Below are 57,556 nucleotides of genomic sequence, written 5' to 3'. Positions count from 1 at the left end.
AAAAGTCATAGTATAGTATGTCGTACAAAATCGGTCAAAAAAGTCATAGTATAGTATGTCGTCCAAAATCGGTCAAAAAGTCATAGTATAGTATGTCGTAGAAGAAGAAAGAAGAAGAAAATCAAACCCACCTCAGTAGACGTTAATAAATGTCATCCAAATGATGACATTTGATGTAAAAATATATAAAAAATATATAGCAAACGCTGGCTTGTTTGCATGTAGTGAAGAGCTCATTTTCTTGGTGTCATGTGAAACTTAATTTGCTTGATTAATTCTGGAATATTTTAGCTCTTCCAGACCTATAATTAAGGAAATGTGGTTGCTTCAAGCTCCTGCAGCTTAGTTTGTGGATGAGCTTGTGCTTAAATGTCAAAAGTGGTCTCATCACGTCTCTGTGGGTTTAGTTCCAGAAGATTACTGTGTTGGACGTAGTGTAACTACATTTATCCTCCACCAGGCTTCTTTTTTCATGTGGTTTCACAGATTTTTATTTGGTCTTGTGAATTTTTTTCTGGGTTTAGCATGAGTTTCAGCGGATTACACAGTGTGTGTGTGTGTGTGTGTGTGTGTGTGTTCATGTTGGTCTGATCCAGTGGTGAACGAGGCTTGTTACTGCACCACGTGAGAATCAGCAGCAGCTCATGAAGGAGAGGAATTAAACAACATTTAAAAATTCTTTTGCAAGCTTTTGCTCCTGAGCTTGATAACATTACAGCGCAGCAACAATATGGTAAAAACTTTTTATTTCTATAATAATCATGTCAAAGCTGAGTAATCAGTTAAAATTGTGTGTGAATTTCAAATATGATTCATTCATATTTGTGTATTACATAGTTTCTTTAAACTATCCATAATTCCCAGTATATTCTCATTGATTTCCCACTAATTTCCAATCTAGAACCTCTGGGAAATTACCAGGAATTTTCAGCTGCTTTGCAACTCTAATAATAATCTATAATCTCCTGTAGGCGTTAACCTGGGTTGATATCTAGTGACTGTGTTTATTCAGTCATCAGTTTACTGTTCCCTCATGCTTTTTATGCAGACGATTACAAACTGTTCTCACAGTGCTTCTAGGTTAATGTTACATTTAATTTGTTTGTGTGTGTCATTTGTTTCAGGTGAGGAAGCTGAAAGGCTCCGACGAACACCTGAGTGTGGAAAGAGCAGGAGGAGGAGGAGGAGGAGGAGGAGGCCAGGAGGTGCTGGTGGGTCTCCACACATACACACAGCATCTCATTTCTCTGAAGTGAAGTTAGTTTCACCTTCAAACAGCGGCGCTGAGCGGGAACGTGTCCGTCTGTCCTCCGCTGAGCGTCTCCTGTCTTGTGTTGTGACGGCTCCTTCCAGAACCACTCACTCGTGTGCCTTTTTAAACAATTAAATACCGCGGCCTCGTTATGCCGCCTCATTGTCGACGCGCGTTATCAACATGTATCTCCTCACTTGAAAGTGCTGCACAGCTGGAGTGAGGGGAAAGTCCAATTACTCTGCTCAGCCGTGATGAGAAAAGCAATCAAAAGATGAGAGGAAATTGGATAAAGCGAGGAAAAAAAGTGTATTCAGAGGAAGACGGCTTTTTTTTCCCCTTCCTTCTGCCCAGTGGAGCGTGGTGGGCGTTTTGTTGCCGCTCAAACACTGTGGGGCATTTCCACAGCAGCAGCTGTTACGACGATACCCGCTGTTGTGGTCTAATCCTTCCCTGAGCTCCACTGTCCTGCCTCTCAGATCATTATCACAGCTCCTCGGGTGACGAGGAAGCCAGTGGTGGAGGCTCAGCAGCATCTAACATCATCAGGCAGCTGTGGTGGAAATGCTTTAAGAGTTATTTTGTGGCAAAGGAATGAGTAGGAACTTTACTAATTACTATCTACTAACTATTTTGAGGTAGATCTCAATGAGTATGGCACGTCGTTTTTCATTACTTGAAGTTAAAGTGTAACTAAACCCTCTCTTCTGAGGCTCACTTCCCCCTTTGTCTGATTTTGAAAAATGCCAAGAAGTGGGCTGAGTGGAGGAGGGAGGGAGAGTGGGGAGCAGTGCAGCGGGGCGTGGTCTGCTGGTGAATTTGACTCCAGTTGTAATTGAGTGGAAAAAAAAAAATCAGTTAGTTGACGATGGTGACAATGGGGGAGGAGTCTGGGACAATGAGCCTCGTAATGACGTGACAAGAGGACGACATTAGTGAACCAGTGACCGTGTGCACTAAGAAAACCAATGTTAATTATCTGTATCATTTGCTATTATTAAAGTATTAAAAGTAAAGCACCCATATTGGTTAAAAGTAGCACATTTATATACTGTACATGTGGACAATATTGAATCTGATATAAGATTCTATGTTTGTTTTTCTAGACAAAGCAACGTTGCCTTTGGAAACACGTCTAATGTTCGACAAAGATGATAAAACAGATAAAAGTACACCTCAGCAGCACTAAATTGGTGTGTTTCTTTTTTTCTTACTTCCTTTTATGTCTCCTCAGTCTCACGACTAATGATGCAGAAGGCTTAGAGATGTTGAAGCAAATGGGGTAATTATCCTGTTTCCACAATGTCTTTGTTGAAATAAGCTCAAACGAGGAACAGCGCGGATCACAAGGATGAGCCGATACGCAGAGTTCCCGTAGAGCTCTCGCCGTTAGCTGACATCACGCAACGGTCGAGATCAAAACAATGGCAGTTTTGCAGTGTCATAGCGTCATGTTTTTATTAACAGTGGTGGAAGCTGTTGTTTACTGCAGGCCTGGGATAATATCCATTACGACTGTTTCCATATTGGTGCAAAGCACCTGAAGAGCACATTATAAAGGTCAGATATAATCAGTGTGTCGTGTTCTGTGATGCACTGCTCGATCTCCATGGATTTAAAGTGCACAGTGTTCTCTGACGGCCCGAAACCGGCACCGCTGCTGTTCATTATTGCAGGAACTTTTTTCCTGCCAACATGGTTGTGTAAACAAACTGAGTCACATGACGTTTGGAGCTCAATACTGATAACTGCTGCGTGTTATCACTGAAGCCTCATGATGAAAAAAGGGCGGTAACAATGAGCTGCAACTACAAACACACACACACCTACAAAGAGTCAAAGCATAGACTTTGACTCGGGTAATGTTTACTTTCTGCTTGAACACAGCATATTTATGTTTGTGCTGCCCACTCTATTTCCACCGCTGTGTTTGTCCTTCCCGGCCTTTAATCTCAGTTTTGGCAACAGCAGGAAGCAGGAATTCTTCTATATGATTAAATATGTTTGAAGTTATTTGATGTACAGTAGTAAATAGTAGTGAACTATACTATTTATGCCGTGTGAGTGTTTTGGGTTCTTTTCTTCAAAAACAGCAAAGTATTTACCACTGATTATTTTATCTTAAATGTGACTCTAAGATATTTTCTAACGTCCAAACCCGGGGGTTATTCGTGAACAACACATTGACTAGTGTGTAATTAGTTATACTCCCTGTTGTGGGGGAAATAACAGGTCAGCAGCTGACCATTGTACCCACGCTGACTCACACAGGGCCAAGTCCGCCCACGGCTGAGTGACCGCAGAGCACCTGTGAAGAAAAAGAGCACAGGGACTTTTTTACGCTGAGCTCAGTGTGCATTCTGTTCTATTTGTATAACATCAAAAACATACGGTATGTACGCTTACTGGTGTATTTCTGTCCAGATTTCACAAGAGTGCCATTTGAATCTTAACTTGAAAGGATAAGAAAGTGAAAGCAAAGTGTTTTTTTTTTTTATGTACACATATCTAAATACAGTCGTCCTTTCACTGAGTTGTTCTCCGCTTTAATTTGAAATAAAACTAATCTGTTAAGACACCTAAGTTAGTCTGGTTATAAAGTAACAAAAGGGTCCCAGATAAACAATAATACACTATACATTTTTTTCAATGCATTTATTTTGTCATTTTAATACAAACATATTTTCAGCATACTTGTTCTTGCTTAACCCTGAGAACACAGAGCATTAAGCTGTTTTATTTTTACATTACTATGTTAAAACGTATCCAGAGGCCATCAGAATGTGCAAAATAGAGTGTCTTATATCTTCTTTTTCAGCACAACCTATCAGTAATCTGAAGATGTGATTTTTTTTTAACATGTTCACTGACTATAATAAACACACCTGAGCAAAAAAGTAGTAAAATCTTTTAAAATCAGATTGAATATGTGAAATTTCGGAAATGAAGTCACTGTGGAAAGTTCTATAAAAATTAAATAAATAAAAAACAGTCTATTTTGTCACTTCTGTACAAGTATTGCTACTCCATACTAAAATATGCAATATAAAATGAATCATAACTTTGAATCAACAACACATAAGAACACCGGAAGGTACACACTATAAACACATGTATTATTCCCACTGCAATTTACAAAGGGTCCGTTGAGCCCTAAGGGTTAAAGAAAATTTAGTATTTAAGATCCAGTTTTAGGCACGGGGGGGGATTAAAGGGGGGAATATGGAAATACAGTTATATTTCCATCTCTAGTTTTGTCCTCAGGCCTTGTTGTTCAGATTCAGACTCAGTAACAATGGATTGCAATCACAGATTGCTTTATCATAAGAGGCCCTGAGTCAAAAAGGAGCTGAAGACCCTGCTGTGTGATTTTGAATTGAACTGATAGATGTTTAGTTCAGAATGCAAGTTCATTCACATGTGTGATGCTCTGTGTGTGGCTCACACCTCGCATGCATTTATCCTTCCTTCCATCACTGCCTCCATTCTGCTTTCACTCTGATTTTGCTCGTACATCTTTTTTTCCCCTCCTTTCCTGTTCCAGTTAATTGAAATCCTCAGAGCTCTGTGCCAGTTTTGGAGGACAAAAACTCAGCACGTCAATCTGCACACACTCCCAAAGTGTGGTTTCTTTTCTGCTTACTCACTTCTTACGGCTTAGCCTCGCACAATACAACAGTGTTCTCTCGTGTAAGCTGATTATTTTCTGTTAAAATGATTACACAAGGCCACTCACTCTATTTTATTTATTTATTTGATTGTTTTGTACTGTATTCGTCCCGGCAGGTGATATTCCTCTCTGAATTTTTACCTTTTGTCTACTGGAAACCTTCCTAGAACTCGCAGCAGTGGGGCTTTGGTACCTTGCTCAGAGGCAGCCCAGCTTTTGACCAGTCAGGATGCAAACTGCAGACCCTCTGGTTACAAGCCAAGTTCCTTTTCCACTTGCCCATATCAGCCCATGAAAGTGTAAAAGAGAGAGAGATACAACAGAGAACTGTGGCGGTTGCTGGGGGGGAAACTCATTTCAGGCCCATTCTGGCAACTAGACCAAGGAAATGTGATTATTATGTAAAACTGAAATGTTATAACAGTGTTTTTATTTACAGTATATATATACAAATGAAAATGGTCTATATTATTAAGCAAATAACACACAACAAGCAGCTATTTGTCAAAATCCACACAGGACTGAGGCAGAAAAGGCTCAAACACTGGTTCTGCCTTTCAGACAGTTCCTCCAATCATCATGCAGAAGCCCAGTTTCCGCCCACTGCTCCATTGACTCCCAGAGAAGCTGAGCTTTCATGGAAGTTCTCTATGGGACGACAGATGACACGTTCTAATGGCGTTCTAGCACATGTTTAGTACTGAAATGTAAATACAACACAGAACGTATTTGATGACATTTTAGAGGAAACTGAGCTTCACTTGCTGTCTTAGAACAATCACCACAGAGAATTTACCTGCTGAGGAAACTGAACTCTTTTAATGGTTGTAAGTTGATATTAATCAATTTTGTCTGTTCTTTTATTGAGAGTCTTTTAACCCTTAGAACACAGAGAATTTCAGCTGCTTTTTTCCATTTCTGTATAAAACACACTGTTTATGAGGCTATAAGAAATCAACATTTTATTCATTACATGTTCATAATTGGACCAAATTTGTGAAATGTGGAAATACGTCACAGTTCAAATTTCCCTTGGCTCGTTTTTATGAACAAAAACTAAAGAAAAAAACAACATTTTCTGACTTCTGCACAATTATTGCTACTTTATTTCGCTACCAAAAAATGATGTGACCTATAAACACACCCCTCCAGGATGTCCATATAAGGAGCTGTGTGTTATTCCCTCGCAATTTACCATGGGTGCACCTGCGGCACATAGCCTTGCCGCGTGAGCCTTAAGGGTTAACATTATTCTTTTATTTGCTGGTTCAGTGAGCTGTCTTTTAAGGACGTGGTGAACACCTGCTCTAAGATCACTGCAGTCAGGAGAAAAGATCTGATGTCCCTCTGGGAGAGGCAAGAAAGAAAGAAAGAAAGAAAGAAAGAAAGAAAGCCACCTCCACCAACGCCAGCACATTCTGACTCATGAGTTCGAGGTGATGCCTTCAGGTGGCTGGTGCTATGCACCCCGGTGTAAAACATACAGCTTTTTAAATTCTGTGATTCCTTCAGCTATCAGGCTGATGAGCTCGGATAGCTGTCATTCGATGTAACACTTAAATCTAGCATCTTAAAGACATGCAAACATGAGGAGAACATGCAAACTCCACACAGAAAAGCATGTGTTCTGACCGGGTCGTGAACCTGGGTCTTTTTGCTGCAAGGCGTAATCAAGTGAATGTTCTTGCTGTTTTTTTTTTAGTTGTTTAGTTTATTTTGTCTTAAAATAGCTTTAAATCTCCTGCTCCTAATTATAATGTCACTTTATGTTGCAGCCCCACATTAGCCATACATTAAACTTCCCGTGTTTCCGCTAAGAGCAAACACTGGTTGTGTTCCTGTCAGTGAGCAGTGAGCTGTGCTGGAAGTTGTTTATTTGATGTGTTTTATTTTGGTGGCTGCACTGAGCCGACCTCTGTGATCCTGCGGAGGATGAATCTCTGTTGTCTTGTCTTGGCTGCGCGGCTGTAATCTAATGGAGAGTAAAAGGACAGAGGAGAGATACTGGTGTGACAGCTCGGCCTGTGCGAGCTCACAGGTCAGCGAACTGAAGAGAGCAGGAGGGATCGAGATTGAAGGATGAGATGTGACTTTGGAACACAGAGAAACAAGAACAACGACGAATGAATCGTTTTAAAATAAAAAAAGGTTTCTATTTTTAAAATTTTCCCTGAGCTCAGCCAAAAATAATGAATTAATACTAATTAATAATTCAATTTATAGCTTAAGATGTTATCGTGTTAAATAATAAATAATAAAAAGGAATAAAAAGCTACTGAACCATTTTATTAGAAAATGCTCATGAACTTCTTCTTGTTGTTTCTCCTCCGTTACATCATCATCATCATCATCATCACTCAACCACTAAACCACTGTTTTCAGACATAAACCAAATGCTATTTATGGATCCAGGTGTAAATCAACTCACCTTCTGTCTCTTTGGTCGAAAACCAGCTACTGCATTCAAATTTGACCTTTGGCTATTTCAATTCACTCACTCATCCTGCTCTTGTCTAATCAGCATGAGGCTCCTCCCCCTTTTTCACGCCAGAGCTGTTGCCTTTCTGTCTCCACCACGTGAAGCAGTCAGTGTGTTTACATGCATGTTGAAAGTCCTCTCTTAGTCGGACGACGCCTCAGCTCCATTAAACTGTGCATGTCAACATATCGTTGGTCAGATTTTAAGAGCAGACCACCTTCACTCTCCCTCACTCAGTTCTCAGCCCCCTTCTTGGCCTTTTTTAAAAATCAGGCATCGGTTGCAGTTAGTTACAGAGGAGAGGGTTAAAGTTACGCTTTAAATTCCCACATAACGCTTTCTCTCCATCTCTGCGCCACCCCCCCCCCTCTCCCCACCCTCTCTTCCTCCAGGGATATTCATCCTCTGGTCGGACCCGTAGCTTCTCCCTGCTCCCTCACTTAACCCCGTCGTCATCCCCGGCTTCCCAGAGGCACCTGGGCCACGCGGCCACACCTGGCAACATCGTCACCATCACACACCACAAATCTCCGGCTGCAGCTCGGCGGGCTAAGAGTCAGTACCCAGGTCGCCTGCTGGAGGTCAAGGAGGTGAGTGTCCAAGGTGGAACGTTGTTTTAACAACTGGTTTTAAGTTCCCACCTAATGGCTGAAAACAAGTGGAGGCAGCATGTTTTATTACAGATGAGCCTCTTTGCCACTGTTTTCATTAAAATGACTATATTTATTGCTGAGATCTGGAAACACGTTGACATTACTATCAGGTCACTATGGTTACTCTTCAAAACAAATGGCTAATTCTTTTGTCTTTGTCACTCAGAGGCTTCAGGGATCACATGAGTTAAAGATAAGATAACTGCTGGATTTGAGTGTGTACTACCAGTATGTGTCCTCCAGTCTGCTGAGGTTCATTCTGGTCCAAATGGCTTCATTTGCCCTAACGTGAGCGCCTCAGCATTTAATGATGGTTAGTGCCGAATGCTCATGCTTCATGCAGCACAACTCATTTTAGCCCAGTTTGCAGGACACTCGTATTTAATCAAGGAAGAGTGCAACGAACAAGACAAGGAATCTTGGACACACAATACACAATTGGGTACAATATCTAAGTGCAGTTTTTCTCACAAATATCAAAATTGGGATTTTATTTCTGATCTTTCAAAGGCTCAGCCCGATAGTCACAATGTAATTACTTTAAAATGTGATAAATCATTACCACGTGTAGATCCAAATATTATAAACACTTGAAATCTGATTGCGATGTCATAAAAATAAAAGAATGAATCGTTCATCCCGAGACAAAACTACTAAAAAGCTATTTTATCAAAGTCAAACTCTCTGTTTTAATGAAACAGAGAGTTTGAACCTGTGATGAAGTTTCTTCTGTGGAACCGCAGCCTTTGTGCTGCATTGTGTTTTATTTGGCCTTTGTCTTCAGAGCCTTTGCACTGCTGTCCCGTGGGACTGTGGTGCAGTGAGTTCAGCAGATATTTCTGGCCTGACACCGGACTGCGCAGTGCTCACTCCTCACTGTACTTTCAGCTTTGCTGGCATTTTTACGGGATACAGAATATCAATACATTTTAACATGGTTGGTGACAGGGAAGCTCCGCAGCTTACGCTGGTGAAGTCAGGTCAGCGCGCGATGTGTAAAAGTGTCAGAGTGTGAAAAAGAAGATGAAGTGTGAAGGTGAGAACAGCGATGGCGAGGTCCTTCATATGGAAAATGTAATATTATTTAATCCCTAAATGTGTAGGGTTTGCCACAATCTCCATAAGACTTTAAATATTCACAGCGGCAAGGGCGTTCTGCGTGAATTAAAAAGCGCATCCAATTGAAATGTCTCATCTGTTTTTCACTGAGTTTTGAAGTTCAAATCCGCCTGAGTCACCAGACCTGTCAGGTTTCACTTCATACCTTTTCTTATCTACTAACTTCTCATTCACTCTCTGGTCTGCATAGAAGATCCTTTATTTTCCCCCTTCTCTATAATAGACTATATAATCTGCGTATGGGTTAGCGTGATGAACTGCCAGAGATTAGACGAGAAGGCGAAAACGACCCTAGAATCTTTCCAGTCCTGCCTTTAGCTGGTGCATTGCTACATTCAGTGCAACTGTCTGAAACTGTTGGGAGGGTTGTTGTTGTGTTCTAAGAGCACGAGACAAACAGGAAATACAAATAAATAGATATGAAAGAGATAAAATGATATAAAATGGACAAAAGTAGGAAATCTTCACCTTTTAAAGGCCAGAATCAGTGAATCGTTATCTATTTCTGTCTGATTTATTGTGTCAGCTGTAATTACCTTGGTATCACTTTTCCTTCTTAGGTTTAAATTGTTATTCAGACACTGTAAGTAAAGACGTTGACCTTGTAGCTTAGCTTGAGGTATGACAATCTCATACCTGCAGTTATCTGAGCCTTGCGCGCACAATAACAATAAAGACCGCTCTCAGTTTGTGTCGTGTGATAAACTGGGACAAAGCAGCGTTGTATTAATATCCCACAGGGTAAAAAAACAGCCACCTCCCTAATATCCTGCACCGCTGTAATTGAAACCTCACAGTAGGACCTGAGGGCCCTGAGCTGTTACCTAAAACTGAAGCAGTAGTAACCGGCCTGACCATCAGTGTTTGAGAACGTTGACATTTATGTCAGCAGTTCTTATGGTAAATAGTTTGTATTTACAGTATAGAGCTGCTGTTCACTACAGTTCTGCCAAGGACACATCAGCATGTAGACTAATGGAGCTGGGAATCAGACCCTTCCAGTTGAGAGACAACTTGCTCTACCACTGATCCACCGTCTCCTACTTATCATTCTGACATCTCCCGCAGGAGCATCACTATTTCATGCAAAGCTCTTTCCGTCGCGCCTCTCTGGCCCGTTGAGGACCTGGCCTGTCTTCGACGCGTTCAATTCCCCCGAACATCTCGCCTAAATGATTCTCTTTCTGTGACAGAACGCGGGCAAAGTGCATTCGGCCAGAGTGGAGACTCATTTATCACCTCTCAGGAGCAGAGCGCGTCTCCTCAGATGAACCTGGGACATTATGAGTAAATACGGAGCAGATGGTGTCATCGTTAAGCAAAACAAACACGTTCTCCTCCGCAGACACGGAAAACGAGGTCTCTCTGTGACGCGTGATTCATTCTCTGTTGGGGTTTCACAGAGGAAGGTGCGCTGAAGCTTCCTGTGACCTGATTCCTCTCCTCTTGTCGCCCTCTCCTCATCCACTGCTCTTCCAACAGTCTTCCCTCCTTCCTCCGGTCATTTGTTCTCCTCCCTTCATTCATAACAGGCCCATAAACTCGATCTGACGGGTGTTGGCGAGAGGGATGACGCTGGAGTCGACAGTAAAAGGAGTCTGCTTGCGCTGTGATTTACGCGCCGCTGCACACGGCGCAGAGCAGAAAGCTGCTGCGCACTGATTATCAGTGGATTTATGGTCAGACACCAGCCTTGGCGATGTTGTGTTGTACATTCCATTTATTTTCTGGTCACTATCGCTGATCACACTCTGTTAGTTCCTGTAAGACCCACACACGCCGAGGCAGGGAACTTTGGCCCTTTCTCCCACAGTTATGGAGAGAAAGTGGATTTGCACCTCAGTGAATCTCCGCATGATCTCCTCGCTTAGATTGGCGTGTTGTTCTTCATCCCACCAGCGCTCACTGAAGCGTCCTCACACCAGGCGGGGGATCAGAGTTAAAGCTCTCCAGTAACATGTTAGTTTTAAAGCGCTCACCACTCTTAGACCTGCTATGATGTGGTCTGGAGACAGTGTCTAAAAGACAGGAGCTGAAGATGCTGAGATTTGAGAGGATGGACCGGATTAGAAATGAGGGTAACACTTTAGATTAGGGAATTTCATAAATCATTATTATTGCCTTATTCTGCATGACCTTATTATCCAACCAGTAATCCATTAACTAAGAGTTTTCCCTCAATAATTATTACTTATTAGTAGCAAGTAAGGAAGTTGTTGTATATGAATTACGATCTCAATATGCTTTGCTTCATATGGACTTTATAAGGTGGTAGTAATACTAGAATAGGAAAAGGAGTGTTGGTTAATAATTGTTCAACTACCAATGAATTATTAGTGATCAAGATGTCACTTTGGTATGGGGAACATATTCTAAGTGACACAGACTTAATTCAGTTATTTGGACTATTAACACGTAGTTTTGTGTTTTGTTATGTAAGAACAGACCATATTCATTAGGTGTTATTAAGGGAGCATAACTATTCTTGTGACACTACCACCTTATAAAGTCCATACTAAGCAAAGCATATTGACATTGTAATTCATATACAACAACCTCCATGAAAGAAAGAAACAATTGTCCACCTCTCACTCGGCTCAAAGGCAACAAGAGGCACAATAAAGAGCTGTAAGAGTCTGCACAGTGTGTTAGAGAGAGAATGAGACAATGACATGTGTTTGAAATCTTAAATAACTCATTTAGTTTCATTTATTTCATTACGATCCCTACTTCATCTGGGACCTACGTTTAACAAGGAAGAAATAATACAGTGAAAGAAATCCATGATACCGTTTAACAATATAAGCATAAACTGAAGGAAAATGACAAAGTCACACAGAAAGAAAAAATGTATTAATAAAGGAATAAAAAAAACACAAAACAGTTCAAAAGAAAAGAATGTAATCACTGATACTTCACCGTTATTCTCCAGCAGAGGACAATAGTATGTAATCAGCACACAATAAAGTCACTCAAATAACAATAAAGGTGGAAGATAAGCTCGTACGGAGTTCATTTAGATGTCTCTTAGAATGAAAATCACTCCTGAGGTTTTGACTGTACTGACTTTTCACTGTGGTAGAAATAGGCACAGTCGCTGTAAACCAACCCATCACGAGGAGTTTAGTCCACAACCACTGAAAGACTAAATACAAACATTATTTTATTGATTATCAGAGACCGAAAGAGGGTTACAGGTGATTCTCATCGCGCTGTGCATAATATGTGGCAACAAGCCAGCAAATGAGACTATGAAGCCTCATGAAACAAGACCAGGGCTCCCACTAATTCAGCGGGATGGTTTGTTTTTAGTTTAGTTGTTTTTAGGGACCGCTGCTCTAGGTGTCTTCCTCTCACATGGCTCAACGTCACTAATCTTTGTTAGAAGAGACCACAGCAACATGCACAAAAAAGAGCAGTGCTGTCAGTTGATGAGGGTCTGTTTCATGTTTCAATAGTGAGACAGTGAAATTAGATCCATGTTTTAAATGGCAGGTCCAGTCAGTCATTCATTCATTCGGGAGCCAATCGCTGCTGACACTGGGCGTGAAGCAGACCGCGCACAGTTCACATACAGAGACAAAACCACTTCCACTAAACTGCAAAATATGCACGACCTGACACGTGACCTGATACGTGTCAGGTTGACTTGTTTACACGGTGCACCTGCAGCAGCGGCTCACTCTGACACTGCTGCTCGAATATATTCTAAAGGAATAAAGAATAAATTTACTATAAAAAATATTCCTCCTCCGTGTTCGAAACAACAGTTTTAAGGCTGGCGCCACTGAGAGGGAGCAGCGTACTGTGTTTTTTTTAATCATCTGGTCATCGTCACTCTGTCCTCTTCCATCCATCTGTCCATCCACGTGTGCGTCCGTCTGTCTCTGACAGCGTGAGTCAGACCACATCACCGTCTCTCCTCGCTGATGTAAACACATCAAACGCCTGGATTCCTGGAGCAGCAGCAGCAGCAGCAGCAGCAGCAGCAGCAGCAGCAGCAGCAGCAGCAGCAGCAGCAGCTCCACTGGGCTCTGACACTGCTGAGCAGTGGAGTGAGGCTATTTCTGGAAGCAGCTCCAGACAACTTGCTCTCGCTCTTGCTCTTTCTGTGTGTGTGTGCCATGCTTATGATTCTGCCATTACTGTGAGATCTCTGACTTTGTGACTGACTCTGTGTCAGAGATCTGCTGCAACGTTCCGACCAAATGCAGAACTGATAACTGTTCAGACACAAGACAAACATGAATTCAAAATAGGGAAAACAAAAAAGGATTTTTTGTTGTCATTAATGATGTCATTGACATCCTCTGGTGACGTTTGAAACGTCAAATCACTGTTTTCCCAGGTTTAATCTGGAATTATAAGAGGAACGTAACATTTTGCGAACTTTTAATCTGTTGCATGTATAAACAACATAATTTTTTATATATCATACGTATGTATTCTCGTCTATCTTTGTCTTTTTGTGTGTATATACAGTTCTTGTTTAATGAGAGTGACCAGATGTCACATGCAATGACAAATAAGGCATTCTATTCTATTCTATTCTATTCTATTCCAGTAATATGTACAGTATATAATTACATATTTTATATGAAATTTAAGGGAAAAACAAACTAGGTGTGAGTGTGTGTGTGTTTGAAGGTGACCCCTCTCAAGGTCAACCATTTACGACCTGATGGTTTCACTCTCAGGGACCGTGTCCTCATTCTGTCAGGTATTCTCAGAGATTATTAAACCGTGTAGCTTTAACTCTGTACCTCACACAGTACTGTATGTGCTTGGCCTTGAAGCAGTTTATCTCTTTTCATGATTTTTATAAGAACAAAATGTCTAGATTTGCTTCGGCTGCGTTTTACTCCGCCTCATAAAACCCAACGAGCTGATTTATTTTCGATCATGGTATGTTTTTTTTTTTTTTTATTTTTAGAGTCACTAGTGGGTGCATAGCAACACATTTGCTCACCAACTTGTATTGTCACCTGCTTAAGTCCACTTCGCTAAATATAGACCCTGAGGCAGTTTGTGTTTATCATCATCATCATCGATGCAGCACAGAGTGATGCCGTTAAACGTCTAAATCTCCATGTTTAAGATTTAACTTTCTATTATCTATTATCTATTTAGTTGTTTGTAATACATTTTATTTTACATCCTGAACAGCATGTATGGGTACAAACAAACATGATTTTCTGATATTGAAAATGTGTCCTCTGACAAACGATTGTTTCCTGGATACAGTCAGGACAAATAAGTATCCCTGACTCCACTATCTCTTTCATGTGTGAGAGTGTGTAGGGGTGGGATACAGAAAACTAGGTCATAGGTCAGACTGTAGGGTCATGGAGACCACACTTTTTTTTGTAATTACTCCACAGGCTCCTCACTAGAGATTTAAAGCATGTGTGATCTTTCGCTGCAACATTAAACTTAACATTTAGGCACAAGAGTGATGCTGTGTTGATGAAGGTTAAGGTTAAGGTTAATAGTATATTCAGCTCTTTATGAGAGCAATATCATTTATGTGGATCATGAAACAGCCGTATAATCATCGGTCTCGAGGATCATAAGTGGGAAGAAAAAGCCAGCATGAACTGAAATAGCAACTCCTGATTATTGGAAGGACAGTGAGAAAATGATAGCGTGTCAGTGCTCGGCACAATATGAGTCTTTATATTACAAATGTCAGACACTAAATTTGGAGCTCCGCCTGCCTGAGGAATTCAACATGCAACCCGAGTAAGGAGCAGAATAATTGGACGAGCTCTGTGTCTTCTTCTTCTTCTTTACATGAATGTGAAAGCCACATCATCCCGCTGCAGATGCTCTGAGTGACTCCAGAATAGCTCTGCGTGCTGATGCAGGGACAGATGTGCCACTGAGTTAAATGTGAGGAGGAGGAGGAGGAGGAGGAGGAGGAAGAGGAGTTTTTGTGCAGCATACATTATTAATACACACATCATCTCCATGCTGATAACCCACCCAGACTCATTTGCCTCAGGAGAAGCTTATTACCTGCAAGAAAGGACTGAGTCCTCTTTATTTTTTTTATACCATTTGTGTGACATTTAGACTTTTGTGAGGTGAAGCTCTCATAAATAATTCTCAAAATTCGAGCACAGGGGAGAAGTTGTTTTTTAGTTGGAAGTGTTTAAGTCGTGTTTTTGGTGCCGTAGCAGATGGCTGCGTTTACCAGTAGTTTCCTATTGTCTAGGGCCGTGGTTCTCAAACTGTGGTACGTGTAACACCAGCGGTACGTGAGCTTCCTCTGGTGGTCTACTGTTCTACCAGGGTATGTGATCAGAGTGTGTAGAAAATGACTGTATGATAACAATAATGATAATAATAATAATAATAATGAGAGCCACCTTATCTTAACCTAATGTCACTATGCCAGTGTGTGAAGAATATGTGAGGAAGAGGAGGATGATGATGAGAGAATAAATCTGCCACGTGTGAAAAGTCGTTGTGATAATGGTGAGATTATTTTCTCACGTTGTATAAAACGTTTGAGAACCACTGATCTAGACCATAGTGATGCCATGGGAATTGATTCAATTTTATTTGTATAGCGCCAAATCATAACACAATGAGCAAACACTAGGCATCAGTGGAGAGAAAAAACTCCTCTTAACAGGAAAGAAATCTCTGACAGAACCAGGCTCAGAAATGTGCGGTCACCTGCCTCGACCGGTTGGGGTGAAAGGAAAATGGGGGACAGCGGAGAGGTGGGGGACAGAAAGGGGGGAGAGAAAGGACAAGAGGGAGATGAGGTAGAGACAGATGTTGTGCACAACTGAAGCGGACCAGTGGGTCTTAAACTGGCGGGTGTGAGAGTCTGGTCGGTGGCCACCAGAGGGCAACACCACTGAGTAAAAGAGTTGTTACCTCCACCATATGTCTCTGTTGGTGTTTGTGTTTGTGAGAAGCTACGACTATAGAGTTGTGGTGAGATTTTGGTGGTGACTCAGAAAGTGAGTGGCCTTGGCGGAGGTTTGACCTCCCTGAACACTTCCTTTACTTTGGTGGTCTATGAGAAAAGTTTGTCGTCTCAGTCTCTAGTTTCATGTCTTCCTTTTTGTAAATGATGGTCCCACTGAGAGTAAAATAGATGATAATGGGTTATATGCTGATCTTTAGAAACCAGTGGCGCCAATGGCTGATAAACAGTTTAATAATAACAAATGAACATACAAGTGTTTAACTTGACATTCATTGAACAACACTTACTGCCTTTCTCTTAAATCTGCCTTTTTATAGTGTTTAAACTAAATATTAAGTACACGAAAGGTCAAATTAAACATTGGATGAAAAATTACATTTTGGTGTAGCAGCATGCTTTATGTTCCTGAAAACAAAAAATGTGTACAATTACATGAATAAGTAATAACGGGTTGATTAATTCAAATAAATTGCAAAATGGTCCTGATTAATGGCCTCAAACCTTTGAATCAGTCTACCTCTATTCTAATGACCTGTATATACATGAAGTTTGAGCATTTTCGGGTATTTAATGCTATTTAATGCTGTACATTGCTGTTGCACCCCAGGTGATGTCCCAAGCAGAGGGCCAACAAAAGAACCTGGTCCAGTCCATTGACTCTCTACCCACCAAAGGCCCCCTCTCCTGTCTGGACCAGGACCTGCTGCTGCTCAAAGCCACGTCCGCTGCCACACTCAGCTGCCTGGGCGAGTGCCTGAACATCCTCCAACACACGCAGAGCCACGGCCAGGCGCCGCATCACTCTCAGGCCTCCCAACGTAACCACGCTGCCCACGGAGCCCCCTCCGGTGAGTCTGCCCAGGGCTCCGTTCCATTGCTGTTACTGGAGCCCCCGACTCCTTCATCTCCCCCATCCCCTTTGTCTTTCCAGCCCCCTCCTCCAGATCCCAGCATCAGTGGCAAGGGCCAGCTGGGGCAGCTAGACTGTGGTTCTTGTGCCGGCCTGATGGGTACCATGAACTTAAGTCTGTGTAGTAAATGTTGTTGAATGTCGAATGTCAAACTGCTTTTTTTTTTGTTGTTGTTTTTTTACATTGCTCCATTCACACTCTCTGTCATACATAGTTTGTTGTTATTAGTGCCGTTCTGTGTTGTCTCTCTCCCGTGTTGTCGTTGAAATGCCATCAGTTCCTCAAATGAAGGTGCCAAGTACAATCATGAACGTCAACTTCTTCGTCAGTGTTGTTAACAGGATCGCTAATGACATTTCCAAGTGTCTCCCTAAACATGCATGTCAGAAAAAAATCAGGGTGACTATGTGTGAAAGAGTAAATCTAAAAATATTTACTGATACTATGCATTTTTCAATCGCCTTAAACGTTGAAGTGTTTGCCAAAGGAATCCACACTGGTGCCTAAAATGTCAGACCTCTCTGCCATGTTTAACCTCTCTGTGCCAGATCAAGATGGATCCAATAAAGTTGTTTCTATTTAAACCACTTGAAGCCTGAGGGTGGTTCTATTGGCATAACACCAAGGATTAGGATTAGCGAGCAATGCCTAACAGGGACATGTGGACCCTAAATGCAGGTTAGAATGTTGGGAACTATTCTTGATATATCACCAGGTTTCTGGGTCATTATAAAACAAAGTATTGTTTAAGTATGGAAACATCAGCTGCTGATTTAACTCGGAATATATCGAGTACCCGTGTTTTACTGTGTGTAGGATTGGGAGTATAAATTTGAATTCGCAGCAGTTAAACAGGATGTGATGACGATGCACGAGTTAAGACAACAATGCCATTTGCCCTTTTAAGAACTTCTGCAGCATAGGCATCTTAAGAACAACAAGATTAATTTAGTCACTGCCAGCCATGGAAATTGTGAATAAAAGGTACTAAATTCATTAGTAACCCAAAGTTTGCATTTTGCTGAGGCGGTGGATTTTGCTGCAGTGGTTGCTTGGAAAGAATCTCTGGATGTGACCAAAGGAATTATATCACAGATACGAGCCATTAAAATGAGATTCTTCACGCGTTGGCAGTGTTCACCCTCGATGTGTGTTCAAGTGGAAAACAGGTTGCATTTCAGGGCCCTGGACCTTCTTTGTGTAGTGTTGATTCGTCCCAAACAGTCGGTGCACTGGTTGAACTACAACCCTTTCTATTCATTTATATTCCCCCATCTCATTTTCCTCATTTTACCAAAACTCGAAACACCTAGAGTCATGTGAAGGTGGTTTGAGTGTTGGATTTCCCAGACTCCTCTGGGAGTTATTGACCTAGGACATGACAAAACTATACAATAACCAACCTCAGAATGTCGGACGGAGGCCATATGGACTACCTTGCTTGAACCCGCTGCCACTCAGTGTGTTGACAATATCAAATTATTAAGTTAATTATATTAAGTCCAACTGACTCTAACATGTTAGTTTTACTGAAATGACACGAAATCCAAATTCACGAAGATATCTACAACCCAAAGGCCCATTTACACTCCAAACCGTATCTCCATCACTACCCTACATACTCTACCTCAATGCTGCCCCCACATTTTCTGGTGGTATTGATCTGTTTCGTCCTTCATCGTAAACTCCCCCGCTTGGTGCACAATGATAGACGACATGAACCCAAAGTACGGACAAAAGGCTCCGTCCGGCTCGGTCTTTCTGTTGTAACGTAGAAATGGGCATGAATGCACCCAGATAATGCGGTCGGGAGTCAAATTACTATTGCGTGTTTTCACCCAAGGAAAACCTGACTTTGCCAGGTCAACACTGTTTGATTGATGAGGAGACTGAATTTACGCTCTGCCAGCTTAAAGACTTTAATATTTTAAAGTTCATGGTCAGTGGGAAGAAATGGAACGGTGTTCGACATGCTATTGAGCTAACAAGCTAATACTAACAAGCTGAAACAAGGACATTTTAGCACCTAGCATGGCAAAGGCAGACACAATTCATTCATTCAAGGACAGTAGCCCGATTAAACATCATAGTCAAGAACATGCATGAAAACCTCCAGAGTTTGGGTTTCATTTGACACGTCTTGACAGCCGCTGGAATCCATTTTAACTGCTGTGAATCCAAATGAATGTTAGCTTTATTCCTCCTGACATCGGTCCAGCCCTGCATCTTTTCAGTGTTTAATGTCAAATAATGTCCATCTGTGACGTTGGGAAGGTATTTTGGGATCTGGGTTTGGCCTGGTGCTGGATCTCGTTCAGAACCTGCTAGTCCTCACAGTCTGTTGGTTCTTCTTTTTGCACCAGCAATCACCTTGCCCTGTACCAATTCGTCAGACAGGGGGTGGTGTGGAGTGGGACCACCTGGCCGCAAGTACAAACTTCTTTCCTTCCGCTGCTTGGCTGACAGGTCCTGTGGGGGTCCAGCTGCTCCTCGCTTCCGGCATGTACCCCTTACACATCAGTGAGGAGTGTTTTCCTATAGGATCCTTGGTTTTGGCGTGTGATGAGTAGCGTGGTTCACCGGCATGGGCAGCATACAGATACTTGCTGCGGCTGATAAAGGGAGTGGCTGGCTGGTTGGTTGGTTGGTTGAATGGTTCTGTTACGCCCATACAGGAAAGCTTTGCCACTGCATGGGCAAGAAAACTCTTTGGTCAAAGGGGCCACGCATGATGTTGGCTGGCACGTTGGTCTCTTCCGGCTCCTTGTTTGTGTCAGCTCCAGAGAGTCATGATACTCCAGTGTATCTTTGTAAATTCCCACCAAAAACCTGCCAGTCACAAACCAGATGGTAACTTATCAGCTGATGTTATGGAGGATCTTTGCTGCTTGCTCCAGTTCTTTTGGGACCCCCCCCCGCCCCTCTCCCCGCCTTCCTTCTGTCACTGCTATGAAGAGCTTGACGCTCTTTCACCCACGCACTCTTAGAACGTTTTCCTTTAGAGGAATGAAAATCCATAAAGGAAATTCAGTTTGCAAACCAGTCCCGTTGCAGCTTCGTACAAAGAAATCAAAGCACCTTGGTTGTTTTGTTTATATAAGAGGGAGTTGAGAGGTAAGAAATTAAACAAGCTGAGAAGAATGTGTTGTATACGAAGCTGATTGCAAATGCCCAGAAATGGAAGGTAAAGCCATTGGGAACACCTACTGCATGAATGTTTGTCTTCTCACTGTTTGATCTGCAACAGCCTTTGGATTTTACCTGCATGCCTTTCATCCAATGGCCCAGATATCTTCTCCCCTCTCACTCAGTTTGTCTACATCCTGCAGAAATGGTTTCACTTTAAACTCTGTTTTTGAAACAAACTCTCAGGAAACTATAAACCCCCCCAAGTGACTTGACAACAACCCTTTTGCGAGACTCATATTTTCATTTGACACTATTTACGCCTCGCTCTCCTTAACACGTAGCCGCTCCTGCTCATGTCTCCACTGCACCAGTTCCAGATTTTGTCAGTTCACTAACCCTTTTCATGTTTCTGTCATTCACAACTGTCAGTGGACTAAAGCAGAGGCCTGGCCTGAGGGCTGTTTCAGCACATTTGGTGGAGGCAGAACCGCCTCAGGCTCACCAGCGTTCTGACTTGTGTCAGCACAGCTTCTTTCCTCCACTAATGGATATTAAAGAACCGGCTCCTGGTGCATTAGACTTTTAACCCAATTTGAGTATTGGGACTGGAGACAAGAGAGAGGCCTCTGGTGCAGTTCCATTAACAGGACTCTGAAATGGGATCTACCACCGTGATTTACAGTCACTTCACAAAGTATTTGTATCCCTCTCTGTTCGGCACACTCGGTGTTGTAGATTCAGTTTCCAGTGGATAAAATGACCTTTTTCCTCCTTCAGTCTGTACTCAGTTTACAAAATGTGATGAATATTATTAACTCTTGAGGTGTTAACGGTCCCAAGTGCTAGTTTCAGGTTTCCTTTAATGGAACATGATGCAACATTTATAAATGATGTTCCTGTTTAGAAGGAAATAGACGATAATGACACATGAGTGCGACACATGAGTTATTTTTGCACACACACCAATTAGTGATAGTGAATTTGACCTCTGCATTTAACCCTTACTACACACCAGTAGTGAACACACACAAGCCAGTGGGCAGCAGTTATCTGTGCGCAATGGGGATTCCCAACCAGCCCTTGACCCGTCCCTGGGATTTGAACCAGTGACCCTTCATTTACAAGCCCTATTCCATTCTTCTTGACCATGGGCTGCCCCTGTATCACCCAATTGGATGTTGTGAGTTTATGGTTGGTTATGTGCCGTTCAAATTGCTAATATCAAGGCTTCTAAATAGGAATTTGTTTTGCAAACAGAAACTACTTTATGTCTATAATCCGCTATCGTGAAGAAAAGGCTCATATGTATATAAAATGCCGTAACTGTCAGGGCAAAAACAAAGGGATGAATCTCTCTGTGGACCTCCACCATAAAGCGCTGTGATCAGAGCAGAGGTATGAAGCGTGAGAGCGCCGGGGAAACATATTCTCTGCTCTGCAGCTCCTTCAAGGCTCAGTGACACAGGCTGTATGAGACGCACATTACTGGTTGTAGATACCTTATCTATTTCTGCACAGCGTTTTCTTCATTATTTGTGGCCCAGAGAAAATGAATCGTCCTTTTTGGGATGTAATAAAGTCGAAATATTAGATTTAAACACACGCACTCAAGCACACAAACACAATTTCCTGTTGTCGAGACTCTGTCAATCACACGTCCTCAGTTCACGGCGTTCATGAGAAACTTAATATTCTTAGACTTCTCAAAATAAATAACCAATGATTAATACACACAGGGAATTACACACAAGTGCCCACTTTTTTGTTATTATAATATATATATAATATTTATTTATCTTACTTCAATCATTGTATTATTAGTTTTGTGATACATTTTTGATTGGTCTATGTTCTTTGCCAATGTAACACAATGTAATATGTTTGAATTTATATCTTTAAGTTCTCATCCTTCAGAAAAGAGATTAGTTTCGAGTGAGTTAGTATTTTCTGTTTTTACCCTTTGACACCTAAGCCTCAAAATGTCCGTGTGCACTTTTTTTCTTTTGCTTATTTTAACCATAAAAGGGCCAGAAAATGTGCTGAGACTAAGTGCTTTTCCCCATTTTGTCCCTTAACAATTTAAAATGAAGAAAAACAAAACGTTTTTTTTTTTTCCAACTCTCTCTTATTATTATTTTTACCATAATAACCAAAACTTCACAGCTTTAAGCGTTGGAATTTTGCGGTAATGCAAAAATGTGTCATCTGCAGCGTTAAAGGGTTAATGCTCCATCTCTTTTTAAACCTAATCCACTAGATACCTGTAAAAAAAGTAGCCATTACATATTTTTCCCCAAATTCTTCAGCCAGACTAGACAGCATAAATAATCCAGTAGCATCTTCCCCTCATTGTTGTCAGGTAAAGGTCGACAGTCGGCTCTGACCCTGCCTTGTCATTCTTCTCAGATGGTGTTCCTGTGTGGACTGTACCAAAGTCGCCCTCAGGGGAGCAGTTGAAGAACGGAGGTCTGACGCCTCTACGATCAGCCGAGCCCTGGCCGGCCCTCAGGATAAGGAGTCAGTCCCATGGTGCTGAGGTGAGACAGTTTTGACGTCGACATTGTCAATTATCACCTCCGCTTTCCATCACGTTCTCCTCACCTCTGCGAGACTGACAAATAACCTGTGAGATACTGGGTTTGTGACGCGTGACGTGCTTTTCCCCGCTGGTTGTCAGGAGAGTGACGGGTCGCATGATTGTGAGGAAAAAGCCTCTCAGGTTTTCTCATTTGGACGGAGCTCTGACAATGATGGTGTGGTCACAGAGGGAGGTCAAGTGGGTCAAAGGGGGGGGGCGGGGGGCGGGCGATGATATGAAACGGAAAGCCAGTCGACTGCACGTCATGCTGCGTTCCATTTAGGAAAGTCGGAAATGGGAGTGACACCACCACGTTCCAGTAGAGAAGTCAGAATATGACTAAAAGCATTGAAAAAGGATAAAAAATTATTTTTTATTTTAAAGCAACAGTATACTTCAGTATACACACATTAGTCCGTACATCAGTTTGTGTGTTTTAGCCAAACTTACTATCAGAGTAAAGCTGTGTATAAAAACATGTTGTGGTTATTTTTGACGGATATTACTCTTGTGTTATGATTCATACTTGGCATGACTTGTCGTTTTTACAACTCAAACGTCATGAAAATGATAAAGATAAGTCTTGTCAACAGACGAAACTCACCTGAAGAGCAGGGTTTCGTCATGATGCTCAACCAAATAATTTTTTGCACGTAGTTATTGATCAAGTTATTTTACTCCTTTATGTGGCTCGTTTATTTTTGTCTATCTCAAATTCCTCTTTTTTTTTAATTGATCCGTCGGTTTCCAAAAAGACAGAGATGAAGTGCTTATTGGTAGACACAACTCTTAATTCTCCTACTTAAAGCCCATGAGACGTGACTTAGAGCCAGTTAAACATCATATTTGTTTAGTTTCATGCTGCAGAAGAAAAGAAAAACCTACGAAAATGTAAATCAGCTGCCAAAAAGGCTGAAAATCATGAGCTTTGTTTTCAGGAAATTCAGCCACAGGAACAAAGAATAAGCAAACATGGACATAATTACAGTTTTTTATGAAGTTAATGTGAATTCAAAGCAAAGAGCTTTACATTAGTAAATGTTTCACAGTGAGGCAGCAGACTCACAGTAACGATGGTTGTCCAGGCCTTCACTCGTGAAAGTTTGAACACATCGACTTTGAAATAAAGTGGGTCACACACTCACACACACACACACACACACACACACACTGTGGATGTGGAACTGAGCTGGTCTCAGGGGGAGGGCGGTGGGTGGCTTCATTAATTGACTGTCACCACCAGTGTGAGTGGGAGCAGTCCACAGTGACGTCAGGTAAAGAGACACAGAGGACGTTAATTGTAATTTATTTACTTCATCGGACTTCATGTTTGTTTTAATCCCCATGAAGTTAAACTACTATATCAATTATTCTTATATTATTTCCATATAATGAGAATAATGCTGTTAAAAAAAGCAGCTCCACTTTCTGTTCCTTGTTCCCATGGAGATGTTTTGAGTTCTGTCTGTTCATGTGCTGAGACACATGCAGCTCTCTGAATCTTCTCCGTCTAAACTCAGCGATTAAGTTATAAACCCGTTAGAGGGAAAACACAGGTGCCAGTGTTTCACCACACATTTGTTATCCTCCGTGTGGACACAGTGCACATCATAAATGCATAAATCTTTGTGTAGCCAAGGTACAAAGTAATGGAGCTGTTATTTTTCCTCTTCTATCTCAACCTGTAAAGAAGTTTGAATCAGTGGCTTTCTTTTACTTTTACTTCTTTTAATTGTAATAAAATGTCTATGACCTTAGTGGAAACATGTAAATAGGAGTGATATATTGTTGTCCTGGATAGACCAGGGTAAATAACTCATAATAATAACCACTAACAACTAAGGCGCTCTAAAGTAAACAGTCCCTGTAAGTTTGACTTGCTGGATGTCGCTACTTCATGTCTCCTCATGGTGGCGCTGCTCAAAGAAGATAAAGTCACTTTTTTTATAATATTACTGAAGTAAAAGTCTTAAAGTTTATGACACTTACTGTACTTAAGTATCAAAAGTCATTTTCTTATGTAAAATGTACTTAAGTTTTAGAAGTAAAAGTCTTAAAGTTTATGACACTTACTGTACTTAAGTATCAAAAGTCATTTTCTTATGTAAAATATACTTAAGTTTTAGAAGTAAAAGTCTTAAAGTTTATGACACTTACTGTACTTAAGTATCAAAAGTCATTTTCTTATGTAAAATGTACTTAAGCTTTAGAAGTAAAAGTCTTAAAGTTCGCTTTTACCACCTCTACTGTACTTAAGTATCAAAAGTCATTTTCTTATTTTTGACCTATTATACTATACTATGATTTTTCAGACCAATTTTGGACGACATAGTATACTATGACTTTTTTGATCAATTTTGGACGACATACTATGGCATGACATTTTTGACCGATTTTGGACGACTTACCATACTATGACTTTTTTGTCAAAATTTGGACCACATACTAAACTATGACTTATTTGTCAAAATTTGGACCACATACAAAAGTATGACTTTTTGTCAAAATGTTGACGAAATACTAATCTATGACTTTTTTGTCAAAATTTGGACGACATACTAAACTATGACTTTTTTGTCCAAATTTGGACGACATACTAAACTACGATTTCTTTGTCCAAATTTGAACGACATACTAAACTATGACTTTTTTGTCAAAATTTGGACCACATACTAAACTATGAATTTTTTGTCAAAGTTTGGACGACATACTAAATTGGGACATTTTTGTCACATTTTGGAAGATATACTAGTTTAGTAAATGTTGACAAAAATGTCATTGTTTAGTATGTTGTCTAAAAGGTGACAAAAATGTCATAGTTTAGTATGTCCTCCAAAAAGTCACCAAAATGTCATAGTTTAGTATGTCGTCCAAAATTTGACAAATATGTTATAGTTTAGTATGTTGTTCAAAATTTGACAAAAATGTCATTGTTTAGTATGTTGTCCAAAATTTGACAAAAATGTTATAGTATAGTATGTCATCCAAAAAGTCACCAAAATGTCATAGTTTAGTATGTCGCCCACAAATATGCATATGTGAAGTTTTATGTCGTCCAAAATTTGACAAATATGTTATAGTTTTAGTATGTTGTTCAAAATTTGACAAAATGTCATTGTTTAGTATGTTGTCCAAAATTCTAAAATGTTATAGTATAGTATGCCATCCCAAATGTCACCAAAATGTCATAGTTTAGTATGTCGTCCAAAATTTGACAAATATGTTATAGTTTAGTATGTTGTTCAAAATTTGACAAAAATGTCATTGTTTAGTATGTTGTCCAAAATTTGACAAAAATGTTGTAGTATAGTATGTCATCCAAAAAGTCACCAAATGTCACCAAAATAGATGCTTGCGCTGCAATGCATTCTAGTAGGAACACTAGGGAGTTCTGACTAGTATGCCATTCAGCAGTAGGCACTAATAATAACAACGATAATAATAATAATAATAATAATAATAATAACAATGATAATAATATTTTGTATTAGAAACACTGCACACCAAGTTTTGGGAGTTTTCAACAGTCAGTCCAAGACAGTGTGAACTAAGCAGCTGCTTTGTGCCCCCTGGTGGCCAGGAGTGTGTGGAGAAAAAAAAACATTTGAACGTGGTTAGAAATCTAAATATCTTTAGATATATTCTGATATTTAAACAGAGTTGAGCTGAAGTTATTAGCATTTAATTTGAAGATATTTAGACTGTTGATTTAGTGCACATTTGCACATATGTTATAAGTTTTGAAAACTTCAGTATCAACACACTTAGTGCTTCACTTTGAATATGAAAGTGCAAATTACTACTCAGACAAAATCCTCTGAAATAAAGAAAACAACAAAAAAAACAAAACAAGAGTGACACTGGTTTAAATAACACAACTATAACTAATACAATTTAATATTATGTCTATTTATATCAATAGTTCTCATACAAGGTCCTAAACAGTGTGACCGCAGATGATGAAAAAAGAATAATCAGACACACAACATCAGTCCAGTAAATTATTTGCTGGTGGGAAAAGGAGGAGAGCGTGGGGAACTCTGGTGCTTGGCTGCCACCTGCTGTCTGACACGTGAAACAACAACACGCTCACACAGTCTGTGCAGGGTTTGAGTGAAGTGAGTCTTTCACTGCACCAAGTCTCAAACTCTTCTCTGACGTGGTCGCTGATAACCGTGGACGGGCGTGATGATCAGTGTCTGAGCGCGAGCCAGAGGACAAAGGTGCTGCAACAGCAGGAGGAGGAGGAGGACGTAGCGGTGGAGGAGGAGGAGGAGGAGGGGAGCGCGCATATAAAGCCGGAGTGCCGCTCATGAAGGGCCACACTGACACGAAAAGCCTTTGCGTTGCTGCGTGGATCACTGAGCAGCAGGGAACACTTTGTGCGTGGATATTTTCTCGCCACTTCTTCTGGAGGAATATTATTTCTATTTTATTTAACTTTTTACAGATTTGCCTGGAAAATGGATTTATACATTTGCATTTCCGTGTTTTCTGTGATGTACACCTGGATCTTGTGCACAGGTAACTTTTGCGCAACTAAACTAATTTCCATTTCACTTAAACATAAACAATGACTTTAATGTTCAAGTTGTGTGAACTCTTCTCCATTTATGTAAATATGATTATTCAAACACTGTGTTCTTTTGGTGGTATTGATGAGGATGATTTCTTTGCAGTTCTGTCTGCGCCTGTGGGAGAGAAGCACTCACTCATCCCCTCCACGAGATCCACTCTCACTCACGGGGGACATGTGCGGAACAAGCGCTGCTCCTGCGCCACTTTCCTGGACAGAGAGTGCGTGTACTTCTGCCACCTGGACATTATATGGGTCAACACACCTGAGTACGTTCGCTTAACCTGCAAATAGTTAGTTCTGTTCTGTACAAATTGCACATCACTTTATTTTAATCCAGAACTTTTATTGAATAGTATTTTAATAAGTTCACGCATTGGTTTTCTGTCACGATTTCAGTGTTACATTGTACACACTTTTTTGTGTGTATATACGTGTATAAAAGTGTTGGCATGTACTCAGTCTGTCCCCTGTCCTCGTCCTCTCCAGGCGCGTGGTCTCATACGGACTGGGCAACGCTCCCAGGACGAAGCGCGCGACGCTGGACTCCATGGCAACCAGGAGCGGACCGCGCTGCCAGTGTTTGCGCGAAAATGACAAAACATGCAGGAGCTTCTGTCGACTGGACCAAACCATCAGGTACATATGTCATTTATTTATATATAGAATCAGACTTTTAATACAAATTGATTAGTTATTCCAGCAAACGATTGTTTGCAGTGCAGATTCAGACTAATTTCTTAGTCTGAATCAGTTATATTATATATTATAAATAATTTATCCTTGGCCCTAATTGGACTTGGTGTTGACTTTTAATATTGCAAAATCTATTCTAGATAATTTGGTTACAGATACACCGTGACATATAGTGTTAAATTTAAGTTTTTAAGTGTAAGTTTATCGTTAAAGTAATTAATTATAACACAACTCCAGGGTGTATTTGGTCCTAATCTGAACTCCTTTATTGTCACTTTAACACTGAACATTCTATTGTAGATAATCTGGTAATAAATGCACTATGGTCAAATACACTAATGTAACAATGTGTTAAATTGGTTAAATTTGGTCCTAATCTGACCGGATGTTATATTTAAATTAACTCCTTCATTGTTAGTTTAACAGTGCAATAAAATTCTTCTGTGTCTAATAATGATTTAAAAATGTCTGGGAACAGAAGCAGTTGAATAGTTTTTTTCCCCCTCTCTACCTAAATGACCTCTGATGAACGGCTGACAGTTGATCCTGATGGTGTCTTTTTGTTTTCTTTCTTTCTTTCTCGCTGGCAGGTCTGAGACATCGCCTGCCACGGTGATCCGCTCTGCCCAGGGCGAAGGCTGCACTGAGCCACAGTGCAAACACAAGCTGGCGGCTGACACGAGCGGGATTAAGAGGTAAAACAACCGGCTCACTCTCTACAGAATTCATGCACATCGCGGCAATTACAACCATGCGAGGTCTTATGGGAGACAAAAATGTGTCAGAGCACAATCATACTTTTTAAAAAGCATAATACCACCATGAGCCTGAGCGATAAAAACTGTGGGCATGTGTTTTTGGAGGCATACATTTTGAGATTAAGCCCTGAGCACGGAATTCCCTGTAAATTACAATGGCTGAGTGCTCAAGTGAAATCCATAAATACCTATAAGACCCTGAGTTATGTAGCAGCATAACCTTGCCTTGCTTATCTGTTATTTATGTGATGTAACAGAAGCCGCTCTCTGCCACAGCTGCACTCGTGTACCATCATGTTTCACCTCTGAAAGTTTGTGGCGCCAAATGTCTGACACGTAAATAATTGGACGCATAAACTACAATCATTCTGAGCGGATTTTAGCCACTTGACAAAAGGCTGCACCTAATAAAATGTATAGTGCGTGTCATAAAAATAGGTATGCCGCTTTATCGTCCTATGTTTTTCTGAGCTGGAAACCTGTCACTGTTCTGCACCAAAGTCCATACAGAAAATCTGTGTTTTTAGCTCACAGAGACACAGGAGCTACTGATTTCAAACACCAAAGTCACAAAATAACACATTTGAACTAATTGAGACGTCAATGGATCAACTACTCGTGTGTGCCATGGTGTAAAATCACTGATTATCTTCATGGACTTTGGTGCGGGACAATGAGAGGTTTGCAAACGTATGTTTCCTGCCAGAAAACTCTGCCTCATGATGAGACATGATGACAAACATGTTCTTTAAGATCGTGTGGACTTAAGCAAATGCAGATTCTATGAGGGGAGCTTAAGTTAAGAGACTGAAATCTGTTTCAGTTAGTAAGAATTAAATAAATATTTCAATAATACAATACAGCAGTAATTAGTAAAAACCTATATAAAACAAATAATAGTACCCTCACTGTTTTAGGTGCACAATTTTAACCACCTGAGGGTTTAAACTGTCTCCGAGGTGAAAGGTCAACCTGTCATTATTAGAAATGTGTCAGTACGTCATACAGTCAGACTAAAAAAACCCTAAACTATCCCTTTAGGAGAGTGAAACTGACAGTTTGAATCCACCCAGCTATAACTTTACATTTTACATAACGCGTCAGGAGGACTCGATGTCTCAGGTGTCTCACCTCTGTCTGTCTTTGTCCACAGCGTGGAGAACAAGAAGCAGGTGTCACCATCAGCAGCGCTGAGGGCGGCCTCGAAAACCCGCCAGCTGTTGGAGAAGTGGATGGTGCAACTGCGCCACAGGGTGAGGACGTGGCAGGGCGAGAGCACGGCCTCCTAAGAAGACTAGATGCCCTTCACACCTTGTCACACGGACGGGGAAAAGGGTTTCGCAACCACAGGCGACTTCTTAGAAGCCACGTGCAAGTGGGGAGAGCCAGCGCTAAGGCCAGCGAACTAACTTCACGTCGGCCGCGGGGTCACAATGCGTCTGCAGCAGAGTGTGTACGACTCATCGGACGCGTGGACGAGGTCAGAGAAAAGACGGGGAGTTCAAGTGGAAAAAAAAGGACATAAGCTGAAGAGAGGCGCCAGCTTCAGTCTGCACAGTCAAGGACGTTGATTGCTCTGTGGTCGGACTCTGTCGCTCCTAAAAAAAAACCAAAGCATTTCAAAAACTTGACTTTCCTGAAAGGATTTAAAGCTGCAGTGTGTAACCTTTCAGAAACCATGTAACATCATTTGCATGCGGTGTCCTTCATCTGATAATAGGCTCTGTCAAGCAATACTATCAGACCTGACTGAGGGAGCGTTTGTGTGTATACAGCTGTAGTGCAGGGGCAGTAGAATTCACTTGTAAGACTTGTCATGGGCACTTCTTTGTGTTTTCTCACTTTACTAGCAGTGTTACTGTTGCTTCCGACTGTCATCACATAATACCACTCACTTCCTGTGTGCAGCGTCACCAGGAGACACAAGCTCTAAACAAGGGCTAAACAGCTAATTGTTATTTTAATCAAAATCATTATTTGGCAAAGTGCAATTATTAAATCACATAGACTGCAAAGAAATTCTTCTGTTGGAAACAAGATCTTTAAATTCATCAAATCTAGCAGGCAAATTGGATTAGATTAGATATTTGCCCCAAATCATTCAGCCCTAAACAACACACAGACACACAGAGATGGTCGTGTGGGCCTGATTTTTGTTGATGTTTGAAAAAGGCTTAAACATGAAATCCTGATGTTAATAGAATAGAAAATAAACTATCACTGAGACAGTCAAGCTTTTACCTTCTATTTCAAACCGCGTGTGACGCCGCTGACATTTGTGTCATAAACAAGACATTTGTCTTTTCAGTGACTGAAATTATTTACTGCCTTTTACACAACAGCTGACCTCCGTGTGTTCGGGCCACAGGTCACTGTAGCTACAGTAGCTGCTGGCAGTTTTCCTGATGTTAAACAGATGTTATCACAGACGCCGGTGCCTTTATCACCATTTATGATTCCACTGTATGTATATGATGCATGTCCCTTGTTTTATCTATTTATTCTTTTTTTTTTACACGTTATTCGATGGCCGTGTCGGTCCATCGTGTTCTGACTGTCATTTCTGTGAAATGTGGAGCCACTAAAGTGCCATTATGTGGCAAGTTTTATTAAAATGTTACTCTTATTTAACACAAAATACTCAACTTCTTTGTCTTTATTATACTGAAGAGAGAGATAAAGCTTTGACTTCAAAGGACAAGAACAGTTAACAGGGCAAATGTTGGAGTGAAAGGCCAAAACTCAAAATAAATTGTTATTTAGCTAGCTAGTTAGCAGCTGGCTAGTAAGTAAGTATGTTGAAATTGCTAGCTAGCTAGTTGATTAGTTATATAACACATTTCAAAACAACCTCAGTTGACCAAAGTACTGTACAAAGAATAGAATTCAGACATACGATAAACAATAAAAACATTATCAGAAGTACACTTTAAATAAGCAATACATACACTTTAAAAACGAAGGTACAACTGATATAGGTTTTTTAGGAAGGTTTTTGAAGCTGGTGGTAATTAAAATACTAAAAGTAAAAGTGAAAGAAAAGCAAAGATGAGGATAAAGGAAAAGTCAGACTTCAACACAATAACCACAAAGTGTAGATGTTTAAGGCAAAGATGCAAAGATGAATAAAACGCTGTCAACACAGGGCTTTCATCTCCGTGCCAAACCATGTGTGTATACACAGCAAATTCTAACTCAGCCGAAAGCAGATTTAAGGTTTTTCTCTCAACAGCTTGGATTTCAAAGACACATCCGTTTTGTTCCAGTCCTGTAATGATCTCAACAACTCATCATCCAACCAAGCATCTTTAACTTCAGCTCATATGACTCAGCTAAATATAGCAAAGCATGAGTCACACTACCTGACCTGCCCTCAACGCTCACCTGATACAAATATTCCAGACAAAAGCTGTTATTAACACCTGATGCCCTTTAGTCTATGTTCTTGCCCTGCAGTAGCTGTGCTGGTTTTTCTTCAGGAACCTTTTGCAGGAATCCAATCAGTTTTACTTTACAATGCTGACACATTTTCTACGTTTTAGCCTTAAATCATAGCCATGTTTTTCCCACTGGCGCGTCTCAAACTTGCTCTCGTCACTCATCAGAGAGCTGCTTGACAATCCAGCGCAAATTGACTGAGAAGTCTTTATCTCTTCAGCCCATTTAGCAAACAAATCAGTGCCTCGGGCTTGTTGTAAAAAATGCTCTCGAGTCCAATCATAATAAAACTGATACAGTTGGCACGATTTCGACGTCTATAGTAAGAACATGCATACAAAGACTGAAGATAGTTTTCATTCCACAACACAGAAGTACCTAGTCTGGTGGAAGAGCAGAACTATGCAGGATTTATACCCTAATTTAACTTTGGAGTCATTGTGATGGTTAAATGTCTTGTTGCGGGGAGATTGGAGGCCGTCTCTACTGAGCCTACTGTCTGGGGCAGTCCTCAGAATCAGGAGGTCTCGCCAGATACCAGCTATGAGATCAATCATTTTAGACGTTCATCGTGGCAGAGCTGGCGAAAAAGAAGCAGAGGAACCGACTGTGGCTGAGCGAGGGCCCACAAACAAGTAAACATCACCGGCACACAGACACACTACACCATGATTGGTGTAGTGGTTAGTGCTGGATTCATGACCTGGTTGGAATAAGGGCACTTCTTGCATGCTCTCCATGTGTGCGTGGGTTTTCTCCAGGGTTCTGAGGTAAATTGGACACTCTAAATTGACCCTAGGTGGGACAGTGGAGGGTTTGTTTGTCTCTATGTGTGGACTGGTGACCGGTCCAGGGTGTACCCTGCTTTTCACCCTATGTCAGCTGGGTTTGGCTCCAGTGCTCCTCTAGAGGATGACTCAATGAATGAACACAGAAGCATGCAAAACGGACAATGTCAGCTTTTAAGTCAGTGAAGATACTGTAAAGAGGTAGACAAAGGCTGGATGGATGTTTACGGTGGTGTTGAGGCCTGCTGTTGTGTATTCCAGACGTTGCTAGGGATGATCTCTTGTGTGGAGCTGAGGGCGAGGAGTTGTTGTGTCGTCCAGCTCAGTTCAGAGCACACCTGGCTAGTTTCTTTTTCTCTCCCATAAGCTCCTCATGCCTGCACCCACACACACATAAACACACACACACCTCACCAATCCACACCTTCACTACACCACTGACTAACTGATCTAATACCTTTTTCTAAATATAAATAAATGATTGAAACTGGTGTGGACTCATTCTCTGTGTTATAGGTGTGAGCCACTTGTAACAATATGTCAATTTTTCAAAAAGAAGACGACTCCCTATATCATGATACCTTACTTACTTAGCCTGTTTTATTACTGGATGCTGTAAATGTTATGGTGTACAGTTTGATATTTTATTATTCTTTATTCTATTCATCTTTTAGGCCAATATTTTATCAATATAACAATATATTGTAAGTTGTAATTTATTAATTTTGTCCTTTTAATCCTGTTAAATGTGCAGCTACCTGTCCTGGCTGGGACCCTCTTGTAAAAAAGATGTTTAAACCAGTTTCAATGAATTATAATATTAATACTTTTGACAATACTTCTATAATAAAACTTCTTGTTAATGCAAATATCTAAACAGTTATTCACATAACAGCAGCTCACTGTATTTAGGCATGTAGACATAATGAAGACGATCTGCAGAGGTTCAAATCGAGAAGAATCAGAATGTGTAAAAAAAAAAAGTAATACTTGAGAAACTACTGATCTACTGGGATTTTCAACCATCTCCAGATTTTACAGAGAATGGTCTGAAAATGAAAAAACATCCAGTGAGCAGCAGTTATTTAGGATAAAATGACTTTTTGGAAGGAAAATGACCTCAAATAACAAAGTAAACAGACGATACTGTCTGAACACACAACACGTCCAACCTTCAAGCAGATGAACTACAGCAGCGGATGCATGAGATGACACTGGTTGCCCTTTATTGGGTGTCCTGTGTACCTAATAATGTGGCCATTGGGTGTATATTGGATATTGTTAGTCATCATGTTACTCAGATTGGGGATTAGGTTAACGAGACACTCTAAATTGACCAAAGGTGTGACTGTGAGAGTGCATGCTTGTTTGCGTCTCTGTGTTGACTGTCATGATCCGTCATTCCACTCCTTATTTTAACTCTCTCCTCGTTCTTCGTGTGTGCAGGAGCAGCTTTGCACTGGCGGGTTGCTCAGTATGTGCATACTTTTTTATATAAATTCATTCATTCCATCTATTAACTTCAAGAGATTTTATTGTTTATTATTATCTTATTATTTACCCAGGAATAAAAACTATTTTGCAAGAGTGTCCTAGCCAGGACAGGCAACAGTCTGAATCTGAAGTTTAGACCATCCAAAAATACTATACAACAAGCAGTGATGTGTCAGATGAACCTCAGAGCTCCATGATAAACAGTATCCACAGCATGTGCACGTTGAGAGGATGCACGCATGTGAACTTTTTTGTGCCACGCTTCTGTCACCATCAACTCCCATCATCACTACTATCATCATTGAAGCTGAATCCAGATTACACACATGACACTGACCCTGTAATGAAAAGGCACCGTGTTCTGAATGTTCCTCTGCCTTTCACCCTATGAATGAATGAAGGATGACTGTTGAATTTGTTGAAAATGTGCATACTTTTTTATATAAATTCTGCAACAGAGGCGTCCAGAAATGTAATTATTTCAAATTTTCTTGTTGCACATTTATGCTGAGAAGCATGCCACTGCAGCTCCGTTGTGCTTGCTTGCACGTTTGTTTCTCTGACTCGACATTTTGACCCTTATCTTTACAATCATTGCGTGCCCTCTACACAAGTGTGGTTTCAGTAAGTGAAGCAGAAGTGTTGCTAAAACAAGACGTCTCTATATACACTGAAAAGGTTAACCACAGCAAGCTGACAAGGTCTTGGAACCCAATACAATGGCATTTAGCATTTAAGCAATGCAGCTCAATGTGAGCAACTCCCCCAAGACATTCACTTTTGGCATAACTCTGTAGTCTATTGAATAGAACAAACCCCGACATAATGGCCCATTACACAGCAAGGAATCTTCGAGGCTCGACAGGAATTTTTGAGCTCAGGAGCCGAACAATAGGAATCCGAACGTGGAACGTCTGGGAGGGGCAGACTGGCCTCGGCTTCTGACGTCTCACCAACGCCTCGATCTACCTCCACACCCCTTGTTTTCCAACTTACCCTCCCAGCTGTGCCAAAGCATCTCACGAAACCTTTGCTGCTGGGATTATTTAACCTGACTGGATGAGTCAAACGCAGGATACGACTGGAAAGGTCACCGAGAGTTATCTGGTGAGACTCGGCACCACAGGAAACCTGTCAGGGAGGTTTAGTTGAAGAGTGAGGGACTTATTAGTGCATATTTGCATACACAGTTAGCTTGACTACACTGTTCAATTAGATTTCTGTCTTTGTCCCACGGTAGGATACAAACACTAGCATGGAACATAGACCGAGTACGAAAATGGATGAAGGCTTTAATTTTCCTCCCTGAAACTAAACAGGAAGTAAGAATATAATAGTCAACAAGGGGCGAAAACAAACTCCTTTTGAATGGAAGTCTATGGGAAAATGTACTTCTAATTCTCAGTGGATTTTTCAATGACGATAAATCCTTTTCTTAGTAGTAGTAGTTTCAGGCCTTAAAAAGAACATGATGTCAATTGTCTCCCAACTTAGAAGTATGGCACATGAGTGGACACCAGCGTGATTGACAGCTGGTATCATCCAGCCTACTCGCAGGTGACATCTGTGAACTTCCAGTTGTGAAAATGCAACATGGCTCCGGCCAAATCCCAAGTCTCCAGTCTTCAAAACGGGAGTCCAGAATCACGTCACGACTGGTTGCCATGTAATCGACTTATTGAATGAAGGTGACGACCACCTTTTAGCTTGTCAGTCATAGGCATGTTCTGGTTAACCTATTGCATCACAAACCAAATCAACTTAAGCAGACAGCCGGTCGGTATCATTCATTCCATCTATTAACTTCAAGAGATTTCATTGTTTAAGCTGTACTGGCTCCTCCTTTTATTTACAGGTCGAAGTCCAGGAACATGCGTAGAGTGTCTAGGCCACTTTGGGTCCAGTTGAATACACGCGGTAGTAATTCCATCTTCCAACAAGTTTTTTAAACATTCAGTTTCAGTCAAAGACACACAACACTTCAGTGTTTTCTAACTTCATGTAAACATACTTAGTCTCAGACTGGCAACCGACATGAATCTACTCTAGTGCTGTGGTTGAATTTAATTTGTCATCACGTCCGTGCGAGCGTGGATGACACATTTCTGTGATTATGGGAATCCGTGCAGGTTTCTCTCAGCACTCTGCCTATAATCCAGCCCTCTCTGCCAGCAGCACAATAATTACTGGAAAGTGTTACGGGGAAGATTCCTGAGATACTTTTTTTTCTTAAATGTATAGACAGGTAGTGTCTGCAGCGATGCCTCTGCTCTGCTCTGCTCTGGTTTTATTTAACTTAAGATTAGTTTGAAAACAAGAGGTTGGGAGGTTGTCACCCATTACTCATGAACACGTTTGTAGGGAATGTTCAGAATGCAAAGAATTATAGATCAAGTTTCTAAAATCAGTTCCAGTGTCAACTCTGATGTCTAAAATAAACTCCCCACACAGATTTTAAACACACAGTTACATTATGTTTATATGAAAAATGTGCATACAAGTACTGGATGTTCCAAAAATATGCATCTACTTGGCATTTGAAGAAATGATTTGCATACTTGCTTGAGTGGTTACCAGGTGTTTGTGTTCAAGCGTCCAAAGTGTAGCAGTCCATGCTGACATCAGTGTGTAACAAGAAAAGACTCAGTGACAGCAGAGTGTTCAGAGTTCAAGGGGTCATACAGTATTTTCAGTTATATTTAGAGTCATGGCTCTACTGGGTGGCCCCAGATGTGTTGTTCATGGTTTCCAGACGATGACTTTTCTTGACTTTAAGCGTCCTTTGTCTTTTCTTCTAGCTCCACCTGCAGGTAGCATTTAGATATTAGTTGTTGAGTTATATATCTCGTCAACTCTCTCCTAATGTTAAAATACATTCATATAAAACAAATAATAATCACAAACTGTATATATGTATATGCAGTATACAGTTATTTCATGGGTCCAGAAAGTGACGCCAAAGTGGAAGTGTCTGAAACCTGTATTCTGTTCAATTGCCACCAGGGGGTGACTCATTGGTTCTTGAAAGATGTCATTGTTATGTTCTTCAATTCTGGGTTTTCACTAGAAATATGAAATATTGCGATATTTTGCATGGCGATATTATTTCACTTTTGAGACAACTAGGTATTGATCTTTTTGCATATAATGTTTAAATTCATGTTGCAAATATATATAAAATAAATTGACATTTCGGTCCACTGTATGATTTAACAATTACTTATTATACTGTAATATCGTGATAATATCATATTGTGGTGTCTTTGCCGATTCCCACCCCTAGTTTTCACAAATACTATACAAAAATTAAAGATCAACATTCAACATTAGTAATGATGTTTACAACAGGTAACGTTAGCATGCTAGCACACATGCCAACTACTAGCCTACTACAAGGCTATGAACTCCAAATCTTGTCTTCCTGGGGACCAAAATATGGAAATAAACTACTTCTGGGTTATCTTACTCTAACAACAACATGCCTCTGATAACAATGTCCTTTTTGGCTTTAGTTTTCTGACCCATATTTAACTCCACACTATAATTGTGATTGTGAAGTGCTGATTTGTTTGAGCAGGAATAAACACTCCACTTTATCTTGAGAAAACACTGTCCTACGCTAACGCAGCAAACACACAAGATATTGATCTGACTCCAGCGATAAAGTCAAAGAAAATATACACAAAGAAATGGAGACACTTACAGTAGCATGCATGGTAACATGCGGAGTGTTTGTGTTTTGTTTTGCCCCCCTTTGTTGCTGCCTTTGTTCACATTGCTAGGCAGATGGAAATCATAAAAGTCGTTTCTTGCCCAATCTCTCAACACACAATTCCCTGTGAAGGATGCATGAGTGTCTATCAACATTGACCTTATTCACCGTTGCATACACACATTAGCTTGTGCATCCTTGAAAAGGATGCATAAGATCAATGTTGATAGACACTGGTGGTGCATATAGAAGCGTGAAGCCTTTTTGCTTTGTGTGGACGTAACTTCAAATAAGACATTTCATCAGAGATCAAGCTCATTGCCTGAAGTGAGTTTAAAACAATATATACATATTTTCAAGGCGGTTCCAGGTGTACTATTGTTTGCTCACTGCCATAAAAGATGCAGCAGTTGCAAGGTGCTGTCAAGAGCGCATGTACTTTTCATCAGAGCTGGCTATAGTGGAGGTGAAGAAAGACGTTTGTGCAAACTGACAGATGGCACTGAAACAATGTGCATTGCAATTGTAAGAGTAACACTATTCCTCTGCAGGGATGAGAAAGTGATGCTGTTGCTGTGATACAAAGTCAATGCTATTCTCTTACTCTAGCTATTTTATTGGAGTGGATAAGAAACGCATAGCACACTTTTTTGTTGTTGTTTTTCACGAAAACTGGGTTGTGGTAATCATGAGAATATAGTGAAAGACTTATGAGGCAGAAATGTAAACAAGGAGAGTGTCGTTTTTCTATCAACATTATGCAGGTATACGTTTAGCCTTACAAGATGTCAGGAAACAAATATTTCTGATGTGAGTAGATTACCATGTTTACGAGACAAGCACATTTTAACTCTACTTAGATCATGTTCATGACCTACTGTAAGTCGGAGTTTCTGTTAAGTTCAGAACATCCTGTACATGACTTCTAGTCTGGGTGAACCCAGCCGAGTCTGCCAGCAAATTGATATTGCTCTGCAGACACGTCCGGCAAGGACCCAGTTTTGGCCGACTACAGAATCTCCTAAAACACGGAACCAAATACAAACCCCTGGGCGGCTTAACGCAATGATGAATGAGAAGTGACGTCTAGCAGCTTTTATGGTGGCCACTGAAGGGCCACAAAGCTATCTGCTCCAAGGAGCTCCACTCGGCAGCAGTACTAGAACACTAGAACAAGCACATTTGTTGATACATTTCTTGATACATTGGTTGTAGGTCCGTCCATTTGCATACAGAGACATTTTGATCCACGTCTGTTGGTCACGCGCAATTGAAAGTGGGAGGTGACTACACCCTTTCCAGACACATACTCAGTCTCAGGTGAGAGTAAGATGCAGTCTGGTGTCAACCAGGATACATGACTTCCCAATAATACAATTACAAGTTCACGAGTTCTTATGTGGGATCAGACGTCACAAATTCAGGCCAATTTTCAAATGACCTGGTCGTGACACACACATTTCCGCTGTCGGACCTGATTATGAATGTCGGGAACGGTGAATCCATGTGAAGTCTAACATAACTGAAGAACAGAGATTTGGCGTTCGGAACACCCCAACGAGAAAATATTGTGTAGTCTGATTCCAGGATTAAACAAACCAATGGACACAGGAAGTAACGAGTCACTCAATCAGAGCACAAACGACTTACTTATTTTCTGACATGCTGCAGTTTTACATTTTGCACTTTTAATATCATAATGACAATTACCACTTTAATTGGCTAACTGTGAGGCTAAACCAGCTTTAGCCTGATATTTATGGTAATTTAACTACTCATCGAAGCCTCACAATCCTCATGTGATTCTCACCTCGTCTGAGATGTGAATGAGTGTTCAAACAGTCTCCTCCATCAAGCTGCCAGTGTTTGGGTTGTTGTTTTGAGAGGACTGCTGCCAAGTGATAAACATCTGGGTTCGACTCATTGTGTCAGGTTATATTTATAGACTCCATCTTCCAAAAATGATTGTTCATGTTGGGACTTAGAATTCTGCATTCCAGTCCATTGTCAACAACAACAATAAAGAAAGTAGTTGAATCTGACGACACATTCCATTGTCTACTATTTTATATTTCTATTCTTTATATCTTATATTCTTATAGCCTCTTAAATCAAAACAAAAATCATTTTCAGTTAATCATTTGTCAGTCAGGTTACATAACCTGTTGACACTGTTGAAGCTTGTTTAAATTAGTCAGAACTGTCTCCAAGCCGTTGTTGCTACAAGTCATGTCACCTTTGTCAGACCTGGCATGAATCAAAGTGATTGGAGCATAGTATTATCAGGCTGATACAGCCTTCAACGTGGATCCAGTTTCTCTCATGTGTTAAGTTGGATTTATGTAGTTCAGTGGAAGTTCAGAGATTTAATCCCATCCTGAGTCTGGAAATAAGGGAGTAACAACAATACGGGACAAACTGCAGAATGAGTTTTTTTTTTCATGTAAATAGGGGATCTCACTGTGGGGATAGAACTCTGGATGTAAACAGTAAAATTCTTTGAAGCGAAGCAGCACAGGCCAACATGTCTTTGCAAAATGTATGTGAGGACAACAAGCCAGGACACCTATTCATAAGCCCCCATTAATAAGCCTAAACAGTGGCTAGTCAGTTAGCTTAGCTTTGCACAAAGCCTGGGAGGGTTGAGTAGCCTTGCTCCATCCATGCATCTCTACAGCTTACCAATTAGACCTTGTGTCTTTGGCGTTAAATAGTAAATAAGTTATTATGGCACATAAAGCGCATTCTAGCACAGCTGTAGCCGTTTCACCTCATTTGAGCTCAGCCAACTAGCTGTTAGCTTTAGCTTTAGGCTATATTTAGCTACAAACAAGACACTGGTATCATTTACTAAAATAGTGGTGACTTTAAAAAAAGTTCTGTTTACTGTAATTTCCAAGATGAGTCAGTTTGAACATCACAAAACTAGAACATAATTAGTGAGTTTAGGGGTTATAACACTTTTTCTAACGTTTTCAAAAATGGCAGCGCCAGTGGAAGATAATGTTTTTAGGTTATTATTTAAATTTTATTCCTGCAGAGTTCAGAATTGTTTAATTTGCCTTCAGAAAAGTTTGCCCAGCTACTTTCCTTTGTCTTGCATTGAACTTTACGATTTGAGCATGTCAAACCTTCCCATGTTGTGCTAGAGTTCAATATCAAGTGTGACTCTTGACAAAAAAAAGATTTAAAACTCTGATTGCTTTAAATGATAAAACTAAATTTAGGGGTACTTGAAAGTTAAAAAAAATTTGTTAAATAATAAATTTTTTCCGTTCTTTTCCAGCTAGTTTATCACAAATAACACCTGTACCACCACACTTCTTCTTCGCTTCTTTAACATTTGTAAGAAATAAGTATTTATTATAGTTATAGACATACACACAATGCACAGATTTAAGAACACTTAATAGAAGACGACCCCTCACCTTAACCGCAGGGAGTCTGAGTTTGAGTGAATGACTGAACTAATTTACTGCACATACTGTAGACGTAGATTGCATCGACAACCTGACTAATATCCTTGAAAATTATCTTCAAGGCCAGAGGGTTAAACACTTGCATCACTGATGGACTGGAAGATTGCTCTTACCGTTAACCTTCATTTGGTTTAGTTATGAAAGGTCCTCTCTCTTTCTATCTCTTACACATTCCAGACATACTCTGTTTGCTTAGTCCCTTTTCCCTGAGCATCTGTCAGTCCTCAGCAGGGCCCCACATGTCCCCACTCAACACTGAATACCACACTCACACAGCAGCAGGAACATAAGCGGTGCAGAAAGTGCATTTGTGCTAGAAGCCAGTGTTCTGACAGGTGGGTCCAGTGGTTCCAACACATGAAAGTAAATACACTCAGTGACCAACAGCTAATTACGATCATAACAAATACAGCAACTCTGCTCCATTTCTGATATAACATCAGGAAGTTGGAAGAATTTCCAACACTGATTGTTTTTTATGAAAACGGTGTTCCTCCTCAAGCAACTGTCTTTGTGGGATTGCCATTGCCCGGTGCCACTGATGTGAAACCTGTATCTTTGTATGGAATTTCATTGCATAAAAACTTTTCATTTTTTTATGACACTCTTTGAAAGAACAAGTCAACTACACTATTTAAGTTGCAACTAAACATGTAGCTGTAAAGTTCTTTTTTCTTTCGGCCACTCCCTCTCTTGGCACATATTTGATTTGGCAGAGATTGAGTGTTGCCTCACAACAAGAGGTTTGTTGGTTTGCGTCCCAGTCTGGGCCTTTCTGTGTGGACTCTGTATGTTCTGCCTCTGTGTTTGCGTGGGTTTTCTCCAGGTTCTCCTATTTCCTCACGGTCCAAAAACATGCTTGTGTTTAGTTGGACATCTAAAGTCCTCAGTGTGAGATGGACGACACGCTGACGTCCATGTGGAGGATAAAGCAGTAGACAATGGATGGATGGATGCCCTTCCTGATGCAACCCTCCCATTTTGTCTGGGTTTAGGACAATTTAGAGTGTTCCGATTAACCAAATCAATGGAAAGCAATGAGGATTGGGAACATTGCTCAGAGGAAACATGTAGCTATGAGGCCAAAAAAGTGAAACTAACACTTGCTTTACTTGCTTTTTCTAAAGGCCATTTGTTTCTTAGATTATTTTTAGATTCTTAGATTAATTTGCCACATTCCACGGTACTAAAAACACCCACATGCATGTTTTTCCCCCTTGAATAGTGACAGTCATTGATGGGAATTTTTCAAGGGTCACATGGAGATACGGTGGCTAGCATTGTTGCCTCACAGCAAGAAGGTCACCGGTTCAGATCCCATTTGACCAAGGGCCTTTCTGTATGGAGTTTACATGTTCTCCCCAAATTTGCTTCCTCCCACAGTAGATTAGGTCAGATTAATATAGATTAGGTTAATCTAAAGTCACCATAGATGAGAGTGAATGGTTGCTTAGTCTCTGTGTGTTGACTGGCAACCTGTCCATTCATCCTATACGAGCTGGGATTGGCTCCACCCTCATGTGGAGGATAAACGTGGTAGACAATAACTGACTAAATTATTTTTTAATATATAAATTGACTTTATGTTGTGTAATCCTCTTCTATAAATTGTTTTACACATGCTCATACTGTAAAAAAAACTATACTTAATGTACAATTCAAATGTTTGTGCGTGTGGGAAATGCATATATGTATTCTATTTTATATAGATTTCAGTATTTTTTATGATATTAATAGATTTTTTAGATTCAAGGCTACGTTAGCGTCCCAGTTTGTTGTGCTTGTGCAGTGACAATCGTTCTATCACAGGGTTCAAATTCAATAGTGTTTTTGACACATAAAGATAATTTGGTGTCTGTAAGCACTGGTCCATGTTTCCAGAGTGTGGCCTATATTACACAGTTTAACACATTGTCAGTGAATGGTGTAGTTTACTACAGGCCTGTGTGTCAGTTTCATTTCATGTTTGACTCAAGGTGAAATGGCCCATTTCACGAAAACTGCAGTCCGTACAAGCAGCAGCCACCCACTTCCAGTTAAACTCGCACACAACATGACACAAAAGAAGTGTTTACACATTTTTTTATCAGCGCCGAGTCCCAGCTACTACAGTCTAAGAGCAGTACTGATAATGTCGCTGTGTCCCATCCCTGAGTAATGCACCCTCTGCCTCACTTCTTTGCTGCTATCTCCCAAAAACCAAACAAGATTGTGTGCACCTGCAGCGGGCCGACAGAGCCGTTCCCAAACAAAACTCCAACTCTGTCAACAGTGAGCTGAATCATCTGACAACAACTAAACACATCCTCAGACACATCTAACCCAAACAGCAGGATGGTTATCACAGCACAGAGCAAACATCAAAGATGTGCCATTTAGAGTAACTGCAGTCTGGTTTCAGGAAAGCCAATGCTGCTGAATAAAAACAAACACGGTCGAAATTTCTGTCTGTAATTTAAAAGTTTTCTTCACCCCCACCAATCTGTAGCAAACCTTAAACACTGTGTTTTCCTTGTAAATATTTATCTCAAATTACAGAAAATTAAAAGAAGATGAAAATAGAAAAAAGGCTCAGACTTGGGTCAGAAAAAGTCACTTGACTGCAGCAGGAAGCTGGTGTCACACAGTTGTAAATACAAACCCCATCGACTGTATGTAAGAATTAGGAAGTAGCAGTTAGCCACCAGGGGGCGACTCCACTGGTTGCAAAAAGAACTCCATTTGAATGGAGGCCTATGAGAAAATGAACTTCTACTTCGAACTGGATTTGTCACATCAGTCAATATTTTACTGAGGAGATTTTGGTCTCATCTCTATTAAGGTCAATTTTGTAAAATAATGTTCCTATTTAGAGGACAAGAGACAAAATACGGCCCATATAAGTGGACAGATGGTTCTTTCCAACATGAGCCTGGTTGCAGGTGATGTCTGAGAAATTAGGCAGAGTAGTGGACACCACTGGCGGATGTGAATAATAGGATCAAAAAGGCAAAGACCATGTTTAAGCTGCTCAAGAAAATCTGGAACACAAAAAAAAAACATTTCAACCAACACAAAACTATCTATCTTCAACTCCAACGTAAAAACAGGTGTTGCTATATGGATCAGAAACAACCAGACAAACAACAAACAGGCTGCAAACATGAAGTAACACCTGTCTCAGGAGAATAAAGCACATCTGGTGGAGAGACAGAGGTCAGCAAGCCAGGTTCCCATCCACTTACAAATTCTAAAAAAGAAAATGGAGTTGGAATTGGGCACACCTTGAGAAAACCAAAAGCAAATATCAGCTGGCAAGCCCTGAAATGGAACCCACAAGGGACACGGAAGCCTAGGAACAGCTGGAGAAGAGATGTCACGGCAGAAATGAGCAGGAGTGGGCTCAACTGGGGGGATCTAGAAAGAACTGCTAACAACCGAGTGAGATGGAGGACATTTGTCAATGGCCTGAAGATCTCAAAATAAGTCCACATAGCTGACTGGACCCCTGGTCACATGACATGAGTGACAGCGGCACTAAACATTTCTGTAATATTTAAGGTTCAGTGATAATATTCTTTTTTTCAATGATTGCCTTTTGATATCTGATATCCAATCCAGTGATTTTGACGAGTATTTGACCAATACCGATACTGAATGTCATATCAGCTCGCCTCCAATTTCAACATCCACCTATGTATTTAAAAAAAAAACACCACTGTTATTTCACAGTAGGCCTCACCCTTTAATTTAACACTACAATTCAATGTCGAACTCTGGCTGGTATCAGTCTTTAAAGCGTCCTCAGACTGAGACTGACTCACAGCAGCAGCTCCACATGAGCTCCCAACAGCTGAACGTCACACAGAGGGGTTTTCTCATTAAGGTCGGGGGGTAAACTGCAGTAAGTGAGAGGCTTGGATTCACTTTTACAACGCTTTATTGACTGCACTTCAATTGATTATTTTGTGGTATTGTCAAATGGTCTGTTTTGTCTCAGAAAGAAATAAGGAAATCAGAGAAAACAGTTGTCTTAACAATGTATAGATATTTAATTCGTCCCAGCCCTACTAAGACAGATGAACACATGACCCCAGGGTTTAAACGAACAAAAGAACTTATCTCTAATGTCAAATAAGAAGTTTTAAAAATCTGATAAGAAGAACTAAGTGTAAGAGAAGTGTACAGTATCAATGATGTACTTATAGTACAGTACAGTATTTACCTCATAGATTGTATATAATGGACAGTCTTCTGTTTTTATTGTGGAAGTCACACAGGTAGTAAGAATATGATGAATACTGTACCAGGATTGATTGATTCAACTGCATTTAAATGGGAGTCTATGGGAAAATTAGCATAAATATTTTCCTGAATAGTTAATGCTCTCAATCGCTAGTTTTGACTCCTCCACAATATCACATGATGTCAATGTTGTAAACTAAATCTTCATTTATAGGGAAAATAGATGCTAAAGCGCGGCACATATATATATATTATTATCATCACGTTTAATATGATAATAATATATAATATACATATATACAGATAATATATACAGATAATAATATCTGTCTAATAGGAGCATGGCTGCAAGTGATGTCTCTGAACTACGGGAGATGATGTCATGACTGATGACATGCCACTTGATTTACAACCAAAAAAGTAAATGCAAACGACTAATGTTCACCCCACCTATCCCAAATGTATATACAACCCAAAAATGCACTATGGCTTTCAGCTTGACCCCATGTTTTGTAGTGAGTGTGTCGTCTCTCTCCAGCCTTTCATGTGTGCAGCTCCACCTCCTCCGTGGGACCCTGATCCACAGGGGTCTTGCACCAACTCTGCATTTACGGGGGCTATTTGAGATGCTATGACCTCCTCTGTGGGAACACCACCTCAGGGCAGAGAGGGAGGGGCGGGGGCGTAACAACGAGATCAACCTCACCCTTTACCTCTGAGGAACCTCTACATTAGGAACCTTCATTACAGCTGAGGAGAAACTTCATGTCCAGACACACAAGGACAGCTACTGTGTCACTGGGCCCTTTTTAAATGGGGTTAGAGTTCACCCATCATGAGTCGTGGTTACATAATTATGACTCAGCGCTTCATACACATGGTAAGACAGCTGCCAGCTGCGACACACAGACTGTACCATCTGTGCCTTTGCAGGTGTTACATTAGTTTTTAGCAGATGTGACATCAAAGACAACATTATCTGACACTTTGACATTAAAACTGTATGCAGATAATAAACCTCCGAGCTGGTTATCACAGTGGAGGTTTGTGTTTTGGTCTGGAATAATAATATAATAAAAAGAATATGTGCAACACTATTGTTTGGGTGCTGCGCTGAAGTTAAACATTGATGTGGAAACGGCGTACGTGGATGCGCCTCTGTACCGAGATGATGATAATTCAACTTTTATACCGGCTCCTTGTCACCTTGTAAACACTGAGCAGCATGTACCATAATATTTAATTTCTCTAAATATCTCGAGTGCACAGCAGACACAGTTTACTTGAAGCGGATTATCAAAATTAAAGTACAACATTACTTGGTTGTGAAATAACGCAGTTTGAACAGGAAACATTGATATGTGAGTGTGATATACAAACGTCCAGCTGACACAAACAAACTGGTTTCCTACAGTTGTCTGTCTGCAAATTGTTTTAATTCTCCCCAGCATGGCACCAAAATTACAACACAGATTATCTAAAAGCTCTTTACATTGTGAGGGAAAGATTTTTGATAGATAGGCCTTCAGGACCCAGTTGGAACAAGGTCTTTCTCCCATGTGTCTCCCTGGTTTCCTCCCACAGTCCAAAAACATGCAGATTTGGGGATTAGGTCAATTGGACACTCTAAAGTGACCGTAGAATTCAGTCATTCATTGTCCTCCACATGAGAGTCGCGGGGAGCTGGAGCCAATCCCGGCTGACACAGGGTACAGCCTGGACAGGTCACTACATCATTGAAGGGCCAACACACACACAGACTCTCACCTATGGTGAATTTACAATGAATTTAATATGGACTGTGGGAGGAAGAACATGTCAACTCCACACAGAAAGGACCTTGGTCAAATGGGATCCGAACCGGTGACCTTCTTGCTGTGAGACAACAATGCTTGCCACCGTCTCTCCATGTGCCCTTGAAAAATTCCCATCAATGACTTTCACTATTCAAGGAGGAAAAATACATGTATCTGGGTGTTTTTCTGTTTAGCTCGGGTTTCATATCATTTACCCAGTAGAATATGACAAGTTGATCTCACTCAAAAGAATTTAAGAAACCAACTGAAAAAGCAAGTAAAAGTGACTATTAGTTTTACTTTATAGCTCTCAGACTTTTTAATTACCCCCAGCATAGAACCAAATTACAACATAAGCTCTTTACGTTGTGAGGAAAAGAGCTTATATAGATTTTGGCACTTTGGAACAAGGGCCTTGCTGCATGGAGTTCTCCTGTCTCTAATAACATGCACATTTTAGGGATTAGGTCAATTGCACACTCTGAATTGACCGCAGGTGTGAGTGGATGGTTGTTTGTCTGTATGTGTTCCTGTGATGGACTGATGACATCGCCCTTTGCCTTATGTCAAATGGCACCAGTGACCCCCGCGTACCTCATGTGGAGGATAAAGCGGTAGACGATGAATGTATGAATTCATTCATTATTTCCTTCTTTATGTTCTTTAATGAACCTGCTAGAGCAGGATTATTTATTCACAAACTCAGTTGGGCCGCAGCCAGTAAGCAGCAGGCGATGACACATTTAAAACCTGCACAAATGTATATAAAGGTACATTAAAAATGAATAAAAGATTTGTACCTGGCAAACTCTGAGGTCATACCTATCCTTCACGCACCTCAAGGTACATTTAGAAAGTGCATCATTTTAAATTAAGTTATATTTGACTAAAAGTGCACAATATTAGCAATTTGAAATCAGATACACATTTGTCATATACGAACATGTCAAAGTGCTTTAAACAGAATACAAAAAAACTATTACTGCTATCAAACCTATCAGAGTGCTGCATTCATGGTCAGTGAGACTGTAGGAATTTATGTGGGAATCTTTGTGAGACAGTGAAAAGTGCTTTTGCAGTTTGTTTTCTCACTGGGACAGAGAGAAGTGGTGACCTCTGGGTCAGAGGTCACCAGCCTGACACATGATTCTCAGTTGATTCAAATTCAGAAATAAACTCATCCTGATGTAAGGGATTCTATTTGTGGACAAGAGAATAATAATAAACTGTATTTATATAGCATCTTTCATACAAGGATTGCAGCTTAATGGGTTTCACAATAAAAGGAAAATAAAATTTACAACAACACAGGGTGGAATGAAAAGGAAAGTAAAAAGGTGAGAAAAAACCCTGTAAAATAAACTAAAAACACAAATAAAACACAACACAGGATGGAATCAAAAGGCGTTAGTTGAAGGCTTAAGTAAAAAGACAAGTTTTAAGTGTTCTTTTAAAAATATCTTGTGAGCTGTGATATCTCAGGTTAGTGTATTCCAAAGTTTAGGGGTGTAAGTAACAAAGGCGACATCCCCAATTTTCTGTGGACTGTTGTGGGAACCTCCACTAAACCAGCAGAGGAGAAAACACAAAGGTCACCTATGTGACTGAGTGTCAAATAAGTGTTTAAATATTCAAACTATGAGATATCACATAACTACAAAAGAGTGGAACAAAAAAACCCTGAACATTCCGTGTGTCTGCCGGTTGTTTTTCCTCCGTGTCACAGTTTATTTAGTGATAACAGCAAAGACAGATGTCACTGGCTTCCTCTCGTGTCACTTTGGAATGTGACGCCAGCAAAATCAGCGCGACTTGTCGCCAATATTTACTTCCCAAACAAACGAACACAACAGTATATCAAAGTTTGCTCTGCGCTGTCTCCGATGTTCACGTCAGGTGAATTAAAAATCATTAGTGTGGGAGGGATTTGATGCTTCAGCTAACATCAGAGTGCCCACACACTTCTCAGGAGGAGACGTTACTCATGAGGAGCTGGTTCAGCCGGTTCTAAATTACACCTCACATTCACTAATGATTTTATTAGAAGAGTGATGTCATCATTGACTCGGTCAACGCGTTCTCTGCATATTTAACTGAGCACTGGCAAAAATAAAGCAACCGTCTCTCTTGCTTTTGTTTGCTCTTCGAGTTTTAAAATCCTAAAGACATCCACGCTTGGTCCTTTTATTTTACATGATTTGCTTCAAGATTCAAGACTTGTATGCATGCATGTGTCAAACCTGTGCTAGTGCTCTTTGGAAACTTTGAACAATAAGATCAGTAAAAGAAACAATCAGGTCAACTTTTACTCCAAGATTTATGTGTATGCTTCAAATAACAAAATAATATGAAGTGTTACAGAAAAGGCAGTAACAGCAAACAAAAAAGCATGCACATGATCAAGCTATTTCACAAATGGAAGTAAAAACATAAAAAAAATGTTCCATTATGTACAAATTTGCCCTTGTTTGCCAATTATATTCTGTACATGGTTGCAATATTGACGCAGCATCTGTCTCCAGTCATTCTCAATGGGGAGGAAAATCGTGAAATATTTCAAAAATGATAAAAAAAAGTTAAATGTAATGCAATAAAATGTTCATATTTTATGAATTTGTGGACTTAAAATGCAATTATTCAAACATGAGGATAAAGTAATAACAGATTTTCATGTATTTATCTGTTTGTTTTGTTTTAATCAACTAAAAAAACATGTGAGCTGCCAACAAACGTCAGACAATTATGAAATGACTTAATGACACTGAGTGCACTCGTCCAGAAAACGAGTCAGCATTCCTAACAATTACTTAGAAAACAGGAAAACAATAGTTGGGAATCTCTGACTCAGTATTCCCAACTAATAACAAGAGAGCGCTGATAAAAGAAAATATTGTGAATATACTGCAAACACTAAAGTGCAGGATAAAGTGAAGTTTAACACATGTATGAGTAGAAATATAAAAGCCTAAGGCAGATCGCTGCAGTTCTGTAGCTGCCACACCTAACATTTTAATCAAATATGAAAATGAAGACAGGTACACACTGTACTTAAGTCACGACGACATCTCACGCAACAAACACACGCTGAAGAGAAGGCAAAGCAACCGCACACTAATCTGCACCAACACTTTGTATGCAGCAGCATCTGCACACGGGGAAACTGTTCATCGTGCATTTAAATGTGACTTTCAGCTCTGCACAGGTATTTGCATGCTCAAGTCAAAGACAGCAGATACTGCAAAGTACATGGAGGATATACTGCTCAACCAAACATTAAATTAAGCATTAAAAAAAGTGCTATTCTTCCTAATTTATGTGTTAACAGCCTATAATGTGAGTTCAACATGGACATAAAAGCAGATACAATGTCCAGAAAGTGTATGTATGTCTATATTTGTTGTTTACATCTATTGAACCAAAATAGCTAATTGAATTCAAACTGACATTTTAATTTGAACGCAATATCCTCAAAATGTGACTCTTTTAGTCTCATGTAATGACCCAATAAATGCAAGATTTGCACACCGATATTGATTATTTCAATGTTATTGCTGAGAAATAGCATTATATTGGTCATTTTACAGAGAGTCCCAAATATTACCACTTTTATTAACGCTAATTTTGACGGCATTTTAAGCTTTCATAGAGAGACAGAAGGGGAGACATGCATCAAAAAGGTGCAAGGTGTAAACAGATCTCTGACCTTGTCGTCTCAGGTGAACTATGGGGCCCTCATGTTTTCATTTTTAGAAACACTTTCTGTTCTTTCTTTTTTTTTGACACGATAGAAATCTGTTGTACGAGGGAGACGTGGTCCAAACAGCTTTCTAGTGACGTGCACAATACAGGAGAGGAACTAAATGAATTCAGTTGACAAGATTTAAACACAAACGATGGAATTTTAACATCTCTGATTGGTTGTTTTTTTTTTAAAGTGCATGCTCAAAAGCTTTGGACTTGTTTTTACCAAAGCAGTCATGCAGTTGCTGTCAGTGTTGTGTTGTCTGTCAGAGTGAGTGGAGGTGATAATGGCGGTGTTGCACATTAATCAATGCAGCAGTCACATATGTGTGTGTGTGTGTGTGTGTATCCTGTGCTTGTTCTTGACTCTGAGTCCGTGCCGCTGCCTGTCGCGCGGCTCTTTTATCTCCTCAGTGCAAACACTTCGTATCAACGTTCTCTGGCCGCTGCGACGCAGACATCCGGACGCAACAACCTAAATTTCCCTTTCACGCTCACTTGCCAAGAGTCACAGACAGAGGAGGATGCGGAGTGACTTTGTGTTTGCATTGTGAGGATAGATGGCTTTGTGCGCGCCTCTGACTCGTTATCTGCGTTAGGAACGTTGCTGTGAAGATGACAGATGATGAAATGGCCCACTTTTAAGAGAGCGAGTGAAAAACATGGCATGATTTATATTGGCAGCGTGTTTGTTATTCTTAACAAGGCATTTAGGGGCGACAGAGGACGGACGTTAATACAAAAATAAATTTAAAAAAATCTAATCTAATGTAAATAGCTGCAATTTCAGCACCAGAATCAAACTCAGCCTCAGCTGAGTGGCTGCTGTTGTTTTTGGAGAGGAGGGAAGTGAAAGATGACTGGAGTGGCATCTTTTAAGGACACGGAGGAGGACCGATGGTTAGAGCTGTAGTACAGGCAGGATTTCTTTCATTTCCAGGTCATTAAATATGAACAGATAACCAGATAAACATGATTTAGACACTTTCAGATGACCCGAGGCAATCTCTCCATCTCAGGAACGCTCATGCACAGTTTTCCATTTACTGCTAAGTAGGAACAGCCAATAGGAGGCGCCCTCTTTCTCTCTCTGAACTGCACTTTGATTGGTCAAAGTCTCCCATCATAGGACAGGCTCACAAAAAGTGGTCACAGCATCTAGAACAGGGGTCTCAAACTCAAAAGACTTTCCAAAAAAGTCCAAAAACCTGCTGTTCGGTGGGAGTGAACGATATGAGCTTAGAACGTATCACAATATTCCATCATGTACTCATACTAACGACAATTCATGACAATATTCCAAAACAAATTGTGTAGTACGGCTTTAAAATGAGTCATGTAATACTGCCAAAACCTGCCTCCCCTTAAAGTGTCTGTATTATTTACAGTATATACATGTGGTATCTAATAAGAACTGTTCTCATGGTCTACATCCATGGTTCTCAAACTGTGGTACGTGTACCACTCAGCATCAACATCTATTCAGTGACTCCAAAGAACTGGCAGGTGCTTTAAACAAATATGTGTTTGGTGAATTAACAGTTCACTCCAGCTGCATCTCTGCAGGTGCAGATCACTGAGATGAGTGTGGCATGAGTGGAATGAGTTATCGGCGTCGGCATGTTTATATAAAAAATGTTTCCGTCAGTGTGTCGGAGAAAAACAGTCACATCTGATAATGTTGGTTTCTTGTGTATTTCTTCATCTTTCTGTTTAGGCATTTATCTGGAGATCAGGCGAGACTTCACCTTGGTTTACCGTAGGCGAGCGATAGCATCAACATGGTGTCAAAACACTGGTGTGATGTTGTTGTGACACACACAGGAGATTATAATGTGAAGAGATGATGAATCATAACACCGCGTGTTCACTATAAATCCACTCATTATTATTAGCAACATGGAGGTCTTATGGAGACATATGTATGTTCATGCAGGTCCTGCTGCTGTGCCCCATGCTGCCACTCTGCACTCGAACCCTCCGGGACACATTTTTTCTTTTCTCTTCATCTGTTGTTCACTTCATTCCTCTCAATCTTTCAGGCCTTTGTCCCCGACGCTCGTCTTCCTCTGGCCTTTCAGGAGAACATGCTTCTTTCAGGTTCACTGACCAACAAGCGTCCAACACAATACATGTTGTATTTGAGTCTGAGAAATCAGGTTCAGCGTGGTTCCTGTGCACAGAAATCCAGTTCTTTCCAGTCTGGAAGTGGCAGCAAACACTGTTTTCTTAGTGTAATGATGACAATCCAGTCAGCAGGAAAACCAAAGAACAAGTGATTATATAAATTTGATGTGTGTGATGACGCTCCACTGAGTTAATACTATAAAGGGTTTATATTATTTTAGTGTCATGTTACTGCAGATAGTTCTATCCTTGAACACTTATACCGCAATCCTGCTGCTGAGATCAAACATGTATGTCTTGTTGTTTCTTTGGTCCAATATGTTGCTAGAGTTTGTTTATGTTCGGCTTATTTATTTATTCTTAAGTTTATGTTTAAATTAATTGTGCAATAAGTGATAAGTGCACTTTCTAGGGCCCTGCTTTTTCAGGGATCTGCATATTAAACGTTCAATGTTTACCTTATATTTTATCACCTTTAAAAACAACACCATTAAAATTGTACTTAATACACAGAGGACCTGCCCAGAGAAACATTTGCAGAATATGATTACTAATCATTTAATACTTCTCAAAGTAATACATTATTTTTATTATTGAGCACAGGAGCACCACAGGGCTGTGTCCCGAGCCCAGCCCTTGTCACACATGACTGAGCGCCCATCTACTCCTCCAACACTAATTCCAGGAGATGATGAGAGCCATTACAGAGAGGAGGTGCAACACTTGGTACAGTGTTTAGACAGCAACCTTGTCTTCAGGAGATTGTTGTGGACTCCTCAGAGAGCCAGGAAACGACCCATCCTCCACATTAATGGAGAGGAAGTAGGAGAAGGTTAACGACATCAAATTCCTGGGACTCCAATGGGCAATTAACGCCTTTCACCTGGTGAAGTAAGCTCAGCAGAGGATTTTCTTTTTGAAGAAACTCAAAAAGCCAGACTCCCCTGTCAGCTTCTGCTACCTCTGCTGTGGTGCTACAGTTCTGGTTCTCCAGCTGCTCTGCAGAGAACCAGAGAGACTTGGCCCGGATAGACAAGATTAAACAAAGGAAAAAATCCCCTGGATCTGAACACATTTTATGCAGTTTATGAAAGTTGCCTACATAGGAAGGCTAGCAACATCATCAAGATTCAGGACCGTCAGGTCATCCTCCCAACACTCAGTACGCTTAGGCACAGTTTAATCACGCTAAGGCCGTAGTACGACTCAGACAGGCAATCAGACAACTTGCAGAGACCGAGTATATATGCGGAGGAGAAAATCGATTTATTGGCCGTGCACGTCTGACTCCGCCTCTGAAGGTGGTGCTGTATCTCCCTATAAGCTAGTGTGTATTAAATCAGTTTCCTGTGGACCTTTACGTCACAGAAAAAGGTCACAGGTTACGTCACAGTGAACGGCGAGATGGATCGTGTCGTGTCTGTATGTTTCGTACCTGCTGTTCATTTTAATTGCGATACAAATGCTGTGTTGTCCAAAGAAAGACGCCGCTGCCCAACAATACTGCAGTTTATACGTCATCTCCTTGTACTTCCCGATCAAAGGTATTTTGGTGTGTCTCCAGTCTGACTAAGAGTATACATGCAGGAGTAATCAGACTATGAATTGCATTATCCAGGTATGTTAGTCCGACTAGCTTTTAGCTTTTAGTTGGACTTTGTTTATATGACATCAAGAAAACTGAATTATTGTCTTAGTCTGACAACAAAAAATCAGACTTTTAACATACATGTAAACACTCTGAATAAGAACTGTATAAATCAATCAATCACTCAGTTACTTTAAATTATATTGATCTGTAAATAACCTGATAATATTTTCACAAACCGCACTGCAGACAGCACTATATTGTGTACTATATACTGAATGTGTGTGTTTTTTGGTATTGTATTTTTATATTCATGCATATTTCTTGGTGTTTGTGAGCTTCCAAACAAATTCCGTTGTATTCCGATACAAGGACAATAAAAGTTTCTAATCTATGAATGAATCTTAGTGGAGAATTTAAAGTGTTATTATCTGATTTGATTCATGATTCTTGTAAATGTTTTTTATCAAGTTTGTGTATTGGGTCATTGTATTGTCTTTCTTTGTTGATTGTGTTTCATAAGTGTTCTTTGTTCTCTCCTGGAGAAGAGATCGTATCTCAGCGAGACTGCTCGACTAAATAAAGATGAAATGAAAGTAAAACTCAAAGGAGATGGCGGGAAAAAGAGAGCTGGTCACTTCTCTTGTCAACATTATAGAAAGCAGATGAATGTTTTTATCCTTTTTTTCCCAGAAAGGATAAAGGGTGTCACCCCCCACCTCCCAGACAAGGAAACATCCTCTTTACTTGACTTTTATGTTAATCCCAGAGCCATGAGCCTGCAGCAGCCAGCGCCACCTGACAGATACACAACCGCAAAACACTCTTAACTGGCCCATTAGCTCCGTGCCACAGGCCGCGGGCGTCGACAGACAGATTCTAACTGGGACAATCCTGCAGCTCATGCTGGGTTCAGTGGGATGAGGGAGGAAATGAGTCAAGGGTCGTGTTGGGGGAAGATTTAGTGTAAAAGGAGGAGGCAGTGGTGATGCCCAGAGGGAGAAGAGGTGACTGACACCACTAAGCTTCTGACATGGTTTACTCTTGTCCGGTGCTGCTTTAAGGATCACAAAATAATAGCCATTCAAACTCATGAAAGAACTTGTCTCCTTCTGTTGTCGCACATTTTCACAGTTTAAAACAACTGACAAAACATTTGTAGTAAAAATGTGATTTTTGATAACCCCTCACATTGTCTAATTGTTGTTAAACTTATAATAGGTTTATAAGCTAGCTAGCTTATAAACTAGCTTATGTTTATAAGCTAGCTAGCTTAAAAACATGTGAGATAGGCAGACTGCCAGCTAGTGTAGCTAGATAACCCTAACTTTAACCAATGCTTTGCCCCAAATTTAAACACACCCTCAGAAATGAGGGTCTGCCTCATTAGAACCAGTTTTTGGTCTCCATGAGGTTTATGCCAGAAAAGGTCCTAAAGTGGTAACAAATGCAAGAAACACACACACGCACACACTACATTAATAGATAGGTTTAAAAGCATTAACAAATGTGTTAATTGTCCTTTTATTAACACTTAAATGGACTTATTTGTGTTTATAAGCATCTTTTAAAGTCTTATAAGTTTAGTATATTAAGGACCTTAAAAAAGCCATTTTCCTCAAACCACGTTAACAGTCATCAACAGATTTAGTTTCACCAGTGGTCAACTCTAACAGAGACAATATAATACAGGGATTCTAAAGCTGAGCTGTTATTAACAGGCGGAGTAAAGATGTCATGCAAATTATTGATAAGTTAATAGGGTCACAGGTTATTGTGCTATTATTTAGCGACGTTTTTTGGAATGAATGGAGCAGGGAGTGATAATTAGAGGTTTAATCTGAGGTTTGGCAAAACACCATGAGACAATGTTTTATGAACCAAACTAAACAATAAACGGAGATAAATAATTGACAAACCCACAAAAGATAATCAGTTTTTTCCCACACGTAGTTCAGTCTATGGTTGTGGTGACATTCCACCCTCATAGTGACAGCTACACAGACTCCAGCGTGGAAAAAGAAAAAGTGACGATCTCATGAGTCACTCACCCACAGGTGCAGGCTCTCTGCATGAACGACAATAACTTTATTGATGATAGCGCGGGCAGTGGAACAGCGTACACACACATGCAAAGTTATGATCTCCCACTGTTATTATGGCAACTGTAAAATTGTTTTGCTTCTCTATGAAACGGAGGTGGGAAAATGACGACTTTGGCAAGCTGCCACAGTCAACACAATTAAAGGTAGACTGTGTGTAATTTGCTGTCCTGTATGGCCTCAGATGTTGAATAGAGACTGACTGACACAAGAGAAATTTCCCAAGAGAAGATGATAATAAAATATTGAATGAACTAAAATGGTCCTTGGCCAGAGAACGCTGCACCTAAAAATTATTAT

General features: G+C 40.4%; 2 protein-coding genes across 3 annotated transcripts; both read left to right on the top strand.

Annotated features, from left to right (window-relative positions):
• Positions 1-612: 612 nt before the first annotated feature.
• Positions 613-22,726, top strand: LOC122786032 (oxysterol-binding protein-related protein 10-like). Of its 2 annotated transcripts, XM_044052030.1 has the most exons (5): positions 616-733; positions 1,125-1,211; positions 7,794-7,991; positions 16,727-16,967; positions 22,566-22,726. In XM_044052030.1, exons 1-5 carry the CDS (start codon positions 731-733, stop codon positions 22,709-22,711), a joined length of 675 nt encoding a protein of 224 aa, XP_043907965.1. In that variant the 5' UTR covers positions 616-730; the 3' UTR covers positions 22,712-22,726. The 2 variants fall into 2 exon arrangements, with proteins under 2 accessions (XP_043907964.1, XP_043907965.1); XM_044052029.1 differs by lacking the exon at positions 22,566-22,726 and having other exon boundaries at positions 613-733; positions 16,727-17,617.
• A 4,348-nt stretch (positions 22,727-27,074) lies between these two features.
• Positions 27,075-30,537, top strand: edn1 (endothelin 1). The gene is made up of 5 exons (XM_044052110.1): positions 27,075-27,261; positions 27,417-27,582; positions 27,803-27,952; positions 28,600-28,704; positions 29,921-30,537. The coding sequence occupies exons 1-5, from the start codon at positions 27,201-27,203 to the stop codon at positions 30,054-30,056; spliced, it is 618 nt and encodes a 205-aa protein (XP_043908045.1). The 5' UTR covers positions 27,075-27,200; the 3' UTR covers positions 30,057-30,537.
• The last annotated feature ends 27,019 nt before the right edge of the window (positions 30,538-57,556 follow it).

Source organism: Solea senegalensis, linkage group LG20, assembly GCF_019176455.1.
Source record: "Solea senegalensis isolate Sse05_10M linkage group LG20, IFAPA_SoseM_1, whole genome shotgun sequence".
Classification (NCBI taxonomy): domain Eukaryota; kingdom Metazoa; phylum Chordata; class Actinopteri; order Pleuronectiformes; family Soleidae; genus Solea; species Solea senegalensis.
Note: the sequence above shows the minus strand (reverse complement) of the source record. Positions and strands in the feature narration are given on the sequence as shown.

Coding starts and splice junctions, on each gene's coding strand:
- edn1 (XM_044052110.1), top strand. CDS start 27,201: ATGGATTTATACATTTGCATTTCCGTGTTTTCTGTGATGTACACCTGG. Junction 27,262..27,416: donor CACCTGGATCTTGTGCACAG/GTAACTTTTGCG, acceptor ATTTCTTTGCAG/TTCTGTCTGCGCCTGTGGGA. Junction 27,583..27,802: donor ATATGGGTCAACACACCTGA/GTACGTTCGCTT, acceptor CGTCCTCTCCAG/GCGCGTGGTCTCATACGGAC.
- LOC122786032 (XM_044052029.1), top strand. Junction 1,212..7,793: donor GAGGAGGCCAGGAGGTGCTG/GTGGGTCTCCAC, acceptor CTCTTCCTCCAG/GGATATTCATCCTCTGGTCG. Junction 7,992..16,726: donor GCCTGCTGGAGGTCAAGGAG/GTGAGTGTCCAA, acceptor GTTGCACCCCAG/GTGATGTCCCAAGCAGAGGG.